The sequence below is a fragment of the Odocoileus virginianus genome, chromosome 8 (assembly GCF_023699985.2).
Source record: "Odocoileus virginianus isolate 20LAN1187 ecotype Illinois chromosome 8, Ovbor_1.2, whole genome shotgun sequence".
NCBI classification, from domain to species: Eukaryota; Metazoa; Chordata; class Mammalia; order Artiodactyla; family Cervidae; genus Odocoileus; species Odocoileus virginianus.
This window is the reverse complement of record NC_069681.1, coordinates 49,531,518-49,603,606: the sequence shown is the minus strand read 5'-3', so window position 1 is coordinate 49,603,606 and position 72,089 is coordinate 49,531,518.

Here is a 72,089-nt window from a genome sequence, read left to right as displayed (position 1 = left end):
TACAGGGAGGAAATTCCCTTGGGGCAAAGGACAGAGTATTGTTCACATTTTAAAGCTTCTCTCACTGCTATTATAATCACAAAGTATCTTGTGACTGAGCTATGCACACTAACAGAGTACTGTTTTGAACCAAAAATTTTAAAGGATGTTATTTTCAGTAGTTTTCAGTTGTTACTTGCTTGCTTTTTGTTTTTAAGGAAATCCATGAATGCTACTGCAAGCACAGTCAAGGGAATAATTGTTCTGATATTCTGAAGGTAACTTTATTTTCTTTCTTTTCTTTTTTTTTTTTTTTTTTTTAGCATCACTGCCACTTTCAAACAAGCTGTAGGGAATAAAACAAACAGAAGGAAAACTTAAATTATAGCTTTTTCACATTATCTCTAATTTGTTATGAAGCAAGAAATGTTTTCTTTTATATTCTCATATTATAAACACACTGAAACATAAAATTTATTGTAGCTCTATCATTTCAGTATGTTTGTGGGAGAAACTCAGTTTAACTCCTGTTTTCTTTGGACCACTTGCTAATCTTCCTCCCTTAATAATTTAAAGAAAAGTATTTATAAATTCAGGCTTCCCAGGTGGGGTCCTAGTGGTAAAGAACCGTCCTGCTGATATAAGAAATATAGGTTCAATCCCTGGGTCAGGAAGATCCCCTGGAAGAGAGCATGGCAAGTATTCTTGCTTGGAGAATCCCATGGATAGAGGAACAATGCAAGCTAAGTAAGGTCCATGGGGTCGCAAAGAGTCAGACACGTCTACAGTGATTTAGCACACAGCATGCATGTGTTAATAAATTCATTAATGAATTCAAATCCATAAATTCAAATTGATTTGGGAAGATCATCTTTGATTTGTGTATAGAAGGATGTAAAATATTTTTATTCCCTGTATTATAATAAGAAATCATTGGATTAATTTTGGAAAATTGTCCTTTCCTTTAAAACTAGTAAAGGACAGCAGATACAAAGAAACTTAAAGAGAAATAAACTCCAGTCAGTTAACACTTCCCAGATTAAGCAAAGGATGAGAGGTTTTCATTCTTGAATCTAGTGACTAATCTAGCCTACCACAAAAAATGACCAAACTTCTGACCACTTCTTCTAGAAGTTTTGTGGTTTCAGCTCTTTCATGTAAGTTATGTTCCATTTTGAGTTCCATATAATTGTGTGTTATATGAAGTAGAAAAACATATGTGAATATTCAGTTGTTTCAGCAACATTTACTGAAAAGAGTATTATTTTTCTTCATTTGTTTATCTTGGCACCTGTATTAAAAATCAGTTGGCCATATAAATGTGGGTCTATATCGGGAAAGGTCACGGAGAGGATGTGACAAAGAGTTGACACAGAAGTTAGACCCGGGCAATTAGAAGCACATCACCGCCTAACCTGTCCTTGGAATTGCCTTCTGCCCGCTTCTCCCACAGCGGGAGCCCTTTTCCAGGAAGCAGTCTTGAGAGAGCAGTGTGTTGCTCTCCAGTCGCTATGTCGTGTGTGACCCCATGGACTGTAGCCCAGCAGGCTCTTCTATCCTCTGGGATTCTCCAGGCACGGGTATTGGAGCGGGTTGCCATTTCCTTCTCTGAGTGTGTTGTTAAGACTATCGACTGATATGCAGGAGTAAACCCAATTAAGGCTTTTGTATAAACTCTTACTCATCAGGGAGACGGGTGAAGTGAAGAGATTGACTCATTTTCTGGCCTCCCAAGATGAACGTGTATGCTGGTTCCTTTGCTCATTAAAACTGCCTCCCTCCAATCTGGAGTAATCTGCCCTTTTCTTTGATTTCTCACCGCCCCTCCTGCACAAGGATCAGCTTCATATTTCACCTGGGAAGCTTCCCAGATTTTGAACCAACAGTCTTATTTTACATGCATTACTGTGTTCTATTGATTTTAATGTCTACTCTTTTGTCAGCACCCTCATTTAACATTGCTTTATAGTATAAGTATTGAAATTAAGTAATGCAAATTCCTCAACCTGTATTTCTCCATTTGTTGAGATCTTTACATTTCCTTGGCAATCTTTTGCAGGTTTTAGAGTCCAAGTTCATCACGTTTTTCATTAAATTTATTGTGAACTTCTTTTTAAAGTCATTGCAGATAGAGGCTTTTATTTTGTTCTGTGTTCAATCTTGTTATTCATTTCTTATCAAATGTGTAGTTAGATCTTCTCTTTCATTCTTGCAATTTTTAGTGATTATTTTCTCTTTTATTTTAAATAGCAAAGCTACCTTTTTATCCATCTCCTCACCTTTTTAAGCAGCATATTTGTCTTATTTGATTAATGTCTGCATTTTATTTTATTTCTACTGTCTATGTTGTGATTGATTTATTCTTCATGTTATTTCTAGCTTCATATTCTAGGGACATGGATCACTGATTTTTAAACTTTTCTTTAAATTTAAAAGAACATAAATATCTCATATGAGCATTGAAATTTTATCCAAGTATTGCTTTAATAGACCTAAATAATTTGATATGTGCTGTTGTTATTATCATTGTTCAAAATATTTTTGATGTTTTTCTTTGACACATAATTTATTTAGAAATCAGAATGTATTTCTGATTCAGAATTGTTTTATTTTGATGATATGTAAATTATTATTATTTTATGTTTAGAGTTCTTTCTCTCTGGTGTATTCTTTAATATACTGAGGCTTACTTCATGACTGGCTTATATTCTGATCAAGTGCCAGTGCCATGTGTACTTGAAGAGAATGTCAATTTGTAAAGTCTGTAGTTTGGGAGTTTGGTGTTCCATAAATGTTAATAGGGGCTGTGATTGATTGTATCATTCAGATTTTCTGTGCCCATACTGAAATTATGTCAAGTTACTATATCAGTTGCTAAGAGGGGGAAGTTAATGTCATTCATTGTGATTTAACTGTCAGTGTTCATTCTATATATTTTAAATCTCTGACTTTAAATACTAATACATTTATATTTGTTATAACTTCCTAATATGTTAACCATTTATCATTAGTGAATATTATTTTTGCATAAATGTTTGTTTTAATTTGTTTCGTTTTTTTGGGCTTTTAGCATTTCAGCCAGACTCTCATGCCTGTGTTTTCCCGAGCATGATATACATTTTATAGATCATTATTTTTACCTGTCTGTTTCAATATATTGTAAGTTCATTTCTTATAGGCAGTGTATAGTTGCATATTCCTTTTCTTAGGCAATCTAGCAATTTCTGTCTTTTTATTAGGGAGTTTAACACATTTAATTAATGTCTATTGATATGGTTGTTTTAGGGCCTGCTGTCTTATTTGTTTTTTGTTTATTTCTTATTTGTTTTCTTATCCTATCTTCCTTTGGTTTCTCAGTTTCTCTTTTACTGTCTACATATATGAATGTATGATAATGAGTATTGTTAATATTCAATTATTATCAATTAGGTTTCTAGACACATCTTTTATGTTTTACTAGTGTATTTGGATATTAAAATATTTATTGTTGACATCACAATTTATTAGAATTAGGATTAAGTTATATCAGGCTATATATTGAAAATTCAAGTATTGAAAATACAATCATGTATTTTCTTTTTCCTCTCTGAAGTGTTACATAGAGTGTACTTTTTTTTTTCATTATTGTAAACCTATAGGCCTTAATTTTAAAAATAACTAAATATAATGAAATTATACATAGTCCTTTATATTTATCTACAGGAGTACATGTAAATTGTCACCTAGCTTATTTAATTTATATGTAGAGTACATAATGAGATATGCTGGACTGGATGAAGCACAAGCTGGAATCAAGATTGCCAGCAGAAATATCAATAACTTCAGCTATGCAGATGACACCACCATTATGGCAGAAAGCGAAGAAGAACTAAAGAACCTCTTAATGAAAGTGAAAGAGGAGAGTAAAAAATTTGGCTTAAAGTTCAACATTCAGAAAACTAAGATCATGGTATCTGGTCCCATCACTTCATGGCAAATAAATGGAGAAACAATGGAAACAGTCAGCAACTTTATTTTTTTGGGTTCCAAAGTTACTACAGATGGTGACTTGATGCCATGAAATTGAAAGACACTTGCTCCTTGTAAGAAAAGTTATGACCAACCTAGACAGCATATTAAAAAGCAGAGACATTACTTTGCCAACAAAGGTCCATCTAATCAAAGCTATGGTTTTTCCTGTAGTCATGTATGGATGTGAGAGTTGGACTATAAAGAAAGCTGAGTGCCAAAGAATTGATGCTTTTGAACTGTGGTATTTGGAGAAGACTCTTGAGAGTCCTTTGGACAGCAAAGAGATCCAACCAGTCCATCCTAAAGGAGATCAGTCCTGAATATTCATTGTAAGGACTAATGCTAAAGCTGAAACTCCATTGCTTCGGCCATCTGATGTGAAGAACTGACTCATCTGAAAAGACCCTGATTCTGGGAAAGATTGAGGGTGGTAGGAGAAGGGGATGACATAGAATGAGATGGTTGAATGGCATCACTGACTCAATGGACATGAGTCTGAGTAAATTCTGGGAGTTGGTGATGGACAGGAAGGCCTGGTGTGCTGCAGTCCATGAGGTTGCAGAGTCGGACACAACAGAGCAACTGAACTGAACTGAACTGAACATGTGCACAACAGCCTTCACTCTTCATTTGTTCATATATATCACAGTTGTGACCTAATGTAATTTCATTTCAGCCTCAAAAATTTACTTTAGAGTATATCTGTAGTACAGGTATACTGGTGACGATTTCTTTAATATGTATTTATTTAGTTACCTACATACTTGTAATTTTTTCAAAATGATAGAGCAACTAAACATTATGACTTATTTATATTCCATTTCCCTTGATTAACTTTAGTTCTATATTTGTTTCATTTCAGTGATTACTCTGGATATATTACTCTGCAGTATTTAATTTTAAGTTACAGAAGTCTAATACAAATTAATTTAATTAGCTACTACCAGGTAATACAAGTAACTCAGAAAAACTGTCAGCTAGCAAATCCTATTTTTACTTAAGATAAATCTCTGCTCTAACTATGTAATATTATGGGGAAATAAAATAGAAGAATCAGACTTTAAAAATATTTGAAACAAAAACTCTAATCTTGTTGACTGTTTAATATTAACAGATGATATGAGAGGAAAGAAAAGAATAAATTATGGAGAAGATGGAAAATGATCAAACAGTAAAAATTAAAAAAGGCTAAAGAGAGTAGGACAAAAGTAAATATGGCAAAATACACGGGAGGAAAAAAACATGGGAAATGATAAGAAATAATATACCTTATATCTCAAATAAAAATATTTTATACTCTCCTATATTGAGATATTCAGTTGGAAAATGACACATACTGTGCTTACATCTAAACAGAAATACATTTCCATTTTATGCCTAAAAGCCTGTATTTTTCTGTGATGACATTTATAATATCTTTTCTGACAATTTAAACAACTTGACCAAAATAAAAATTAGGTAAGCTAAGTTAAATTGAAATATTATTCCCTTAAACTATAGATGACATTATACTAGAATTAAGAAATAGATACAAGAGATGAGATGGAAATCACTAAGAGATCCACAGTCTCATAAGAGACCACAATATTCAATTCAAACCTTATGGTAGATTTGACAACCTAAGCTGAAATATATTTGTAATAATGAAAAAATATCATACTGTACTTTACTTTTCTAATAGTTTGAATTTTTTCTTAGTTGAAATTGTACTTATCTGTTGCTTTCCCATGTAGTAAGCTTGGAATTTTTCTCATGTTTATGATAAAATTTCTAAAAATTCAAATTTCAACTTAGTACAAAAAGTGTTAGGTTTCTGTTATTAACCTTATGTGGGTTAATAGTCAAGGGAATTGGTGGCTGTACTCTTTTCTTCTTTAGATAGTCTCTTTTATATCACAAAGTTTATAAATCTTGAATATACTTTATACAGAATCTTTTCAGGTAGAATTTCTGTTTAGAATCTGATAACAAAGGCTACTTACATGATTTGGAAGAGGGAATTGAAAAGGAAACCATTGTTGCTCTTGAAGCATTGGGGTAGGTGTGGTTTGGGGATAGAAAGCTAAATCCTTGTTTGCTAGCAACTTTGTTTGGAGTCTACCTGCTCATTAGGCGCCTCAGTGCTTTGCACAGATCAGATCATTAACAGATGTGTCCTCTGATTCCTTCAACCCCTGTGCTTTTAGATTTGTTGAAGCTAGTGGAGATCTTCCCTAACTCTTGCTTACAAAATCCTAGCAGTGATTTTGTAAAGCCTCTCCTTCTTTAGAGCATGCTAAGTCACTCAGTCATGTCTGACTCTCTGCAACCCCATGTGTTGTACCCCACCAGGCTCCTCTGTCCATGGGATTCTTCAAGCACAAATACTGGAGTGCATTGGCATTCCCTTCTCCAGGGGACCCTCCTGACCCAGGGATTGAACCTTGGTCTCCTGCATTGAAGGCAGATTCTTTACCGTCTGAGCCACCAGGGAAGCCTTTCTCCTTTTTTAAAGGAGACAGCAAACAACTGGAAAGTGGACAAAAAAAACTGCTCTGGTTGCCAAGTAACTCAACAAAGTATAACCCAGTTCTTTGTTACTCTTTATTGCGAAACTCTTTTGTTTTCCTTTGGTTTCCTACAAGCTATTCTCCAGTTTCCAGTCACACCAAGCTCTATCAGATGCCTTTGTCCCTGACTATCACACCACCTTGCTCTCATCAAAGTGAGCAATGACTTCTTCATTGCTAAATTTAGTGATCAATGATTATTGTTCATCTCACTTGACAGTTCAACTCCCTTTGACCTACTTCTTTTACTTAACTGCCAAAATACTATACTTTCTTAGTTTTCCTTGTATCTCATTAGCTGCTCCTTTTAATCTCTTTGACTGTTTACTATTCAACCAGTGTTCCAAATTTCTCCCCATGGTTCTCTTTTCTATGTTTTTTGGCTGTCTTGATGATCTCATCCCATCTCATAATTTTATTTATTCATATATTTTGGCTGCACTGCATGGCTCATGGGTTCTTAGTTCCTCAACTAGGAATCGATCCTATGCCCCTTGCAGTGAAAGTGTGAATTCGTAATCACTGGACCTCAAGAGAATTCCCCCCTTGCATAATTTTAAGTCTGTTTACAATGGTTATTTATATTTCTTTCCAAAAATTCTCAACTTACTTTATATACATAAATGCCTACTGGAGATATCTACTCAAATGCCTAATGAACAATTTAAATCTGGCATGCCCCAATCTGTAATGCTCTGCTCCACTTTCAGATTTTCCTATTACAATGTTAGTAAATCTGTCTTTCAAATTGTTCAGATGAAGGTCTTTGGAGAAATGTTTAATCTCCTCTTTAAGTCAAACCCTATGCCTAGTCTTTCATGAAAAAATGCCTCTACATTTAAAATATATCTTGAATCTAACCACCTTTTACACTCTTCCCTTTGACCACTCTGGTCTTAGCTACTATTCTCTCACTTGAATTACCGCAATAGGTAGTATATCCTCCTGCTTCCATTTTTATCTTCCATGGTCTATTGTAAACACAGGCCAGCCAAACTGATTTTAATCATCGTGCAAATTGTGTTTCTTTTGTAGTCAAGACCTCCATGACCCTTTGTTTAACACAAATAAAACCTTAAATCTTCATGATCTTCCAAAATCCTTTCCCCCCCAATTACGTATTTTATTTCTATTTTTCTCCCTGAATTCCACTATAATCACAATGCCCTGCCTTTTATCCCCTTTTGAAAATCATACAGGAAATTCTATCTTTCTGTCTGTACAATTCCTTTTAGTATCATTAGTTATCTCAAATCCACAGTGCCAATGCCTTTTTTCAGGTTCTTGAATGTTTTGCCTGGATTATTGTAAATCTCCAATTTCTTTTCTATCTCTAGATTTTTGTTATTGCAATCAAACGTACACCTTACATGCCACAGTGATCTTCCTAAATTATAAATCTGATCTTGGAAAGCCACTCTTCAAAACATCAAATTATATTCCACACATTTGAAGAAACACTTTCAGCATATTTTTTACAGTTGAATCTCTTCAGCTCTATAGCCCCACCTTTTTTTTGACCATTATACTGATTTCTTCATTCATAGAATATATTCTATAATTTCACACTTCAAGACTTCTGCCTAAGTTACTGCTCTTGCTGGAAGCCTTCCTTATTTCTCAGTTTTCATTTCTCACTTTGGCCTAGATCAATTTATTATTTAACTGATTATCCAAGAAGCCTTTTTGAGTTATCCAGTACCCCCGAGAAGCATATAAACTTGTGTTGATGGTATTAACAATAATCTACTTAGAAGATAAGGACCTTTTTAAAAAAAGTAATCGCAATCCTTAATATTACATAGAGTTTTCCTAAGAAATTAAATGACCTAAATAGTGTGTCATCTTGTCATTTTCCCCATTAGCAGCATAGTGATAATATTTATCCTATCTGCCTTGCACCATTGATAGACATAAGTAAGATGTGTCCAGGGAGTTCATAGATTTCCCAGTTCTGTCTCGCCACAGCAAAAATGTAAAGCAAGGGGTGGACCAGTGTTACAGCTCAGTTTTATTTGGCAAGCAAAGGAAAATACATCTTCCAGGCATGAGGATTGGCCTACCCAAAAGATGCAAAGAGAAGAGAGGCCCCGGGGTCAATTTTGGTTCCTCTTTTTGTATGTTTTTTTCTCCTCCCCCTGAGTTCGCCCTATGTAAATTGACTAGCCAGGAGGGCTGTTTGTTTTAACTGAGGTTCTCACTCTGGTCCTTGGACCTTCCTTTTTTCTCTTTTTGCAGGCTTTTTCCTTTCTTTGTCTTTTAGCCACCACTATTATGGACTCCTTTTTCCTATTTTAACTACCTAACAGATGCATGTGATATACTTTCTCAACTGGTAAGCTTGATAAAAATGTCAGTGCTATTCCCTGAGATGTCGCTTTCCTGAAGAAACTTCTATTGATATTGGAAAGCTATAGCAGAATCATGAAGGGGAGTTTTTTCTTAAATTTTTGAACATAGACCAAAAAGGGTAAGTTTGTTAGTGTATTTTTGGTTGATAAAAGCCATTCCTGGTGTTGCTATCAAGCATAATGCCCTCAAGATTTATCCAAGTGCTCACAAATGACAACAATTCTTTCTATTTTCAAGGCTCAATAATATTACATTGTACATATACAACATATTTTCTTTGTCCATTTTTTCTGCTAATGAACACTTAGGTTGCTTCCATGTTTTGGCTACTGTGAAAAATGCAACAGTAAATGTGGGAGTGCAAATATCTTTATGAGTTAGTGATTTCTGTTTCCTTCAGATAAATAGCCTGAAATATAATTGCTGGATCATATGTTAATTTTATTGTTTACTTTTTTGAGGAACCTCCATACTGTTTTGCATCGTGTCTGCTCCAATTAACATTCCCATCAACAACGAAACAGGGTTCCCTTATCTCCACAGTTTTACCACCACTTGTTATTTCTTCCCTTATTGAGAATAGCCATTCTAACAGCTATGAGGGGATAACATTATACTTTCAATTTGAACTTCTCTCTGTGTTAGTGATATTTAGCATGTTTTCAAGTACCCGTTGCCCATCTGTATATCTTCTTTGGGAAAATATCTATTCATCCTCTGCCCATTGTTTAATTGGATTGTTTGCTTTTGTGCCATTGAATTCTTTGAGTTCTTAATGCATTTTGAATATTAATGCCTTATTGAATACATGATTTGCCAGCATTTTCTCCTATTTCATAAGCTTTTTCATGTTGCTTGTGGTTTCTTTTTGCTGTGCAGAAACTTTTTAGTTTGATGTAATCGCACTTGTTAATTTGTGGAGTCTTTTGCCTTTGCTTTTAGTGTCAAAAAAAAATTACCTAGACTGTAGTCAAAGAGCTAATTATCTGTTTTCTTCTAGGAGTTTTATGGTTTCAAGTCTCATGCTCTAGTCTTTAATCCATTTTGAGTTAATTTTTGTATAAATAGTGGCCCATTTTTATTTTTTCTCTGCCAAGTCTTTCCAACACAACTTGTAGATGACACTGCTCTTTCCCCAATGCATATTCTTGGTTTCTTTGTTGTAAATTAATAAACCATATACGTGTGGATTTCTTTCTGGAGTTTCTCTTCTGTTCTCTTTTGTCCATTGATCTGTTCAGTTCAGTTCAGTTCAGTTGCTCAGTTGTGTCGGACTCTTTGTGACCCCATGGACTGCAGCACGCCGGGCCTCCCTGTCCATCACTAACTCCCGGAGCTTACTCAAACTCATGCCCATCAAGTTGGGATGCCATCCAACCATCCAATCTTCTGTCATCCCCTTCTCCTCCTGCCTTCAGTCTTCCCCAGCATTAGGGTATTTTTAGATGAGTCAGTTCTTCACATCAGGTGGCCAAAGCATTGGAGTTTCAGCTTCAGTATCAGTCCTTCCAATGAATATTCAGGGCTGATATCCTTTATGATGGACTGGTTGGATCTCCTTGCTTTCCAAAGGACTCTCAGCTTTCTTTATAGTTCAACTCTCACATCCATACATGACTACAGGAAAAACCATAGCTTTGATTAGATGGACTTTTGTTGGCAAAGTAATGTCTCTGCTTTTTAATATGCTGTCTAGGTTGGTCATAACTTTTCTTCCAAGGAGCAATCATCTTTTAATTTTATAGCTGCAGTTACCATCTGCAGTGATTTTGGAGCCCCCCAAATAAAGTCTGTCACTGTTTCCATTTTTCCCCATCTATTTACCATGAAGTGATTAGGCCAGTTGCCATGATCTTAGTTTTCTGAATGTTGAGTTTTAAGCCAAACTTTTCACTCTCCTCTTTCACTTTCATCAAGAATATCCTTAGTTCTTCCTCGCTTTCTGCCATAAGGGTGGTGCCATCTGCATATCTGAGGTTATTGATTTTTCTCCTGGCAGTCTTGATTCCAGCTTGTGCTTCATCCAGCCTGGCATTTAGCATGATCTCTATGTCTGTATGTCTGTATTTATGCCATTGCCATGTTTATCTTTAAAATCCAGTTTAAGATCAGTAAGCGTGATGCTCCCAGCTATGTTCTTATTTCTCAACATTGAGTGACTATATGGGTTTTTGTGGTTCCATACAACTTTTAGAATTGTTTTATTTATGTGAAAAATGCCATTGAAATTCTGATAGGAATTATACTGAATTTGTAGATTTCTTTGGGTAGTATGGAAAACAATATTGATTCTTCCAATCCATGAGCATGAATATATTTTTTCATGAGGTTTTTTTCTATTTATTTCATCAGTGTCTTGAAGTTTTCAGTTGTATGTGTCTTTTGCTTATATTAAAAAAAATAATTTATACTTATTTTAAACATTCTATTAATATTATTGAAAAGAAATATTGTCTATTAATATAAAAAGAATGTCCATTAAAAATTTCAATGATGATTACTGCTGTGAATACTCATTCTTGGCACTGACCAAGAATTCCTAAACTTTGTCAAGATCTGATGGTTACTTTGACCCTTGGTTTGAGAATCTTTTGTTGTCTGGTAACTCTAAATGGTGATAGATTAATATATTCAGATTACATGAGAAGGTATGTAGAGAAATTCACTTGAGAGATGAAAAATGAGAGAAAATGTCAACACTGCTCATTATTTTTAAGAAGGAAAATGCCTCAGAAATAGCTAACTGTAAAACAATATTGATAAGTATTAGTACTTGTATTTTTTGTGTGTACTGAAAAATAAAACATAACAAGCAATAAATTTAAATTATGCATATTTCTGAAAATCATTCAGAATATGGGTCAATGAAGAAAAAGACTATACCTCTGTTAAAAGAATTTTGAGAACCTATTAAATATTTTATTTTATATTGCTTTCTCTCATTGAATTTAATTTTTAAGATTCTTAGATTACATTTTAAACTCATTAAATCAGACTTGGAAAATTGCATGAGTAAAAATTATACTTTGTTACAATTTTTACTGAGTAATATGCTATTTTTGCTATAGAATTTAGGTAAAGAATCAATATTTTGTTTGACAGTTTGTCACAAAGTCTCTGAAAATTTAGAAAGAAAAGTAGATTTCAAGTTGACAAAATATCTTCAAAAATGACTTTTAAGGCTTTGTGTATATCATTTCCCTTTCTTAAAAGCAGTTAAAAAGAAAATGCTTTCTGCTCATCATTTTTATGACATATATGGGAAATATTTTGAAATTTCCTTCCTTCCATTTGAAATAGTAATAATGGAGAGAGGAATAATACTGTTTATATATGGCTCAACCACAGATTTGTGCCTGTAATTTTTGATTAAACATCAAATCATAGGTCAAGTGCTTAAAGTGTGAATATTAGTGAAAATTTAGAGTTATAGGATTTCCACTTTTATTAGGGTCAAATATGCCAAATTATACAATGAGTTTGACAAATACAATGATTTCAGATGGACAGTCAGTGATTCAGAGGGGTGTAATGCATCTGCTTTTATAGCAACACTTTAACCCCTGAAATGTGCATTAAATACTCTAATGTAACTGTAACTTTGAACTATATATTCATGCCTTACAAGCCATATATGTGTGCTTAGTCACTCAGTGGTATCTGACTCCTTGTGACCCCATGGGGATTCTTCAGGCAAGAATACTGGAGTGAGTTGCCATGCCCCCTTCCAGGAGATCTTCCCAACCGAGGGATCAAACCCAGGTCTCCTGTATTGCAGGTTTATTCTTTACTCTCTGAACCACAAGGGAAGCCCAAATATATATTTACATGTAAACTTATGTGAAATCAAACCTGGCCCATAGGAAAAAGACTTTCATATCACAGGTATTTCTGTGAACCAACAGTTATTTTGCAATTAAATGACACAAAGGAAGTAAAATAAACTTTCATTCCCATGACAAAACCTACGTTAAAAGTGTTTTTTAGCATGCATTTCTTTAACATAGGTTTTGTGTTTTTTATAAGACCTTATACAATGGACATAGTATTACTGACTCAATGGACATGAATCTGAGCAAACTTCAGGAGATAATGGAGGACAGGGGAGTCTGGTGTGCTATACAATCCATGGTATCGCAGAGTCGGACATGTCTAACAGGAACAAATATAATGAAGAGTTATATTTGCTATCAATCATGCAAGTATTTAAAGTTCAAAGTAATATGAAAAGAATGTCATATACCATGAACTGTTCAAAGTTTATCAGTATATAAAAATCTTGTTATTAAATGATGGCTATTACAATATTCATAGTTAATTTTCAAAAGGAAGTATATTGAGTTTACAAAAAGAAAATAAGTTGTTTCTTCAAAATTTAATGATGGTTTCCTGGAGCATATTAAATGTGAATGGTGCTGAAATGGAGACGTATAGTAATTTGAGAAAGGTAGTTGAAGATGTATCTTGTGAACAAAGAGCCAGACCCAGGTATGTTTATTGACATGCTTCAGTGAGGAGATGACAGAGAAAAAAGTTTTTCTCATACGCATATGATTTAGATATTATGCTCATGGATACAAAAATCTGTCTTTAACATTTCCTAGCTCTGTAAGCTTGGATGAAGAAACTATTTGTTCTTCGCCTGGAAAATAGGGAAAGATTTATCTAAAATATACTCATAAGGAAAAGGTAATTTAAAAATCCAACTTGGAAAGCTATGTATATTCAAATCTTCTTTCCCCTAAATTATTTTTGAAATTATTTAGAATTGAGATACAACTCATACCCCATAAAATTTATTCTTTGAAGCATACATGTAGTTGCAGTTTTTAGTATTTTCATCAAGTTGTACAGCTGTCACTACTAATTCCAAAATATTTCATCACCCTAAAAAGAGATGCTACCCATTAATATTACCCAATTCACCCTTTCCATGACCCTGGCAATTCCTAAACTACTTCCTATATCTCTGAATTTGTGTGTTTTGTACATATCCAATTAGTTGAACTCAAATCTATGTAGTTCCAGGATAAATCATCTCTATGAATTTCAGGGAGATACAATCAGCTTTAGCTACATTTTATTGATAATTATTTTTTAATATATATTTTATTGAGATATAATTGACAAATCTAATATTGTACTGGATTCAGGTGTACAGTATATGATTTTGTATATGTGATATATTGTGAAATGATTATCATGAGTTTATTTTTTTATATATTGTATATGCCTATATATATGATGTATTATATGGGAGTGTAGCTGATTGACAGTCTGACTGTTTCAGGCACACAGCAAAGTGACTCAGTGAAACATATACATGTATCCATTCTCCCCCAAATATCCCTCCCATCCAAGACTCCACATAACATTGAGCAGAGTTAATATAGTAGTATGTACATGTTGACCTCAAACTCCCTAACCATTCCTTCCCCCTACCTTTCCCCCATGGTAACCATCAATTTTTATTTAAGTCTGTAAGTCTGTTTTATAAGTAAGTTTGTATTATTTCTTTTTAGAGTCCCACATATAAGGGATATTATGCAATATTTCTCTGAGTTACCTCACTCAGTATGACAATCTGTAGGACCACCTACATTGCTACAAATGGTATTATTTCATTATTTTTTATGACTGGGTAATATTTTGCTGTATATATATATATATATATATATATATATATATACCACATCTTCCTTATCTGTATATATATGCAGAAGAGGAATTATAAGGTCATATTTAAACATCCATACTGTTTTCCATAGTGGGCTATATCAATTTACATTTCCACCTACAGTGCAGAAGGGTTAACTTAACTGTGAAATTTGAATATATGTGTTGCTATATCTGCTGAAAAACTGTCAACCTGTGATTTTTTTATATTAGACTACATATATAGTTAATTCATTGTTTTGGGTTGGCTTTTATTGATAGGAGGAGTTTACCATGAATTGTTGAACAATTTTCAATTTTGTTCTCTCTCTTAATAAAATGTATGAGAAAGTATGAATAGAGAAAAATATCTGGTTCTTTACATCTCTGTTAATGTATTTCATAGTACTCTTAATTTTAATTGATAATATGTCCTGCTATTAAGTTCTACTAAATTAACATTTCCTCATAATCCCTGGTGTTTTCTGCAGTCTAGTGTTGTTTGGAAAATATATGCTATGCTTATTTTTGTTTCTTTATAGATTGGCTATTTTTGTTCCCAATAAACCGTTAGAAATAAGGAAATGTTTTTTAAATGTAATTTTTCAAGATCACATTTGGCACCTGTTTTTACGTCAAAGGGGCTTGATTAGTGCCTAGCATAATTAATGAAAATAGAAAGATATCAGAGTATAATCAACAAATATCTCAAATACAATGCAATACATGTGAGAGACTATATATATATATATATATATATATATATACACTATATATACACATACATATGATAGAATATATAGAGACAGAAAGAGAAAAATTCTGTATATATATAGAGTCAGAGACAGGGAAAGAGAAGATTGACAGAGATATGAAAAAAACGTATATAAAATACAGATTAGATTTTTAACCTAAATTCTAAATTGTCTGATGAGCATGATGTCATATGAGTTGATCTAGGAAGAATATAGATAAATGGAAAACACATCCAAGAAAATGTATACTTAATTTTGAATGTATACTTAATTCTTAAAATAGAAGATTGGAAACATGATCAGGAGCCTGATCATAAATAGTTATTTTACAACATAAGAATTTTAAGTGCCACAGAAATTCACTGAAGGTGTCATCATGGGACTAACACATTCAAAAGTATACTTAAATCACACTGGGTGAGCAGACAAGCTGAAAGCAAACTCAGGAAGAAAAGAAGGGAATGTATTGTGATAACCTTTGTGACAAATCATGACTTGGAATTAAGTTTTGGAGAACAAAACAAAAATGGAGAGAAGTGGATATATTTCAGATAGAAGAGGAGGGATAGACTGCACCTGGGATATATAGAATCTAGAGAATAAATGAAGATGATAGCAATGACTTTAAGTAATCAACATAGAACCTGGGGCTAAACAGTAAGGATACAAAAACAATGGCTTAGAAGTTTGAAGAATGAGAAATAGGGTAGGTGGTTTGAAACAAACAAACAAAAAAAGCCAATGAAATCCTGAGTTATCTTGATTTTGAGTTAGCTGATAGAAATTCAAGTTTTAGAAGTCATGTCTGAGGACCAGGTGTGATCAGTTTATTATTTACTGAAAACAGTAACGTCTAAATTGAAATAGAAAAGATAGGTAGGAATTATTCAAACATGGTTACTCTTTATCCTAACATACTAGACTCCTTGTAAACAACTTTCTCTGTCCTTTTCAAGCCTATCTCCAAACGGTCATCTTTTTGATTCTTCTGTTCTATCAATATTGATTTATTCAATCTTCTTTCAGAATTAATTGCTATATGCTACCTTCAACTACATTTAATCTGCCATTCTAATTAGAGTGTTATTAAATCATTCACTGGAGTGGGTTACTTTCAGTTATGTAATTCATATATTATTATTAATCTTCTGGTGGTGATTTAGTTTCTAAGTCATGTCCAACTCCTGTGAACCCATGGACTATAGCCTGCCAGGGTACTCTGTCTGTGGGATTTTTTCAGGCAAGGATACTGGAGTAGGTTGCCGTTTCCTTCTCCAGGGGATCTTTCCAATCCAGGGATCAAACCCCCATCTCCTGGATTGCAGGAAGATTCTTTACCAACTGTGCCACCAAAATAGAATGGAATAATTGTATAACCTCCAAGACATTTTCTAATATATATGTATATAGTATAAAAATGTGATTTTTCAGTATTTTAAGTTGTGAGAGTACAAAGCATATATTTGTGACTTATGATTTCATGAGTATATTTTCAAATCATTTTAATTGTTACATTGCAGAAGCCTAAGTCTTCAACTAGCTTGTGTCTTGAAGCTGTACACTTCATTCTTGCTTGGATAATGCTAATCCTAGATACTTACCATATGAGTTTACCAATAAGATGAAAGTTTATCAGATTAAGAATGAACAAAATAGTATTGGAATGTAAGTATTTAATGACATGGTGATTAGCATTATCTCTGTCTTGCTGGCAAATTTCTAACATTTACTTTAGCCAAAGGATAAAGCAATGCGTTTCCACAAACTAAAGGTGGGTCTACATATAGTAGCATGTAAACTGTGTACAATGTCTTCATTTTTCATAGGTCACCAGTCATATCTTGCTTCCTTCAGCACCCTTCCTTCAGCACCCTTTATTCAGTGGTGAAGGTGACTGTCTCACTGATTGATAGTCCCATCAACTGGATTTTCAATTTCTTGCACTTCTGTAAATTCTCCTAAATTATTTCATATTTTCTACAGGGAGAATTTATTTTGCCTCTACTAAACAACTAAGGAAGGACAGTACACCTTCTACCAATCAGGATGGAAATGATTAATGTGGGTTTTAGGCTTTTTACTGGCTATTAAATTTTCAAACCCCACTTTTTCTAACTTCTCCCAATTGCAAGCCCAGCCTGCTTTCCCTGCATACCCCCACCCCCTGCCCCCGCCTGTTTGTATCCACTGAAGTGAAGGTTTTTTTCCTTGGCCACAAGAGCTTATCAAAATTTTTTTTTTTAGCCTCTCAGCTATCACTGTCCAGTTTGCAAATCCCTTGACATAAACCCAGGACAGAATAAAAGGCTCACACCTTAGAATTTTCTCCTTTCTAGCCACTTGCCACACAACTCCTTTTGTTCCTAATGTTTTCCGGAAAGTTACACCTACTATATTTTATTTATGTTTTGTTTTTTCATCTTTCTAGTTTTCCAGTGCAATATTCTGAAAAAATCATTTCTCAAATTAGAAAATTGTACCTATGAATCTTTATACCTAAACATTTCATATAATTAGAGCTACATTGTAATCATTATGTTTCACAGGTTTAATCCAATTTGGGAGGTTGGCAACTCTCAGAGTTCTTAGCCTTGCTCTATGTGAGTTTGACTTTTATCAAAAGGAATTAACTACAATCCAACATAAATATTCATTTATCATAAGGGAGATTAAGAGGAACAATGCAGTCACTGTGGATCCACAGGAATTCAGAACTACATCTGGGCATATATTTCCAGGTTAATCTATCCCATGGAAAAGAAATATTGCATGAAGAGACCTAGTTTCTGCTTCCTCGATGTGTTTCCCCAAGTCCATTGATTTAAGGATTCTTGATTGCTACCTCTGGGGTATTCCTTTTACTTTTTTCCCCACAAATAGCCTCTTTGATAACCTTTTCCATGTTTACAATTCTCTTATTCTTGGGTACCAAGACTAATTGAACATTTTGATATTAAAATATGTAGAAAGTTATTATCTACAGAAATCTGTAACTAGATTAACCTGTTTCTGGATTACAAATAAAAATGTTTAATATTCACCTTAACATTGGCATATAAAATTTATGTGCGTTCAGCACTTTTAAAACATGGCTTTACAGTCCCTAACCAAAAATGTTATAGATAAAATGTTATGGCATTGAGACAAATGATTCTATTTTGATCAATATTTTTCACTCTTATCCTGGGATATCTGGAACACCATATACTTAGCAGCAAAGTTCCATCACTAGTTCCATCATTTCAAGTTTTGAATAGAAGCATATCAGTGAAGAAGAATGAATGTTGATTCAGTATTGTTGGCAGATCCTCTGGGAAATTTTTTGTTCATTTTTCTCATTTGTCACTTTTGAAAAAATTGCCTACATGAAAAGATAAATAGCTTTCTCCAGTTGATTTCTATTCATAAAATATTTAGGAACCATGAGACCTTTTTACAGTCTGAATAATTTCCCATGTGTTTCAGCCCTGCTGAAGGCTTGGGCTCTTCACCAACAAAACTCATTTATCAAATGTGTGGGCTTCCTATATGTATCTACTGTAGTTATCCTGCTTCTTTCTCATTGTTGTATCTTGGGAACGTTAGGTGACAGATCAGTTATCTTTGTAAGCATAGGTCCTCAGGTCAAGAAATGAGGCATCTGAACAATTACATCTGTAATGATACAGATGATAAAATTCTGGATTTTGAACCTGATGTCAGGATTGTGGTTGTTGTTCAGTCACTAAGTCATGTTTGACTCTGTGTAACTCCGTGGACTATAGTCCTCCAGGCTCCTCTGTCCATGGGATTCTTCAGGCAAGAATACTGGGGTGGGTTGCCATTTCTTTCTCCAGGGGATCTTCCCAGACTAGGGATCGAACCCACATCTCCTGCATTTGGCAGGCAGAATCGGTAGCATCTGAGCCACAAGGGAAGCACCATGATTACATATGTCTTTAAAGCCTCTTTAGGTAAACTGACCATAATTGGAATGCACAAGATGCATGAGTTTTGAGGACTATGAGGTGGAAAATGATAAACCAGTTTCTGAAATTGTCCCCCTCCAAGTATCCCATGCCCCATTCAATATGACTTTATAGTTCTTTGAAGTGGTATCTGTTTACTGTTGGCCTGGCTTTACGATTGCTTTTACCAATATAATGCCTTGGAAGTGCTAGAGTATCAATGAGCCTTGTAAGTCTAAGCCGCGAAGACCTTGCATGTTACACGGTTCTCTAGGATATACACCATGCCATGAGAACAAGACCAGCCGGACAACTTCCACATGTGGATGATACCATTGTAGATTAGCCAGCCCACACTATTCTTAACTGTAATGCCTGGCTGAGCACAGCTGAGTCCAGAAGAACACTGCAACCATCAGCTGAACTTATTGGGCTTCTAGGCTTATTATTAATAAAAATAGTAAATTCTTCTTTTTAGAGCTACCAGTTTCAGGAGTGTTTTCTTATGCAGCAGTAAGTAATTAATACACATTCATCCTATTATTATTGTCTCAGAACTTTAAAAGCTAGTTATTTTAAATATTTGAAGAGTATACATCATCCAGGTTTTGTGAAATGAGAAAATTTCATTATCCTATGCTTAAACTCATTAGGGATTTATGTTAGGTTGAAAAATCAACTTCAGTGCAACATCTGACATATTCTTTGCTTTTTATTCCAGATCCTCTCACTTGTAAGTTCTTAATTTTTCGGGCATTATCTCCACATAATTTTACATGTACATTATAATTAGTCACCATTTCTTTTTTTGGCATATAAAAACATTTTCTTTATATATATCACAAACTTTAAGAAAATCCTTCATTTGTCAGCTATTATTTATGCATCTTATATGCAAGCTTAGATTAAGATTCTCCACTTAGTCAATATCAGACCTGACTATTTCAATTCTGTCTTTTTTTATTGGCCATCTGTTGCTTTTCTCTCTTTTTGGCAGTTAATTTTATATATAACATAATTTGCATTTGGAGATTTTATTACATATTTTTGATGAGCCACTTTAGTTTGTCGCATTGACATTCTCCTAAAACACTAGCCACATACTATTCCTCATGAGGCAAAGGCTGACTCATGAAAAGTAAATAGTAAATAAAGTCATCATTGCTTTTAAAGTGAAAATGGGTATACAGCTACTTATAAATAGTTCATTCATTTTGTAACTGACATAATTTTCTAGCATGACTTTTGTGTCATATATAATAGTCCAAAATGGCTTCCAAAATTTGTAGTTTAGTTTCACATAAAGGTTTTATTTAATATAATAAATTAGTTGCCTTACTGTGCTATTTGCAACCTATACGATCACTGATGTAGTGAGTCCTACAGAGAGATATTGAAAGATTAGTTTGCAATTATTCGCCACTTCTGTAATTTCAACCCAAGCAACTCTTTAAAAGTATTAAATCAAGCCTCTCTCTCTCTCTCACGTACACACACACACACACACACCCCATATTAAAAATACAATGTGGTACAGACTATTTGACTTTGATCTCTGATGTTTCATAATAAAAGCATTTTATAGTAAAAGCATAGTAAAAGCATTTCTACTTGGTAAATAACCATTCAGATAAAGAGTACACTAGACTATTTTTAGCCTCTTTTGGGACTTCTCTGTGGCTCAGATGGTAAAGAATATGCTTGCTATGTCAGAACCTCAAATTCCATCCCTGGATCGAGAAGATCCCCTGGAGGAGGAAATGCTCACCCACTCCAGTATTCTTGCCTGAAAAATTTCATGGACAGAGGAGCCTGGCGGGCTACAGTCCATGGGGTCTCAAAGGGTCCGACACAATTAAACAACTGAGCATGCATGCGTTCATGCAAATGTAGCAAATGGAATAGGGAATATTATGCTCTTAAATTGTAAGGTGTGCCGTCTGACCTCCCCATCTACCATCCTCTCTCTTATTTACTCGATTCTAGTGACATACCAGACTCTCCTCTGTTCCTTGAATGTGCCAGGTGCAACCTCACCTTAGGCCCATTTCACTGGCTGTTACTTCCTGTCCTGAAAATCCGTGGGTTTAAATATCTCACCTAGTTCTTCTATGTATGTATGTCTTTCAGTATTAATACTGCAGTGCTTTTTCTTTATTAAAATATTCTGAGCAAAATTTATCTGTGTTACAAAGATCTAACCAACGTATTTTCTGAGTCATCAATGCAGCGTCAGAGTTTTGGCGGAAATATTGAATCTCTGTATTCTTCTTTAAAAGAAAATATTACCAAAGAAAGGTGATTTTATTTTCACTTCTTAAAATATATTTTTCAACATTTATTTCTTGCATTTAGTTCATGTAGGGCTTCCCTTGTGGCTTAGCTGGTAAAGAACCGCCAGCAACACAGGAGATCTGGGTTCAATCCCTGGGTTGGGAAGATCCCCTGGAGAAGGGAAAGGCTACCCACTCCAGTATTCTGGCCTGAATCCCATGAATCCATGGGGTTGCAAAGAGTTGGACAAGACTGAGCTACATTCACTTAGTTCATGTAAGAAGAATTAAACTTCATTTATAAACTATTCAAGAAAATTTAGTGTAGCATGTAAATTTATTTGGTACGAAGAAACATTCTGCCTCTATAAAATAATGTTTAACAGTAAAGTATATCAAGATTGCTTTAATGGAGATAAATACAATACATATCATAAAAGAATAAGAGAGGAAGGTGGGGTGGGTTGTTAGATTACAACTATGTTGTTGAAGTCCTGCTAATTGATCACATGGTTTTAATTACCCATTCCCAACATAGTGACAATCTAAATTTTGCAGCTATTGAAATTTAAATTAGCAAATATAATGGAATGTTTTCTTTCAATCAAGCCCCAACTTAGAAATCATAAATTCAAATACGTGGTGAAACAAAACTCAAATACTTGATTCTCTGATTTTCATCATGCATCCTTTTAGCATATTGGGTAAATCTGTAATTCTTGATGTTACATCTTAGAATATCCCTTGTTTTAACATCACTCAAGTAATTTCTATGTTGTCTAACTTCATTTTTTCTTTTGTTTCTCACGACTATATTCCATGGTATGTACAGTGCACATTTTGGTGTGTGTGTGTGTGTGTGTGTGTGTGTGTGACATTTACTGATCGGCAAATAGATGGGGGAAATGTGGAAACCATGGCAGATTTTATTTTGTTGGGCTCCAAAATCACTGTGGATGGTGACTGCAGCATGAAATTAAAAGACACTTGCTCCTTGGAAGAAAGCTTTGACAATCCTAGACAGTGTATTAAAATGCAGTGACATCACTTTGCTTACAAAGATCCATATAGTCAAAGCTATGGTTTTTCCAGTAGTCACATATGGATGTAAGAGTTTGACCATAAAGAGGGCTAAGTGCTGAAGAATTGATGCTTTTGAACTGTGGTGTTAGAGAAGACTCTTGAGAGTCCCCTGGACATCAGGGAGATCAAACTAGTCAATCCTAAAGGAAATCAACCCTGTATATCCATCTGAAGGAGTGATACTGAAGCTGAAACTCCAACACTTTGGCCACCTGATACAAAGAACAGACCCATTGGAAAAGACCCTGATGCTGGGAAAGATTGAGGGCAAGAGGAGAAGGGGGCGACAGAGGATGAGATGGTTGGGTGGCATCACTGACACAATGGAGATGGTGAAGGACAGGGAAGCCTCCTGCGCTGCAGTTCATGGGGTCACAGAGTCAGACATGACTTAGCAACTGAACAACAACAGCAACATATAATTTTTCCATGACTTTGTGTCTAAGCCTAGTTCCTTAGAGATGCAGAAGGAAATCAGTCACAAAATTACTTATGTTTTATCTCTGTTATTTCACAGTTTCTAATAATAAAGTTCTTTAAAGTTACTGGCTAGCCTCCTTTGTTGGCCTAGTTATTTTCACCTGTCCTGTAATTTCAGATTTTCTACCCTTAAAATTGTCATCCAAAAGCTATTCCTTTTTCTCACTATAAGGAGATTATCTTGCTTACTAGTTATAGGAAAACAAAAACTATCTGTTATAATTTCCTCTTTTTTTTGCAAAATGTTTTACAAACTTTCTATATCAGCATGTGTCTTTTTTCCCTTCTTGACCTATAGTTGAAGGGGTTGTTCTATTAGACTTGGTGGAGTCCACCATTCTCAAATTCTTCTGATATATTTCCATCAACACTTTCCTCTTGTTACTGATTTCCTTCTTATCAACAATGAAACATATTCACATATATCCCATCTTAAACAAACATAATTCTCATCTTAAATAAAAATGGTCAAATAAAGAATTCTCATATTGGTGGGATTTCCTTTACATTTCACTCTGTTCCAACTCTCTTTAATCTCTTTTCTTTTAGTCATCCTTCTGTCAATAACAAAGTCATTATTAGCATGAATATGGAATTGTTTTTAAAGTCACTGAAATATTTAGGTCTGTCTGTTACTCTAGAAGACTTGGTACAGAAAAGTATTCCTGGGAATAGGATGGTGTCATAACAAAACATGACAGATGGCATGGCATTGAGTTAAATCAGCATGCAGGCTTCAAGAAGTTGTATTCAGAGAATGGATTCACAGTGATCCATGATAGGCAGCATTGCAATATTGTTAAAACTGTTGACTGAAATAACTCAGAATGTAGATCATGCCCCTAACAGACTCCTAACCAAGAATAGTGGTATCATTTGTTGGTTTCTGAAAGCGGCTTTTAGTAAGATAATTCAAATAAGGCATCATAAATCTAAGAAAATAAATTGGCTGATTTTCAAGCAAGAATAAAGTAATAAAAGGATCCAGAAATTTTTAGGTAGTGATGGTTTTACAAACTCAAAAACTAAAGATAAAGTCTAACATGTATGAAAGGAAAAATAATTTGATATCTATTTGCCTCAGTAGCAAGAATTCTTGAATTTTGCCTTTGCACCGATTTTAAAACCCTTTAATGTATTTTGGTAGTATGAAGTAAATCCTTTCAATTGGAAAAACTGCTGATGGAAAGTCAGTGGTATCCTGGATAACATAAAAGTAAGTAAGGTCGCTCAGTCCTGTCTGACTCTTTGCGACCCCATGGATTGTAGCCTACCAGGCTCCTCTGTCCATGGGATTTTCCAGGCAAGAATACTGGAGTGGGTTGCCATTTCCTTCTCCAGGGATCTTCCCGACCCAGGGATCAAACCCGGGTCTTCAGCAATGCAGACAGACGCTTTACAGTCTGAGCCACCACAAAGGCTACGTTTAATGCCACCACTTCCTGTATTCCATCCAGTCTTCAACTACTGTAATCTGACCTTTCTGCTCACTGCTCCAAAACTAAACATCTTCAGGACATTGATATGTTTTCCATCATTATTTCTAATACACATCTCTCAGGCTTATTCCATTTGATCTCTTGACAATACTGACAGTCTTGCTTAAGTATTTCATAATGTCTTTTTTAAAAATCTCAGGACTCAATATTCTTCTGGTTTCCCTCTTAGCCATGACCCCTTTCTGCCAATTCTCTTTGCCATTGCTCCTATGTTACTCCTTTTGTGGTTGTCCCACAGTCCTTGACTTTGTTTAGTTTTCAGTCTCAATTCTTCTTGGTGTCAATTTTCAATGATCCTATTGCTATACCTCTAACTCAGAGATTCTCTTATAAGCTATGTCCAGTCTACTAGTGAATGCATCAATTATATTCTTCATTTCTGAAAAATGGTGGGAGTTTTTTTGTTGTTTGCTTTTCATTTTTTAAAATCTTTTTATTTCCTTTAGTTTTTTTTTTGTTTTTGTTTTTTACCCCTTAGTATTTTCATCTTTCTGGTTACATTGCCCATGTGTTCTTGCATGCTGTCTACTTTTGCATTAGAACCTTTAGCATGTTAATTCACAGAGGTTTTGAGCTACCAGTGTTACGATTCCAACATCGCTTCTACGTCTGTTCTGATGCTTACTGTTCAAATCATGTCGTTTGCCTTGTGGCATTCCTTGTAATGTTTTCTTGAAAACTGGACATGATGGACCCACTATGCAGAGTCCTCAGCCACTGCCACTAAAAACTGCAGTAAGTTGATTATGTGGGTGTACTGACTGTTCAGTGTAGATCTTAAAACTTAACCAAGTATACAATTCAAGAAACATGTAGAGGGTGGCTGTCTCTCACTGCAAGGATGAGGAAATGTATTTTCTGTGTTAGATGAAAAAACTTAAATATGCTGCTTACCTGAGATTATGACAAAATGAAATGTTCTGCAAAAGTGATTTTTATAGGTGACTGATTTCTTTCTCTTGAGGTACGAAAAGTTTGAAAAAATGCCAAGTAAAATATTGAAGTCTCATCTTGTTGAAATTTAGAGAGAGTTTTCCCTTCCTCACTAGAATAAATTAAATATGATATGCTTTCTCATGATGACTCAAGGTCATACAATAAATGTGAACGAGTTATGGTTGTGCCATGATGGTCATTGGTGCTAAGGAGGTACACAGAGGACTTTTTTCTTTCCTTATTTTTTTAACTTTGCAAACTATAGATTGAAACTATTTTCCTTTTTAAAAGTATCGAGATAACATTTCTCTGATCTTTATGGATGTGGCCATGAAAAGCACACAGTGATCTCTCCCTGCCTTTTGTATTTCATTAACACCTGCTGTCTTACTCAACTTTGCATGTAAAGTAAAAGTATACTGTGTTCAAAGAAAACAAATAACTATGCTATGAAAATTCTAATATTAAAGCAGCTATATCAGACATATGACAGAAATCAAACATGTATAAATGTGCATCATTTTGTTTATTTCTTTCTCTGGATCTTTAAAAACTTACCTGTGGCCTCTGTGATCTTCTGAGTTGTTTGTACTTGTGAACTGGAGCAGTGACAAGCAGGGTGTGAGGTCTTATTACATTAGTGTTAATATTGGAAACATGTCATAGTGTCTGGACAACAGCAGTGTTACTTAAAGGCACCAATGAAAATATTTTATGTGATTTCTCCATGAAACTTTGGGTCTAAATTTTGCACAAGAATCATGTGAAATGTATTGTAAAATAACAATAAATTATAACTTTGAACTAGATTGAGTCTACAAAGCAATACCACTTATTGTTGTATTCAGTTGCTAAGTCATATCCGACTCTTTTCAACTTCATGGACTACAGCAGGCCAGGGTCCCCTATCCTTCAGTATCCAGATTTTCTTAGATTTATATCCACTGAGTCAGTGACTCTATCTAACCATCTCATCCTCTGCTGCCTTCCTCTCCTTTTGGCTTCCAAATAATTTAAAATCCAAAATTTTAAAAACCAGACTACACCTCAGCTGAAAATCCTATTGTTATGTGGCTACCAATAGCTTTATTTTCATATTTTTAATCAAGAAACCTATGAAATGTAGTACTACAGAGAAGATTGTTCAGATTAATGTTCTGCTTTATTATGTTTTTAAGTGCTGCTGTTTATATATGTGGCACTTGGTAATAGCTAAATACTAGCAAATAAAATTTCAATATGATCTAAAGTTTGTGATATAAAGAACATAGTGCAAATTTCAACATGAGAAATGATTGTTAAAGCCAGAATTCTGTAGAGATAGAGGCAGAAGTGGGAAAATAGTTTGCACATTATTTCTATTCCAGACATTTAAAAGTTATTAGACTCGGGACAACTTTGTGAAGCACGTTTTATTATGTAATTTATTGTAGAACTTGTGAAATCCAATAAGAACATCAACATGGCAGGTGATTTAAATTTGCAAAAATCTGCACAGCTGAATTTCTGCAGGGCAAAGTTTATGTCTCCTCATGTTTAACTTGAAATCTTCAGAGGGCCTAGCATATTTTATGCAATCAGAAGCTTTTAAAGAGATTAATGTATGCTCAGTTTAAAGACGGTCTAAGTGTTTTCAAAACATAAAGGAAAACTGGAGTGTTAATTTTATTTTCCAAATTAAGATAATATCACTTCTTTCCTTGTGTATTCTTTAGTCTCTATAATCATACAGCTACAGAAATTTAATCTTTTTTATCTTGAATTATATGGACAACTGGGGCTTCCCAGGTGCGCTAGTGGTAAAGAACCTGCCTGCCAGTGCAGGAGACATAAGAGACATGGGTTCAATCCCTGGGTTGGGAAGATCACCTGGAGGAGGGCACAGCTACCCATTTCAGTATTCTTGTCCGGAATCCCCTCAGACAGAGGAGCCAGACTGGCTACAGTCCACAGGGTCGCATAGAGTTGGACACCACTGAAGCGACTTAGCCTGCATGTATATGTACTGTTAATTTACAGTTTTTTGATATATGCATTTATTGTACTTGGACATAACGTCTTCATGCCTTTTTCCAATGTGCAACTATCTAACAGGTAAACATTTGCACTGTTACAACACTGAGCACTTGTAACTGTTTCCCAGTGAAAAACATAAACCCTAATCTTATGTAACTGTCCATCAAGGTTGCGAGGGTGGGATGATTCAAGAGAACAGCATGGAAACATGTATATTATCTAGGGTGAAACAGATCACCAGCCCAGGTTGGGTGCATGAGACAAGTGCTCGGGCCTGGTGCACTGGGAAGACCCAGAGGGATTGGGTGGAGAGGGAGGTGGGAGGGGGGACCGGGATGGGGAATACATGTAAATCCATGGCTAATTCATTTCAATGTATGACAAAAACCACTGCAATGATGTAAAGTAATTAGCCTCCAACTAATAAAAATAAATGGGAAAAAAAAAGAAAGGATATAAATATATGGCACAGAAGTAATATCTAGAAGCTTTATGAAAGGAAGATACAAAAACAAGTTACTTATTCTTAATTATGTAGTTAAATATGGAAATGTTTAATAGAATGTTTGCTTGATTAAGAACTACTGTGGTCAACTGTACGAAATGTACTGGGCAAGTATCATACAACTTCAGTTTCACAAATTTTATTGTTTTCAAGCTTATGGAACTGCTTTGGATTTCCGCTGTAATCCTTAGGAAAACTGTGTGTGTGTTCAGTCACTCAGTCAGGTCTGACTGCGACTCGATAGATTGCAAGCTCACCAGGCTCCTCTGTCCTGGTGGGTGTTTTTCCAGGCAAGATATTTGGATGGGTTGCCATTTTCTCCTCCAGGGGATCTTCCCAACACAAGGACCAAATTCACATCTACTGTGACTCCTGCATTGGCAAGTGAATTCTTTACCGCTGAGCCACCTGGTAAATTTTAATTATTAGATTCATTCACTTCAGTTCAGTAACTCAGTCATGTCCGACTCTTTGTGACCCCATGAACAGCAGCACACCAGGCCTTCCTGTCCATCACCAACCTCTGGAATCTACCCAAACCCATGTGCATCGAGTCGGTGATGCCATCCAACCATCTCATTCTCTGTCGTCCCCTTCTCCTCCTGCCATCAATCTTTCCCAACATCAGGTTCTTTTCAAATGAGTCAGCTCTTCACATCAGGTGGCCAAAGTATTGGAGTTTCAGCTTCAACATCAGTCCTTCCAATGAACGCCCAAGACTGATCTCCTTTAGGATGGACTGGTTGGATCTCCTTGCAGTCCAAGGGACTCTCAAGAGTCTTCTCCAACACTACAGTTCAAAATCATCACTTCTTTGGTGCTCAGCTCTCTTTGTAGTCCAACTCTCACATCCATGCATGACTACTGGAAAAACCATAGCCTTGACTAGATGGACCTTTGTTGACCAAGTGATGTCTCTGATTTTTAATATGCTATCTAGGCTGGTCATAACTTTCCTTCCAAGGAGTAAGCATCTTTTAATTTCATGGCTGCAATCACAATCTGCAGTGATTTTGGAGCCCAGAAGAATAAAGTCAGGCATTGTTTCTACTGTTTCCCCATCTATTTTCTGTGAAGTGATGGGACCAGATGCCATGATCTTAGTTTTCTGAATGGTGAGCTTTAAGCCAACTTTTTCACTCTCCTCTTTCACTTTCATCAAGAGGCCCTTTAGTTCCTTCTTCACTTTCTGTCATAAGGGTGGTGTCATCTGCATATCTGAGGTGATTGATATTTCTCCCAGCAATGTTGATTCCAAGTTGTGCTTCCTTCAGCCCAGGTTTTCTCACGATGTACTCTGCATATAAGTTGAATAAGCAAGGTGACAATATACAGCCTTGACATATTCCTTTTCCTATTTGGAACCAGTCTGTTGTTCCATGTCCAGTTCTAACTGTTGCTTCCTGACCTGCATACAGGTTTCTCAAGAGGCAAGTCAGGTGGTCTGGTATTCCCATCTCTTTCAGAATTTTCCACAGTTTATTGTGATCCACACAGTCAAAGGCTTTGGCATAGTCAATAAAGCAGAAATACAGGTTTTTCTGGAACCCTCCTGCTTTTTTGATGATCCAGTGAATGTTGGCAATTTGATCTCTGGTTCCTCTGCCTTTTCTAAATCCAGCTTGAACATCTGAAAGTTCACAGTTCATGTATTGTTGAAGCCTAGCTTGGAGAATTTTGAGTATTACTTTACTAGCATGTGAGATGAGTGCAATTGTGCAGGAGTTTGTACATTCTTTGAGATTGCCTTTCTTTGGAACTGGGATGAAAACTGACCTTTTCCAATCTTGTGGCCACTGCTGAGTTTTCCAGATTTTCTGGCATTGAGTGCAGCACTTTCACAGTATCATCTTCCAGGGTTTGAAATAGCTCAGCTGGAATTCCATCACCTCCACTAGCTTTGTTCATAGTGATGCTTCCTAAGGCCCACTTGACTTCACATTCCAGGATGTCTGGCTCTAGGTTAATGTGAGTGATCACACCATCGTGATTATCTGGGTCATGAAGATCTTTTTTGTACTTCGGTGTATTCTTGCCACCTCTTCTTAATGTCTTCTGCTTCTGTTAGGTCCCTACCATTTCTGTCCTTTATTGAGCCCAGCTTTGCATGAAATGTTCCCTTGGTATCTCTAATTTTCTTGAAGAGATCTCTTGTCTTTCCCATTCTATTGTTTTCCTCTATTGCTTTGCATTGATTGCTGAGGAAGGCTTTCTTATCTCTCCTTGCTATTCTTTGGAACTCTGCATTCAAATGGATGTATCTTTCCTGTTCTCCTATGCTGTTCGCTTCCCTTCTTTTCGCAGCTATTTGTAAGGCCTCCTCAGACAGCCGTTTTGCTTTTTTGCATTTCTTTTTCTTGGGAATGGTCTTGATTCCTGTCTCTTGTACAGTGTCATGAACCTCTGTCCTTAGATTCATTATATACTACCTGTTTGTGTTAATTCATCCAGTATTTATTGAGTACCAATCTTGCAATTAGAACTGGGTGAAACTTTGGGAAGACATATAAACACTCCTATACACAAACAGCTGATCACATCACAAGGGGAATGAGATATGATCTGAAAAGTATCTTTAAGAGTTGCAGGTTGTGATTGAATAACTAGATATGAGTTAAAGTTCATGGAGTCCTAGGGAGAAGCTTTAGCTGAATTTTCATTAGGTTGGCATTGGGGGAAAATTCATGACAGGTGAGCATTTATGAGTTGAGTCTTAATTACAACTCTGACTGAAGTTTGGCCAAAAGTTGCTTGCATTTCACTACTTGAGGGCAATATATGCACATGAGAGTTCAATAGCAGTTTAGATATGTCTGTTGCAACAAGTTTTCACTATGTACTAGAAAATTCTTGAGTAATATTCATACTAAACGAAAACAGAAATCATCTGAAATTTTAGTGATGATTTTTTTTCAAAACAAGATATTTTTCGTGTATATGAATAAAGAACACTTTAGAATTAGAGACTATAGTGACAGAATTTTATCTCCATAGATTGTTGTTGTTCAGTCGCTCAGTGGTGTTCGGCTCTTTGTGACCCTATGAACTGCAGCATGCCAGGCTTCCCTGTCCTTCACCATCTCCTAGAGCTTGCTCAAACTCATGTCCACTGAGTCAGTGATGCCATTCAACCATTTAGTCCTCTGTCGTCCCCTCTTCCTCCTGCCCTTCAATCTTTCCCAGCATCAGGTTCTTTTCTAATGAGTCTATTCTTCACGTCAGGTGGCCAAAGTATTGGAGCTTCAGCATCAGCCCTTCTAATGAATATTCAGGACTGATTTCCTTTAGGATTGACTGGTTTGATCACCTTGCAGTCCAAGGGACTCTCAAGAGTCTTTTCTACCACCACAGCTCAAAAGCATGAATTCTTTGGCGTTCAGTATTCTTTATGGTCCAACTCTCACATCCATACATGACTACTAGAAAAACCATAGCTTTTACTAGATGGACCTTTGTTGGCAAAGTGATGTCTCTGCTTTTTAATATGCTGTCTAGGTTTGCTGTAACTTTTCTTCCAAGGAGGAAGAATCATAATTTCATGGGTGCAGTCACTGTCTGCAGCAATTTTGGAGCCCAAGCATATCAAATCTGACACTGTTTCCATAGTTTTACTTAAAACTAGTGTTTAAAAGTGACATATAATAAAACTAATAAAAGATGCTGGTTTGGTCTTTCATATAACAGTTAAAATTTTAAAAAATGCATGTGATTTGGCTAAAAATATATTATAAATATATGCATATATTATGAGGAACTGAATTTAGATTTCTAACTTATGGCAAATATTAAATATAACTTCCACATGTGGAATATCATACATATTCAAGATTTGCCTAATTATTTTGGCTAACTTTGGAAGATTGGGTTGTGAAATTATATTATGCTTTTTCTCATTATTTTTTTTCTTTTTCCAAATTGGCTTGTTTAAAGATTCAAGAATGAACTTAGAACAGAATGATTTCAAAGTTTAGTTTTAACCTTTCATTAGAGAATGTTGCTTTATTCAAATGTTGCTTTATTCAAATGATTAAAATTTTTTAAATATATGTAATTTTTAAAATATGGTAAAATTGTAATTCATTTTATTTCATATAAAATAAACTTGCTAAAAGTGTACAATAAAGTTTAGTTGTATTCTTCTATTGTGACACCCTATAATGCAAAGGGCTTCCCTGGTGGCTAAGATGGTAAATAATCTGCTTGCAATGTAGGAAACCCAGGTTCAGTCCTTGAGTTGGGAAGATCTGGAGAAGGAAATGGCAACCTGCTCCAGTATTCTTGCCTGGGAAATCCCATGGACTGGGGAGCCTGGTGGGCTCCAATCCATGGGGTTGCAAAGAGTTGGACACAAGTGAGCAACTATCACATACTGGAAAAAGACAATGCATGCTGGAGAATTAATTTATAAACCACAGGAGGCCTAAGAAGTTTGGTCTATTTGATAGTTTATAATATAAATATATAAATATTCCATATTAATATATCTATTCTTTATTTTATTAAATTAAACTTTTAAACATTTTAAGATGTAAAGTTTAGTTGTACATGTTCTTAGAATTGTAGCCGGTTTTTAAAAATTTTATTTTAATCGGAGGATGATAAGGCTTTTTAATGTTTGTTGGTTTCTGCCCTACTACAAAGTGTATCAAAGTATACATATATCCCCTCCTTCTTAAACCTCCCAATCCCACCCATCTAGGTTGTCATGGAACACTGGGCAAGGTTTGTTTTTGTTTTTTTAAGGTTCCCTCACTTGATTTAGCTACATTTTATCCAGAAATAAGAGTATATTTTATGTATGTTCTATTTCTTGTACCATGCACTTTGTTAAGTCAAAATATCAAAGTAAGAAAATGAGTTTAACATGATCAAATAGTAAGATAAACTTAATTATATAGAGAAATATATTTCTCATTGCAAATTAAATTCATTCAACATTTGGCTATAATAGTTCACATTCAAAGCAGATTTCTGCAATTTCAAATCTCTATGTAACACATAAAATTGAGTTGAATATAAACATTAAGAAGATAGAATTTTAAATACTGTAACCTTTATAAATCGCCTATGACAAAAGTTTTGTTGTTGTTTTTCCATCTAAATGGCCAATCAAGATTGCGTGTTACACATTATGGAATGAATACACATTTTTGAGCATAGTCCAAAATTGAAGTCATTGTCACATCATTTGAATGTGATACACTGTATCTTTCCTGGTGGTTCAGATGGTAAAGAATCTGTCTGCAGTCCAGAAAACCCAGGTTCTACCCCTGGGTTGGAAAGATTTCCTGGAGAAAGGAATGGCTACCCACTCCAGTACTCTTGCCTGGAGAAGTCCATGGAAGAGGAGCCTGGCCGGCTATAGTCCATGGGTGGCAAAGAGTCAGACACAGCTGAGGGACTAACACGTCCACTTCCACACTATGAACAGTAAGATAAACCAAAAGCTTTGGCCACATCCAAACATGATACAAATGAACTTATTTATAAATCAGAGACAGATTCATAGACTTAGAGATTGAATTTATGGTTGCCAGGGCAGGGGGTGGGGAAATATTAGGATAGTTAAGTAGTTTGGGATGGAAATGTGCACACTGCTATATTGTAAGTGGCTAAACAGAGGTTTCCCTGGTGATTCAGTGGTAAGAGTTTCCACCTTCCAATGGAGGAGACATAGATTTGATTCCTGATTTGGGCAGATCAATCCCACATGTCTTGCAGCAGCTAAGCCTGCGCCACAACTGTTGACCCTGTGTTCTAGAGCCCAAGAGCCACAACCACAGAAGTCCACACACCCTAGAGCCTGTGCTCAGCAAGAGAAGCCACCTCAATGAAAAGGCCACGGACCGCAACCAGGGAGTAGTCCTCGCTCACTGCAGCTAGAGAAAAGTCCTAGCAGCAACAAAGACCCAGCGCAGTCAAAAATAAATAAAATGGATTAAAATAAAAAGAATGTGGCTAAAAAAATTATTAAATAAAATGGATGACCAGCAAGGACCTACTGTATAGCACAGGAAACTCTGTTCAATGTTGCGTGGCAGCCTGGATGGGAGAGGAGTTTGGGGAGAAGGGATACATGTATAGTATGCCTGATTCCCTTTGCTGTCTCCACCTGCAACTATCACAGCATTATTAATTGGCTACACTCCAGTAGAAAAGAAAACATAATAATAAAATAAACCCAGTTGATAAAATCCCCTTTTCATAACACAACACCAGTTTGGATTTTTTAAGTGATTCTCATGAAATTAACTTTCAAGTACTCTGCTTTCCTTTGAAAACAAAAGTTATTAGTGCTTCAGTTTGTCTCTGTCTCTCTCTTGTGAAGAAGTGAAGCAATTGAGGAAACAACCTGACTTTGTTCTATGCCCAGAATTTAACTTCCTGGCTAATATTCTATGCACAGCTGCCAAGCATGTAGCTACAGAAAAAGAACAAGGAAAATTGAACAGCAAATCAATTGTTGATATTTTTCAGAATTTTCATGATAATTAAAAAATCATCTGTGCATGATATCAGTGTTGCAGTTAAAGAAAATGATAGGATAATTATAATAGTCAATGTGTATCATTTGTATTATATAAAATTATATGTATTATATGTTATATATACACATGACACATAATACATACATATATATATATACACACACATGGGTTTCTCCAGTGCCTCTGTAGTATATAAAAAAAAAATAACCCACCTGCAATTCAGGAGACATGCAGGAGACATGAGTTCAATCCCTGGGTCAGAAAGATCGCCTGGATAAGAAAAGAGCAACCCACTCCTGTATTCTTGCCTGGGAAATCACATGGACAGAGGAGTCTGGTGGGCTACAGTCCGTGGGGTCACAAAACAGTTGGACATGACTTGGCAACTAAACAGCAACAACATGTGCACATGAGTGTGCGTAAAATTATGATATATAAGCTTGTGTGTTTAAGTTTCCTAGCTACAACTGAATGTGCTTCCATAGACTAATTATCATCTAAACATGATCTAGATTGACTATCAAGAGACGCTGAAAATGAAAAGTTTTATGCCATAGTAGTAAATGTTAAAATTCACACCAGAACATAGAAGACCTCTTTATATTGACAGTGTTTGCAGGCATAAAAACACTATTAGTTCTACCCTCCAATTTTAATACTGGATTCTGAGAACCATGAAGGTTAATGATTCATGATCATCAACTAACCATTCTCAGAATAGGACTAGAATTTGTATTTATTTATTCCAAAACTGTGTCTCATTTTATTAAAGAACTGTGTCATAGTATTGGAAACAGATTTTTGTAGAAGAGCAGGGACAGCTTTAATTGAGTGTGGAGTGGGCACTTTGATGGAGAACTGTATGCTAGTTATGTCATCTCCATTCACATTCATGTAAGTTGTTTTGAAAATTCTTATAGATTTATTGAGGTATAATTGAAATACAAGAAGTTGCACTTGTTGAAAGTATACAGTTTGACAGAATCCAGCATATGCAGCCATCTATGAAAACACTGCAACAATCAATCCCAATGTTGCCTTTGGTTCTTCTACACTTGCATCTTCCCATCTCTCTGTGCATGCTTTTCTATCCCCAGTCAATTGCTGATCTGCTCTCTGATTCTGGAGATAGCTCTTATTTCTTAATTTTATATAAATGGGATGATACAGTATATATGCTTCTTTCACTCTGCAAAACTGTGTAGAGATTCACCTATGTTCCTATGTTGCATGATTTCTTCATTCCATTTTTTCTTTTTGCTAAATAGTGTTCCATCGTAAGGATACACAGTGTTTGTATTTACAAAGCGATACATGTTTGTGGTGTTTGCCACTTTTTACTAAAACATATAAAACATTTGAGTAAGAGTACATGATTTGTCACATACTTTTATTTATTCTGGAAGTAGGTGTATGTTGAAAAACAGGTGCATGTTTGACTTAAAGTAATGTTTTCCCAAGTTGTTGCTCCATTTTATATTCTGACTGCCAGTTTATGATGATTGCGGCTGCTGATACTAACCATTTTTTTTTTTTTAATGTTCTGTCTTAGTCATTCTAAGAGGTATGGAGTATCTCGCTGATTTTTAAAATCTGTATATACTTTATAACTCTTGATGTTGAGGATATGCTTATTAGACAGCATAATAGCAATCTAGGTGCAATGTCTGTTCAGATATTCTGCCCATTTGTTAATTGAGTTGTTTCTTTCCCCTGACTATTGAGCTATGTGAGTTTTTCACTTTTGTTTTCTTTTTTTTTAATTCTGGATTTCCATCCCTATCAGAAAGGTGATTTATATGTAATTTCCTCCAAATTTCTTTGTCATTTCATTCTTGGTGCAGTGTCATTTAAAGAACATGAATTTTGATGAAATGCAGTTTACTTGTATTCTTTTAAATGACTGTTAGTGTCATATCTAAGAAATCATTGCCTAATCTAAGTTCAGAATGGTTTTCACTTGTTTTCATATAGCCATTTTAGAGTGTTATGTTTTTGATTTGGTCTGTAATATATTATGACTTATTTTTGTTCATGGTAAGTTAAGAGTTCATCTTAATGATTAGTAGCATTTAGTAGCATGATGAAAGTGAAAGAAGAGAGTGAAAAAGTTGGCTTAAAGCTCAACATTCAGAAAACTAAGATCATGGCATCTGGTCCCATGACTCCATGGCAAATAGATGGGGAAACAGTGGCTGACTTTATTGTTTTGGGCTCCAAAATCACCAGAGATGGTGATTGCAGTCATGAAATTAAAAGATGCTTACTCCTTGGAAGGAAAGTTATGACCAACCTAGACAGCATATTAAAAAGCAGAGACATTACTTGGTCAACAAAGATCCGTCTAGTCAAGGCTATGGTTTTTCCAGTAGTCATGTATGGATGTGAGAGTTGGACTATAAAGACACAGGAGTGCCAAAGATTTGATGCTTTTGAACTGTGGTGTTGGAGAAGACTCTTGAGAGTCCCTTGGACTGCAAGGAGATCCAACCAGTCCATCCTAAAGGAGATCAGTCCTGGGTGTTCATTGGAAGGACTGATGTTGAAGCTGAAACTCCAATAATTTGGCTACCTGATGCAAAGAGCTGACTCATTTGAAAACACCCTGATGCTGGGAAAGATTGAGGGCAGGAGAAGATGATGACAGAGGATGAGATGGTTGGATGGCATCACCGACTCAATGGACATGAGTTTGGGTAAACTCCGGGAGTTGATGATGGACAGGGAGGCCTGGCGTGCTGTGGTTCATGGGGTCGCAAAGAGTCGGGTATGACTGAGTAACTGAACTGAACTGAGTAGCATTTAATAATGAAACCATGTGGGCCTGGGGTCTTCTTCCTGCAAAAGTTTTAAAATATAAATTTAATTTTTTTAATGGATATAAAGCTATTATTATTTTTAAAATTTCTGTGTTTAAGGAATTTGTTTCCTCTAAATTATTGTTTGTTCTTATACAATTGTTCATAACATTCCTTTATTATTATCTTAATATCTGTAAAATCTTTAGTGTTTAAATCTGTATACATTATGATATTGGTAGTGGGTAGACTCTAGGAGTTGGTGATGGACAGGGAGGCCTGGTGTGCTGCAATTCATGGGGTTGCAGAGTTGGACTTGACTGAGCGACTGAACTGAACTGAACTGAATGTGTGATATGTCTCTTTTAGCTTTTATCAGTTTAAGTAAAGTTTACTGGTTTAATTGCTAATTCCAAAGGCTGTACCAGTCTTTGCCTGGTAAAGTGTGATGGCTTTCTAATTTCACTCATACATGCAGTTAGTTGCTTTTGAATTCTCTAGTCTTTAAAAAGTCTGGCTCCTGAAAGGGGAAAAATATAAGACAACTGATGGGTACCTACTATATACATGGGGAGTTCTACTTAAGCACTGTTCAGTTCAGTCACTCAGTCATGTGTGACTCTTTGTGACCCCATGGACGAAAGCATGAAAGGCTTCCCTGGCCATCACCAACTGCTGGCCTTGCTCAAACTCATACCTGTCAAGTCGGTGATGCCATCCAACCATCTCATCCTCTGTCATCCCCTTCTCCTCCTGCCTTCAATCTTTCCCAGCATCAGGGTCTTTTCTAATGAGTCAGTTCTTCATATCAGGTGGCCAAAGTATTGGAGTGTCAGCTTCAGCATCAGTCCTTCCAATGAATATTCAGGCCTGATTTCCTTTAGAATTGACTGTTTGGATCTCCTTGCAGTCCAAGGGTCTCTCAAGAGTCTTCTTCAACACCACAGTTCAAAAGCATCAATTCTTTGGTGTTCAGTCTTCTTTATGGTCCAACTCTCACATCCATACATGACTACTGGAAAAACAATAGCTTTTACTAGATGGACCTTTGTTGGCAAAGTAATGTCTCTGCTTTTTAATATGCTATCTAGGTTAGTCATAGCTTTTCTTCCAAGGACCAAGGATCTTTTAATTTCATGGCTGCAGTCACCATCTGCAGTGATTTAGGAGCCCAAGAAGTAAAGTCTTTCACTGTTTCCATTGTTTCTCCATCTATCTGCCATGCAGTGTCCTAATATATATGAGAGGGAAATCCAAAAGAAAGGGATATATGTATATGTATGGCAGATTCACTTTGCTATGCAGTAGACATTAATGCAGCATTGGAAAACAACTACACTGCAATAAAAAATAATTAATGAAAACAGTAATGGTGTTGGAGGGGAAATATGCTGGCCTTTAAATTGCCTGGAAATGACTTGAGATGGTGAGGATGGGGCTTGCAGCAATGGAGGAAAGGTGCAATAACAAAGGTCACTTCATCTGCACTCCTCAAGTCAGAAGCAGTAAGCAGTGACAGAGTATTGCTGCTGCTGCTGTCACTTCAGTCTTGTCTGACTCTGTGTGACCCCATAGACGGCAGCCCACCAGTCCCTGGGAATTCCGTCAGAATTCCCCACAGAATCCGTCAGAATTCCCTACAGAATCACGTCCCTGGGATTCTCCAGGCAAGAACATTGGAGTAGGTTGCCATTTCCTTCTCCAGTGCATGAAAGTGAAAAGTATAAGTGAAGTCGCTCAGTCGTGTCTGACTCTTCGTGACCCCATGGACTGCAGTCCACCAGGCTCCCCCATCCCTGGGATCCTCCAGGCAAGAGTACTAGAGTGGGTTGCCATTTCCTTCTCCAATGCATGAAAGTGAAAAGTGAAAGAGAAGTCGCTCAATCATGTCCGACTCTTAGCGACCCCATGGACTGCAGCCTACCAGGCTCCTCTGTCCATGGGATTTTTCCAGGCAAGAGTACTGGAGTGGGTGCCATTGCCTTCTCCAGTGACAGAGCACAGACCCTGGTATTTCAAGGTCAGGGTAATTTTTGCATCGGTAACACATGCACAGCTACCTGCCCCAGGGCTAAGACATGGGAAAGAGGTAGTCGTGCAGAGCTAAGAGCTAAAATTGACAGAAATTAGTCACAATTCACCATCCAGCCTTCTTCTAGAACTAGCAAGCCTTCAATAGACTTCAGAGTGCCAAAATAGTAACACCAGACAGATGCTTCCAGTGCAATTATTGTCTCCAGGAGGAGACAGGTTCCTGGTGCTTCTTACTCTGCCATATTGCCTGTACCTCTTCTATGTGAGTCAATTTTAGAGCAGGTTTTCTTTTTCCCCTAAAAGGCTTTAAATCACATATGATAAGATTCAAATTCTGATTCTGACACTTGGTAATGTGATAATGATGAACAAAGTACTTAAATTCTTTGAACTCCATTTTTAACCTATAAAATTACACTATTATCATTAATATGGAACATATTTATTGAATTAAAGTATTTAAAAATTTTAAAACATCTGACTAGTGTCTGACATATCAGAGGCTTCCCTGGTAGCTCAGACTGTAAAGAATCTGCCTGCTGTGGAGCACCCAGAGACCTAGGAATTGATACCTGGATCATGAAGATCCCCTAGAGAAGGGAATGGGTATCCACTCCAGTATTCTTGCCTGGAGAATTTCATAGACAGAGGAACTTGGCAGGCTGTTATCCATGGGATTGCAAAGAGTCGGACCCAAAATAGTTGACTAGTAACTGACATATAGAAATCACTAATTTATGATAACCCTATGATGAGAGGCAGAGGAACCAGAGATCAAATTGCCAACATCTATTGGATCATCGAAAAAGCAAGAGAGTTTCATAAAGACATCTATTTCTGCTTTATTGACTATGCCAAAGCCTTTGACTATGTGGATCACAATAAGCTGTGGAAAATTCTGAAAGAGATGGGAATACCAGAACACCTGACCTGCCTCTTGAGAAACCTGTATGCAGGTTGGGAAGCAACAGTTAGAACTGGACATGGAACAACAGACTGCTTCCAAATAGGAAAAGGAGTATGTCAAGGCTGTATATTGTCACCCTGCTTATTCAACTTATATGCAGAGTACATCATGAGAAACCCTGGGCTGGAGGAAGCACAAGTTGGAATCAACATTGCTGGGAGAAAAATCAATAATCCCAGATATGCAGATGACACCACCCTTATGGCAGAAAGTGAAGAAGAACTAAAGGGCCTCTTGAAAGTGAAAGAGAATTAAAAAGTTGGCTTAAAGCTCATCATTCAGAAAACTAAGATCGTGGCATCCAGTCCCGTCACTTCATGGCAAATAGATGGGTAAACAGTGGAAACAGTGGCTGACTTTATTTTTCTGGGCTCCAAAATCACTGCAGATTGTGACTGCAGTCATGAAATTAAAAGACACTTACTCCTTGGAAGGAAAGTTATGACCAACCTAGACAGCATATTAAAAATCAGAGACATCACTTTGCCAACAAAGGTCCATCTATTCAAGGTTATGATTTTGCCAGTGGTCACATACGGATGTGAGAGTCGGACTATAAAGAAAGCCAAGTGCCAAAGAATTGATGCTTTTGAACTGTGGTGTTGGAGAAGACTCTTGAGAGTCCCTTGGACTGCAAGGAGATCCAACCAGTACATCCTAAAGGAGATCAGTCCTGGGTGTTCATTGGAAGGACTGATGTTGAAGCTGAAACTCCAATAATTTGGCCACCTGATGTGAAGAGCTGACTCATTGGAAAAGACCCTGATGCTGGGAAAAATTGAAGGCGGGAGGAGAAGGGGACGACAGAGGATGAGATGGTTGGATGGCATCACCAACTCAATGGACATGGGTTTGGGTGGACTCTGGGAGTTGGTGATGGACAGGGAGGCCTGACATGCTGCAGTTCATGGGGCTGCAAAGAGTTGGACACGACTAAGTGACTGAACTGAACTTATGATGAGATTATTTTTACACATTCAAAAAACCTTAAATTTAATGTACCACAAACCATTTACAATAAACTGTAGAAAAATCTAGGAAAATTTAAGTACTGGAAAGGGTCAGTTTTTAAGGTTCTATATAAGGATTCTATTTATAATGAGAGTGTTAAAATGTCACTAAAATATTAATCTTTTTCTGTAGAAGTCTCCTTTCCTGTTGATTTGAATGTGTAGCTGGCATTAAATTCTGTGGAATTTTGTACACTGTAAGATAAGTGTGGGAGAAATTTCTTTGAATAATATTTTACTAATCTGTCACCTTCACAGATAGCTCTAGATAAATCACGGGAAACCTCTTGTCTTAGAGTAACTTGGCAGAAAAATTACATTGCATTACTTTTCTCTGATTTTGAAACATGATACAGTTGAAAGGAAATAGATAACATTGTTAGGTATATCTTGAATAACATACATTGAGTCAACTGTTACTTCCTTAGTTTTTTTCCACCAATCATTATTATAATCTTCTCTGAATATAAAATAAGAAGTGATTGCATATTTTATCCATTAAGCAAATAAACTATAGTTACAAGTATCAGTATGAAATAACATATTATTTTTAAAATTATTCTAAACAGGAGAAATGGGATGTATCATACTGGAATATATGAGTTATTTCTTCGAAGTAATGGAGACATATTTTTCTTTTCTTTTTTTTTTAGAGACATATTTTTCTAAACTAATAATTAGTGGTTATTAGCTATCTTATATCATATTTGTTAATAAGGACATAAAGGGAATGAACATTAATGACATATCCATGGTGAAAAGAAAAACAGGATTATTTATTGTAAGAGAATGAGCTATGTATATGTGACTAATGATGTTTTTCACTTTTAAGAAAAAAAAATGGTCTCTGATCTCAGTTTTTAAAGGTAGTTTTATGAAAATAACCTTTTTAAAGGTTTGTCTCTTCTAGGAGAACCATTTGAAAGAAAGCAAAAATCTTTTTGTTGTGTTTGTTAGATCAGGAAGTGAAAAATATTGGATTTTCTATTTTTTCCCCTTCCATACCATTTGTATTTGGAATTTTATCAACATGCTTCCAAGATTACTGATTATTTACCCTGGTGAATCTTTCCTGTTCCTAAGCCCATTGCAAGAACTCTTCTTTTCTGATACTGTTCTTTTCTAGTATTTGCTTTTTCCATGTCTTGACTTTCTGTTGAAATTCATCATTTGTTCACATGTAGTATCCATTTTTTGCACTTTCGTGTTTACAGTACTTTTATTTAATTCTCTGGCTAAAATTCCAGCACCTAAGTGTTCTTTGGATTTCTTCCTCTAACTATTTGGTCTCCTCTCTTATGCATAGTTTCTAACGACTTTTATGATATATGTCTTATATTTTTACTACATGTTGGACATTTTATTTAACAGCAAATTGGAGAGTCAAAAATATTTACCTTGGCAAGGGAGAAGGTTTTTTTTTCAATTGAAGTATAGTTGATTTACAATGCTATATGAATTATTGCTGTACAGGTGATTCAGATATATATATATATATGTATATATGTTTATATATATATATGTGTGTGTGTGTGTGTGTGTGTGTGTATACATGAATATAGAAGAGAGCAAATAGTCAGTGGAAGAAATATCAAGTATTCTTAACTGTTGGAATTTTAGCCAGAAAATTAAAATTATTATAAACATAAAAGTGCAAAAAATGGACAATACATGTGAACAAATGATGAATTTCAACAAAAACTGAAACATGGAAAAAGGAAATGCTAGAAGAGAACAGTATCAGAAATGAAGTGTTCTTGTAATGGTTAGGAGCAGACAAGATTTACCAGACTACCACACAATTGCACTCATTTCACATGCTAGCAAAGTAATGCTCAAAATCCGTCAAGCTAGGCTTCAACAGTGTATGAACAAAGAAGTTCCAGATGTGCAAGCTGGATTTAGAAAAGGCAGAGGAACCAGAGATCAAATTGCCAACATCCATTGGATCATAAAAAAAGCAAAAGAATTTAAAAAACCATCTATCTCTGCTTCATTGAGTACACTGAAGTCTTTGACTGTGTGGATCACAACAAACTGGAAAATTCTTAAAGAGATGGCAGTTCCAGACTACCTTACGTGCCTTTTGAGAAACCTGTGTGTAGGTCAAGAAGCAATAGGTAGAACAAAACATGAAACAATGGACAAAGGAGTACATCAAGGCTGTATATTGTCACCCTGCTCATTTAACTTATATGCAGAGTACATCCTGCAAAATGCTGGGCTGGAGGAAGCACAAGCTGGAATCAAGATTGCCGGGAGAAATATCAATAACCTCAGATATGACACCACCCTTATGACAGAAAGTGAAGAGGAATTAAAGAGCCTTGTGTTGAAGGTGAAAGAGGAGAGTGAAAAAGCTGATCTAAAACTCAGCATTCATAAAACTAAGATCGTGTATCCTGTCCCATCACTTCATAGCAAATAAATGGGGAAAAAAATGGAAATACTGGCAGATTTTATTTTCTTGGGCTCCAAAATTACTGCAGATGGTGACTGCAGCCATGAAATTAAAAGATGCTTGCACGTTGTATGAAAAGCTAAGACAAAACTAGCATATTATAAAGCAGAGACTTCACTTTGCTGACAAAGGTCCATATAGTCAAAGCTCTATTTTTTCCAGTAGTCAGGTATGGATGTGAGAGTTAGAGAAGGCTGAGTGCTGAGGAATTGATGCTTTTAATCTATGGTATTGGAGAAGACTCTTGAGTGTCCTTTGGACTTCAAGGAGATCAAACAATCAATCCTAAAGAAAATGAATCCTGAATATTCATGGGTAGGACTGATGCTGAAGCTGAAGCTCCAATACTTTGACCACCCGATGCAAAGAGCTGACTCATTGGAAAAGACTCTGATACTGGGAAAGATTGAAGACAGGGGGAGAAGGGGATGACAGAGGACAAGATGGTTGGGTGGCGTCACAAACTCAGTGGACATGAGTTTGAACAAGCTCCGAGAGTTGGTGAAGGACAGGGAAGCCTGGCATGCTGCACTCCCTGGGGTCATAAAGAGCTGACTATGACTGAGAAGTGAACAGCTAAATATAGATGCACATCTACATCTATATCTCTACTCTTTTTTTAACATTCTTTTCCATTATGGTTTATCACAGGACATTGAATATAGTCCTCTGTGCTATAGAGTAGGACCTTGTGGTTTATCCATCCTATATATAAAAACTTACATCCGCTAAAGCCCAACACCCACTGCACCTCTCCTCCTAGGCAACTACTAGTCTGTTCTCTGTGTCTGTGATTCTGTTTCTGTTTCACAGATAGGTTCATTTCTGTCACATTAGATTCCACATATGAGTGATATCAGTGGTATTTGTCTTTCTCTTTGTGACTTCATTTAGCATGGTTAATCTCTAGTTGCATTCATGTTGCTGAAAATGGCATTATTTAAATTTTTTATAGCTGAATAGTATTTCATTGTGTATTGTACCATGTCTTTTTTATCCATTCATCTCTGGAGGATATTTAAGTTGTTTCCATGTCTTGGCAATTTTCAATCATGATGAATGTATGGGTACATGTACCTTTTTGAATTATAGTTTTGTCTGAATAGATGCCCAGGAGTGAGTTTTCTGCATCATATGATCATTCTATTTATATATTTTTGAGAAACCTCCATACTGCTTTCCACAGTGGCTGCATGAACTTACATCCCTACCAACAGTGTTGGTAGTGTCTTTTTCTCCACACCCTCTCCAGCATTTATTATTTATAGGGATTTTAATGATAGTCAATCTGACTGGTGTGAGATGGTACATCACTGTAGTTTTGATTTGCATTTCTCTAATAATTAGCAATATCAAGCATCTTTTCCTCTGCCTATTGGCTATCTGTATGTCTTCTTTGGAAAAATGTCTATTTAGGTCTTCTTTCCATTTTTCAATGGTTTTTTTTTGTTGTTGTTGTTATTGAGTTGTATAAGCTGTTTCTATATTTTGGAAATTAAGCTCTTGTCAATTGCTTTGTTTGCAAATATTTTCTAAAGTAAGCAGCTTTTCTTCTCTCAAGCAAATTGTGTGAGGAATTGAGTCAATATAATCTTTAATAAAGTTAAAGATTTAACTTAATTTGTGCAATTTTTTGTCTCTTTACCTATTTTCAGTGCATCATTGGCTTCAAATGTTTTGAGTGTGGAATCAAGACTTCCCCCGCAGAGAAATCCACAGCATTGTAGAATTTTATAGTCAATGTTACATCCTTCTGAAACATTTGAGTATTGTTTCTGTTTTATAGCCTATCTTTCAGCTGTTTTTAGCACCAGGAAATTTTCTTTGCCCTCAAATCCAAACCCCAGTTATATTCACTCTGTAAGATCTTGCTTTCTTGTGGTCCCCTCTAGACTTCAGAATGGAGCTGTAGTGTACTCAGTGAATTTCTGGCATGTCCCAACTCTCAGCCATCTCATAATATGCTATTTCCAGACTGGGTTAAACAAGGCACTAAACGCTTCAGGGAGCTCTTTCGTCAAATCTCCTTTCTGGTCTCAGCCTTCTGCATTACCACCCCATATACTTGTTGAAGGCCTGTGGGTCTCATATTGCCATGAAGGGTTCACTAAACTTTCTCTGGTTTCTCTTTATGGTCATTCATACAGTTTTGTCTTTTTATTTTTGCACTACCAGAGATGAGTCTTTTCCAGATGATGGGCTTGTGTCTTGCTAGAATTTGTTACTTTTATGTTTATTTACATTCTCATCTTTTGGTGGATTTTTTAAAAATGTGATTTTGTAGCTAATCAAGCTTTTTGTTTTTACTGAGATTGAAGCAACAGTGCCTTGTAATATTTCAACCAGAACTAGAAGTTCTAGTACCTTCAATTTTATTTTTCCTTCTATAAATTAGTAAATTAAAGTTATTTATGGAAAGTAAATATGTGAGAGTTAGATTATAAAGAAAGTTGAGAGCCAAATAATTGATGCTCTTGAACTGTGGTATTGGAGAAGACTCTTGAGAATCCCTTGGACAGCAAGGAGATCCAACCAGTCAATCCTAAGGGAAATCAGTCCTGAATATTCATTGGGAGGACTGATGCTGAAGCTGAAACTCCAATACTTTGGCCACCTGATGTGAAGAACTGACTCATTGGAAAAGACCCTGATGCTGGGAAAGATTGAAGGCAGGAGGAGCAGGGGATGACAGAGGATGAGATGGTTGGATGACATCACTGACTCAATGGACATGAGTTTGAGTAAACTCCAGGAGTGGTGTGTTCTGTCCATGAAGTCACAAAGAGTCAGACACAACTGAGCGACTGGACTGAACTGAACTGATGGAAGGTAAAATATATTATATTTTTCAGTAAGTGTCTTTATACCAAAGTCAAACTTTATGATGGTAACATACATTATATTTATTTACCCTAAGACTGTTCATTCATTTCTAATTGCTGAGTCTACATTGTGATCTTTTTTTGATTAGTGACTAGCAACTATATTTCTCTTCTGCTTCATAAAAACTTTCACAGTGTAGCATATAGAACAGAACTAGTGAATGCTTATTTGTGAATAACACTAGAGTGCAATTTTAATGTTATAACTTCGTAGTAATATTTTTTATAAAATACAATTACAGTCATTTTTGTGTGAATACAATTAATCTAGAAAGGGGAACACAAGTGAGTCAATAATATTCATTATTCATGTGATTACCTTTAAAATAATGTACTGTCTTAATCTTGTGTTTATTCAACAATGTTTTCCTTTCTTCATGTTTTTAGATACAGAAAGTATAATGTTACACATAAGTGTTGCATCTCATTTTATCAATATTCATCTTTCATTCCCAATACAATTTTGAAATTATTTTAAGGCCATTGAAGACATGAGGTTGAATAATTATGCCGCAGGTAATATTTAGGTATTTTTCTTAAATTTATTTTTATACGTTAATTAGCAATAGCAATTTTTCCTCTAATATAAATAGCAGCTATATTTCAATTCCCTGGGTTAGGGACAATAGCTGTTCTTTGCTTTTCTAAACCAAGAACACAGTTCTTAAGGTTGATTCAAATGGTTTCAGAGATCTGTGGTAGTATATCTTTTACAAACTGAGTATGACAATATGGCAAGCTTATTTCATGAACAAAGTGGGCATGACATTTACATAAAGTCTAATTCTTCAGTATATTAGAACAAGAAACTCTTGAAGTATATTTTAACGTTCTCGACATCTCCATTTGGATGGGCCAGGCTACTTTATAAATGTAATAGGAAAAAGCCAGTATAACATGTATATACTCCTTTGCTTATAGCATTAACATCTATGCTTCTATTTTGTATTTGAGGTGACATTAGGACAGATATAATGTTTTGATATTCATTTTATTATCCAACTTGAAATAAAACTTAGTTTATGTATGCTGAATAGACTATTTTTGAAGGCCCATAGCTATAAACCTAAGGATCTCTATCAGATTGTTTTACACAGGTCTGTTTTACACAAATTGTGTGTGTTAGTCACTCAGTCATGTTCTTCTGTCCGCCAGGTTCTTCTGTCCATGGGATTCTCCAAGCAAGAATACTGGAGTGAGTTGCCATTTCCTTCTCCAATTACATCATATTACTAGCCAGAAATCTTTGCAAAATTAGTAATTTTTATGTTTATAAAATTACATCAAAATGTATGTTTTGTTGACTTTAATGAAAAAAGGAATAAATCTGGAAAATAAAACTAATAGGAAAAAATATTAACTTGTTTGCTTTTAAAATTATAGGAGCATATTTCTAGAGAGCTAAAAAAACCTCTCATAGAGAGAACATTTTTATTCTTTTAAATTTCCTTTTCCGCTAGAAATTCAAGTGCTAATGCTGTCAGCTTCAAAAGCAAGGTCAAATCTGATGCAATTTGCAAAGAATGTGCTACTAACTTTAAAATAGTTGAAGAAAGGAGTATATAGCTGATGACTGCAATCTATAACACAATTGATTTTTGCAACCCTTTTTCTTTGTGCACTTAACTGTTCAACTTTGCTATGTGGTCTTTTATCATGTAATTCCAGCTTTTGTGACAAAAACGATAATTCATCATTTTGTGTGATTCAACATTTCACTGGATTATAATTTTTTCTTGAAGACAGTTACAAGAGATAATGTTTATTTTTCTTAATTATATATTTTTGGAATAGTCCTTTAAATGAAGTAGTTTTGTCTGATTCATTTTTCATGAATTTGTTTCATACATGTGCAAAATAATAATTAGTGCTAAAGTTTTTTAATTTTAAATTATTCCTTTAAATTACTAATTCATTAGTTCTTGCCACAAGCTTGCAAGTCAAGGACAAAGATAATTGGTAATGCAGTCATAGATTATAATCACTAAAAGTAGATAATTATTTTATTCAAAATTTTCTGAGAATTAAGATACAGAATTCTGCTTAGTTTTTTTTTTTCCTTTCTTGCTACTAATAAAACTGGCCCCCCAAAGAATTCATGAGAAATTAAGATTAGGGAGTCATGTCAGGATGATGGGTGAATCAAACATCCCTTGCACATATCTCTCCCCTGACAGCAATTTAGCATTCATCCACAGTCAAATGCGCCTTTGAGAACTTCCCTGGTGGTCCAGTGGTTAAGAATCTACCTGCCAGTTTAGGAGACATGGGTTCAATCCCTGGTCGGGGAAGATCCCACATACCTCAGGGCAGCAAAGACCATGCACCACAACTACTGAAGCCCAGAGACCTAGAATCCATGCTACACAACAGGAGAAACCACCTCGATGAGAATCCCATGCACTGCATCTAGAGAGTAGCTCCCACTCACCACAACTAGAGAAAGCCCACACACAGCAGCAAAGACACTGTGCAACCAAAAAATAAATAAATACAATTTAAAAAAAAATTCTAAGAAAGTCCCTTTGAGGGAGTTGTATGGATCCAGCACCATATGCAAAAGGACCCAGAGGAGTTTTATCCCTCCATGCATCAGATAATGTTGGGGAAGCTTTGGACCCTGGCTTTGGGTCCTGAAGTGCTTCTGGCTTTGGGCCCTGAAGTGACCCATGAACTGGTTCCAGGCCCTCTCAGCTACAGTCCAGGAGGCCCTGGAATCCACGGACTCAATGTCATCACCCAAGATGAGAGAGCCTTTGTGATAGTCCAGGAGTCCAGTGGACAATTCTAGCACAAATTTGGAGCAAAAAGAAAATATATGAAATATATATGAAAAAATATATATGAAATATATGAAATTAGACTTATTAGAGTGGGTAAAAACAGCTTACCTAGAGAAGATCCTTTAGCATTTGTTGAAGAGCTGGTTTGGTGGTGCTGAATTCTCTCAGCTTTTGCTTGTCTGTAAAGCTTTTGAATTCTCCTTCATATCTGAATGAGATCCTTGCTGGGTACAGTAATCTAGGTTGTAGGTTATTCTCTTTCATTACTCGAAGTATGTCCTTCTGGCCTGAAGGGTTTCTATTGATAGATCAGCTGTTATCCTTATGGGAATCCCTTTGTGTGTTATTTGTTGTTTCTCCCTTGTTGCTTTTAATATTTGTTCTTTGTGTTTGATCTTTGTTAATTTGATTAATATGTGTCTTGGGGTGTTTCGCCTTGGGTTTATCCTGTTTGGGGGCTGGATGCATGAGACAAGTGCTCAGGCCTGGTGCACTGGGAAGACCCAGAGGAATCGGGTGGAGAGGGAGGTGGGAGGGGGGATCGGGATGGGGAATACATGTAAATCCATGGCTGATTCATGTCAATGTATGACAAAACCACTACAATATTGTAAAGTAATTAGCCTCCAACTAATAAAAATAAATGGGGGAAAAAAAAAATAGAACAGCTTAAATTCACCTTTGTCTTGTAACTCCCAAAGCAACACAGCTCAAAAGAGCTCTTTCTGGCCTGTTGTTTTTTTCTATGAAGGAAAGTGAGAGTATGTGAGTGAGTGACTAACAACTTCCCCTGCGAGGCGGGGCACAGTGGCAGGCACCTGTTTTTCTTTCACCCTAGCCAGAGTTCTGAGTCAGGAGAACATGGTTACGGGGTGGTGGGCAGCAGGGAGAACAGTGGGCAAAGGAAGGTGACAGCGGCATGTGGATCCTGCCTCCCTGCATCGAGGGCTCTGTCAGAGGCCCACGCGTGAGCTTCCGGGGCAGCTCCCCTGTAGGCCCCGCACTGCCCGGCGGGAGCCCTCCGTGTGCCTCTGGTGCAGTCTCTCACGCCCCGTGGCCAGCCCCCTGTGAGCACTCACAGTGCTGCTAAGAGCAAGACTCGGCAGATGGCTAGTGAGCATGTGCAGAAAGCCAGCCTGCATCTGTAGACCAGAGAGAGACCACAAACTAGAACATTTATTACTGCTCTTGGCAAAACAAAGTGGAGGCTGTTGGCACCCAACTTGCTGAATTGTAGGATGGTGAGAAGATATATGCATTACGAATTTTGCGACACGAGAAAGCAAAAGTGTGGAGCAGGCCTATCCATAGAAGATCTGAGAAAGCATTAGAATCCTTAGCAGACAAATGGAAGATATTTCTCTCCTGAAGTCAGACAGTAGAGACTGGAGGAGGTGGCTGCTATTTCAAATGCAAAAACAGAAACCCCAAACTTCAAGAACATGCAAAATCAAGCAAACATGACGCCAGCAAAATTTTCCAGTATCCTACCTCAAAGACATGAAGTGCTACAATTTACTTAATAAAGAATTCAAAATTGCTGTTTTAAGATAACTCACTGAGCTACAAGACAACACATAAAGATAATTCAATGAAATCAGTCCCACTTCTGGTTTTAAATCCAAAGGAAATGAAATCAAGATCATGAAGAGATATCTACACTCATATTCTTGGCAGCATCATTATAGCCAAGATATGGATACAACCTAAGAGTTCTTTGAGGAATGAATGCATAAGGAACAGGTGGGTTCTTTGACAATGGGATACTATTCAGCATGGAAAGAAGGACCTCTTACCATTTATGACAACATGGATAGAACTTGAAAGCATTATGCTAAATAAAGTAAGCCAGACAGAGAAAGACAATTACTGTATTAGATTATTTATATGAGGAATCTCAAAAAGCTGAACACAGAGAAGCAGAGAGTCCAGTGGTGGTTTTCAGGGGCTGGAGATTTGGGAAATGAGAAGATGTTGATCAAAGAGTACAAGTTTCCAATTATAAGATGAGTAAGTTCTGGGGACCAAATCCATGGCAGTGACTATGATTAACAATACTGTATTATATACTTGAGAGTTTTTGAGAGCAGGTTTAAAATATTTCACCATACACAAATTTGTAATTACATGAGGTAATGCAAGTGTTAACAAACCCTATGTGGGTATTCATTTTGCAATATTAAATGTATCAAGTCATTACAGACACCTTAAAGTCACATAATGTTATATGTCAATTATATCTCAATAAAGCTGGAAAAATCATGTAGAATTTATGAAAAAAAATCAGGAAGTAAAAGATAATAAAAGTATGAATTTTTTTCAGTAGTGAATATTTTAAATATGTAATTAGTAAAATAATAGAACTAAATGCTGTGAATAAAAACCAGATATTCCTTGACTTACCTATGAATGCTCAGTCACTTCAGTCATGCCCAATTCTTTGTAACCCTATGGATTATAGCCCACCAGGCTCATCTGTCCATTGGATTCTCCAGGCAAGAATATTGGTGTGGGTTACCATGCCCTCCTCCGGGGGATATTCTCAACCCAGGGACTGAATTTGTGTCTCCTGCATCTAATGCATTGAAGGCAGATTCTTTACCTGTAGAGAGCATTAATAAAGGAAACTAAAGTGAACCGATAAAATAGGTTAGGTATGTCAGTGAAATATATGCTTGTTTTAGGAGAGTTCCCTCATGGAAGATTACCGAGTAGAAAGTTCCAGGAATCAACTCCAGCAATGAAAAAAATGTGAGCTGTCAAGAACCATGAGAAACAAGCATTACAGAACTCTGAAGTATAATTGAACACTGACAGCATTATCAGGAAAAGGTGGTAAATTTTGGTGGATTTTGGCCTTTTGCTAGGGACTACTATCTCCCTTCTTCCAGCCGTTTGACAGGCAGCTGTAGTGATGGTGGGCTGAATTCCTGGTGTGGATTCCTGGCGAGAGTTAGGCAGTAAGAACCTTATCCTCCAAAGGCTGGTGCGGGAAGGGAGGTGTTTTGGCTTGCCTTGCTGGTTTACTGAAGGATCAGTACGGAAGAAGGCCATCTTTGTTTTTGCCTCTTGAGGCTGAAGTAACTTCTAAGGTTGCATCTGTGGAGTGAACTGAAAGAGACAGAACACATATTTTTCCTTTATTTTCTTACTGGATTAAAATTTTCAAGGAAATCTGTCAAGTCACTGGCTGGCCGTAGAGATAATGGAACTGAGACTTCGGTGACCATAGAGACAAGAAATATTGTCTTTAAAAAACTAGTTTTGAAATATCTCTAAATAAATGACAACTTCACTCCTCCAACTACTCCTACCACTCCACCAACAAGTAATATTGGCAGTCCTGGGGAAAGAGAATAATCTAGAGAGAGTTAAAAGTTCTACCATGTAAACAGAGAAATAAAGGGAATTTGCAGTTCTAGCTATTATTATTTTTCCTAGTTTCAAAGAAGTGAGAAATATAATATGTAATTTTTGCGGAAAAATAAAAATACAAATATCAAGTACTATACCATCCTATATGAATATTGTTTGAGAATTCTTCTTGCTGTCTATATTCCTATGGTCTGAGCTTAAACCCCTACAGCCAACTACAGTTTACTGTAGTAATAAATGGCTTACAAAGCTTTCTGCTTTTACTCCTATGTCACAAGTAGACCAAATTAATATCTCTGTCTGGAATGGTTCTTGAAATCTAAATTTGCAGTTTGCTCTTTGTGCCAGGAAAGATGCATATTTCATTCTCATTAAAATCCTTCTATAGAATATACCACCACCATTTAGTGACTCTGAGTGATTTTCTAGGAGAGAAAAATTAAAACCAAAATAAAAAAACAGGAAGAATAAAAGAAGACATCTCTGACACCAGTGTAATATCTGAACAAGTTTTCTCAGGAAGCCAACTTTGGGGGAAGATATGCCTTGTCCCTCAAGATGTCTAAGACTATCAAGAAGCTGCCCAGGAAATTTCTTAAGTTTAAAAGAGGAAATAAAATGTTTAAGATTCTTGGTAAAAACTTTTGACTAAGAGACTTATAAGAGTTTAATGTATCTTTTCAGCAAAAAACAAAGAGAACTTTGAAAATAAGTAAAAATAAATTTTTGCTCTTAGGAATTGCTTTAAGAGAATTCAGTTACCTAAGACAGATTCCCAAGATATATTTTACGGTGATTCTCTGAGATTCTTTTAGTAGCTGCATGAAATCAAAACTATAAAAAAAAAATGAGGCAGCATTATTATTATTACTATTTTGACACTTTACATGTTGTTTCAAGAGCAATGGTATGTAAAACTACTGATATCCTAGTATAAATCAAGATGGTGGCACCCAGCTATACCAGAAGTCGTTTTATTTTTCACTGCTACAAATATCTGTATAGTCAAAGTGATGGTTTTTCCAGTAGTCACGTACAGATGTAAGAGTTGGACGATAAATAAGGCTGAGCACTGAAGAACTGATGCATTTGAATTGTGGTGCTGGAAAAGACTCTTGAGAGTCCCTTGGACAGCAAGGAGACCAAACCAGTCAATCCCAAAGGAAATCAACCTTGAATATTCATTGAAAGAACTGATGCTGAAGCTCCAATAATTTGGCCACCTGATACTAAGAGACAACTCATTGGAAAAGACTGTGATGCTGGGAAAGATTAAGGACAGGAGAAGAAGGAGGTGACAGAAGATCATATGGCTGGATGGCATCACCGATTCAGTAGACATGAGTTTGAGCAACCTTCGGTACCTGATGAAAGAGAGAGAAGCCTGGCATGCTACAGTTTATGGGGTTGCAGAGTCAGACATGACTTATTGACTGAACAATGGCATGCTTTCAGTAAAAAAAACTTCTGGCCCGTAAGTAGGAAAATCACTAATTTTATTAATTCATGACTCATGGTTACATATCTCTTTAATTTTCTGTTTGTTTTTATTTTTCAGTAGTATAAGAGAATGATCCAATTTTAAACTGTGCTTATTTTGTAAACCTAATTCTCAGCCTTACCTTATGAACCCAAATTAAAAGCATAGCATCTGTGTGTATGAGTGCCTTAGCTCTCTTGTTCTTAGTCAGTATTCATATTCATAGATTCTCAAGCAAAGCTTCTCTGTGTGTGTGTATGTGTATTGTTATTGGTGAATACAAGATCAGTCTTCACTGCCAACTATGATTGCTCCCTAATATCTCAATTGCAATCCAACTCTTCTCTCCTTCAACCTAACTTAGTATTTTCCAGACTAGACTACATAAAATCATTTGAAATTTTGAAAAGGACACTTGTGGAAATAGCTTTTTCTTTTAAAAGGAAAATAAAGACTTTGGCTTTTTCTCTGTAGTAAGACAAAGCTCATTTAGGATGAAAATCAAGCTCCCTCATAAACTAGGTTCTGCTAATATTTCCACTTGCTTTCCTAACATTGCACTTTACACTAGTACTCCCTTGTCCCAGGGGATAAGATCCACCTACCAGTGGATGCCTGAAACCTCAGATAATACTGAACCCTGTAAATACTATATTTTTTCTTATACATACATACCTATGATGAAGCTAAATTTATAAACTTAGAACAGTAAGAGATTGACAACAATAACTAATAGTAAAATGATTATAACAATATACTCTAATAAAAGTTATATGAATGTATTTTCTCTTTCTCTGAGTATCTTATTGTACAAATTTATAGGTATACCTTGTTTTACTGTGCTATGCAGACATTGCTTTTTTTTTTTTTTTAAACAAACTGAAAGTTTGTGGCAACCCTACATCAAGTAAGTCTACTGATGCCATTTTCCCAACAACTTTTGTTCACTTCTTGTGTTTGTGTCACAGATGATAGTTTTTGCAATATTTCAAACTTTTCAGTATTATTTGTTATGGTGATCTGTGATATTTGATGTCACTGCTATGACTTGCTGAAGGCTCAGATAATGCCTAGAATTTTTTAACAAAGAAAAGGTAGTTTTTAATTAAGTTATGTACATTGTCATTTTAGGCATAATGCTATTTTTCACTTAATAGACTATAGTATAGAATAAACATGACTTTTATGTGCACTGGGAAACCAAAAAATTCACATGACTTGCTTTACTATGATATTTACTCTTTTGTGGTGGTCTGAAACCAAGCCCACAGCATCTCCAAGGTGTGCCTGGAATCCCCTTTCCATCTTAACTAAGCACTTTTCATGCACTGTGGCTATAACTTTCACAGTTTGAGGTATGACAACAAAACTAGTGCAATTTCCTTTTTTCCTGTTCCACCATTTCAGGAATAGAAGATTTGTTCTTATCCTAAGTCTTAGCAACTTCAGCATATACTTGCTGTTCTTCCTAAGTAGCAAAATATTTACCTTTTCACTTAAAGGAAACAGTTCCTTAGTTTGCTTTGGCCTTTCTGAATCACCAGCATCACAATTCCTGTGCTTTGGGGACATTATCAAATAAAACAGTGTTACTTGAACATAAAGTGAAGTCGCTCAATCGTGTCTGACTCTTTGCGACCCCATGGACTGTAGCCCACCAGGCTCCTCCGTCCATGGGATTTTCCAGGCAAGGATACCAGAGTGGGTTGCCATTTCCTTCTCCAGGGAATCTTCCTGACCCAGGGACTAAACCCAGGTCTCCTGGGTCTCCTACTTGCACATAAGCACTGCCATATCCTGAGAGGTGACCTGACAACTGAGTCAGCTACTCACTGATCAGCAGGTGGTGTCTGCTGGACAAATGGATGATTCACAGTCCTGGGGGTGGGGCGGGGTGCGGGGCAAAACAAGACACAAGACAGCAGGAGACGAAATCAAGCTACTCTGAATACATGCAATTAAAAACTTAGGAATTTTTCATTAAATCGTTAGGGACTGAAGGTGACCAAAGGTAACAGAAATTGAACCTGGGTCTCCTGTATTGCAGGCAGATTCTTTTCCATGAAAGCACCAAGGAAACCCATCCTTGGAACATGGAACCACAAATCAGAGCACTACTTTTTAATGCACTGATCATTTTGTTTTGCTTTTCAAATATGTGATTGTTCTATCTACCTCTGCTTTTTCCTATTGGTTACGTTTTTTTAACTAAAATATATCTGCTTCTTTGTTTTTTTCCCCTTATGTTTCATTTGGATATTTCCTTTTATCTTTCAGCTCTCAGTTTAAATGTATAACATTTATCTTACTTGATACTCACATGAAAGTGAATGTGTTATTCTCTCAGTTGTGTCTGATTCTTTGTGACCCCATTAGCTGTATCCCATCAGGCTCCTTTGTCTATGGAATTCTCCAGGCAAGAATACTGGAGTGGGTAGCTATTCCCTTCTCCAGAGGATCTTCCCAACACAGGGATCAAACCCAAGTCCCCTGTATTGCAGGCAGATTCTTTACTCTCTGAGCCACCAGGTAATACACTCCATAAAATTGATTTTTTACCAAACATATTTTACAGGTGAGCAAGCAATTGCTCAAATAAACTTAAGTTCACGAAACTGTTGGGTTAGCATGAGACAGTTCAAAATCCTCTTGCTTTTAGGGAATTAAACATAATATCCTTAAGAAGTTTCATAATCTTCTAGAAACATGACTTTGATGGATATCTCAGTTTAACATTTTATTTTTAACAAAATCATAGATAAGAGGTTGCCTTGAATACAAGTAACCTACTCTTTTCCTATTTTTATGGTTGAAATTGTGTTTTACAAAACTATCATGAAAGCTTCCATTCAAGTATGATCACTGAACTATAAATTAAAGTTCAATTTCTCATTTTTTGAGACTTCTTTTCCAAAGTACACACATACAAATCCCATACTTTTCAAATTTGGGAAGATGTATGCAATGAACTCAATAAGTACAAATAGCTAAATGCTTTCATATGAAGTAATAATGATTCCAGTGTTTAATGTGTAGGTCAAAAATTATCTTTGGCACAGAATTATAAAGTAGTTGTTTCTGTTTCATTTTGCTTGCTTTTGAAATGAAGAAGCCACGTGGAATTTACACTTTTAGGAAAGAGATGTTCATATTGTTTCCTGTGATAATACCTTCTGGGAGTACTTTATTTATTTATTGTTTTGGAGTACAGTTGATTTACAAAGTTGTGTTAGTTTCAGTTGTATGGCACAGTGATTCAGTTATACATATATATTCATTTTTTTAAGATTCTTTTTTCATATAGGTTATCACAGAGTATTGAGCAGAGTTCCCTGTAGTATATAGTAAGCTGTTGTTGGTTATCTATCTAATATATGGTAGTGTGTGTATGTTCATCCCAAGCTCCTGATTTATCCTTCCCGCCCACATATTTCCCCTTTGGTAACCTAAGTTTGTTCTTGATATCTGTATGTCTGTTTCTGTTTTGTGAATAAGTTCGTTTGTATCATTTTTTAAAAATTAGATTCCACAAATGAGTGATGATATTTGTTTTCCTCTGACTTCACTGAGTGTGATAATCTCTACTTGCATCCTTTTTGCTGCAAATGGCATCATTTTGTTCTTTTTTATGGCTTTCATATTCCACTGCATGTGTGTACCACATCTTCTTTATCCATTCCATGGTCAATGAACATTTAGGTGGCTTCTATGTCTTAGCTATTGTAAATAATGCTGCAGGGAGTCTGAAAAAGAGCCTTGGTGGGTAGAGTATTCTTAGTTTCAGGTATTTCCCTTTCATCACTTTAAATATATTGTGCCCCATCCTAGGAGTACCTTAAAATGCCATGTAATCACTAAGGCTCGTGAAAAGTAGATATCAAATTGATCTGCTGATCTATATTTTATAAACATTTTGACAAGATTAATTATTATATACTATACTATGCAAACGTATTTTATCATTATCTGTCAGAAGTCTCTAGATAAAAAGGTATATAATATAATTAATGTACTACAATTCTGAAAGGGTCAAATTTACTTATTCATTCAACAATTAGTTTTCATCTAATATGTACCAGACATTGCTCTAGAAACTGAAGGAAAGGCAAGTGTCATTCAAATGCCTGTCCTTTGAGAACTTACATTACCTTGGAAGAAGAGGGATAATAAGCAAATAATAACATTGCACTGTATGCGTGAAAATTACTAGAAGAGTAGATCTTAGAAGTTCTCATCATGTGAAAATAAAATGTGTAACTATGTGTGATGGTGGAAGTTAACTAGAAATATTTGCTGATCTTTTTACAATTTATACAAATATTGATTCACTATATTGAAATCAATATACCCAAAATTAATATAATGTTATGTATCAATTATATCTTAAGTTTGAAAAAAGCATTTGGTTAATTCTTTAGTTACTGTACTACATTTGTATTTTTGAAGATACACCATCAAAATTAGTGTTACATTATTGAAATATTTTTAAATTCATGAATTAGACAATGAAATATTGAAATGTTGAAAAAAATTGAAAAAAATTATTGAGATAAGAACCATAAAAAATAAAAACAAAAAAAGACAAATTAATTGAATAAGATCTACAAGACAAATTAATTGAATAAGATCTACATCTAAATTTGATGAAGAAAGTTTCTTTCCAGCACTAAATATATAATGACATATATGCTAGTAATGATTGCTATATCTTCTTACTCTTCTTTTAAAGCTTTAAAAAAAAATTAATCATTCTTTCATGGCTACGAATAAGACTATTCTGAACTCAGCTTTTTTCTTCCTATATATTATATATATATACCTTATCTACCTAATATAGTACAACAAAAGTTTCTTTGTTGCTCATTACTACTCTACTATTAATAATAATCCCTATTTAGTCTTTCTTTTTTTGAGGCAAATTTAAATATGTTTGTGTTGGTTAGGATCTTTGCAGGTAACAAACCACTTGAATTAAAATGACTTAATCACTAAAGTTATGTAATCATTTCACTTAAATAGTATGTTTTGAGATAGGCAATTCCAGGGGAGATGCCACCTACCCTGCATATACCTTTGATGTTTTGAAAGTATCGAAGATCTGTGGTGTTTATTTCCTTCCTGCTCTTCTATTCTTGCCTATTGCCTCTTTGTCTCTTGTTGCTTTATGGGCAAAAGAGGTCATGACAACAAAACCATAGCACCACTGAATTCAAGGCAGCAAGAAAAAGTAGGATTTTGTGTCTATCTTTTTTTGGGATGTAATATTCTTCAAATAAAATATCACCCTAGTACTCTAGAATTTGGGATAGGTGTCCATCTTTAAAGGCTAATCTCTTCACCATCTCCCAGAGTTTGCGCAATCATTGGCTAAGGATTGTCAACTACAGATTTGCACTTACCAGTTTCATCGCCAATGACTAAACAGCAAGGGCATTTGCCATCTGCCTCTGCAGAGATTGAGCCCTGTGCTGTTGTAGCTGGTGACCTTCAACACCCTCTGAGAGAGTCCAGGGAGCACTCTGTACTCCAGGGAATCTGGTGGGACAGGTCTTTAGAGAGTTGGATGTTTTTGCTGTTGTTCAGTCACTTGGTCATGTCTGACTTTTTGCAACCCCATAGACTGCAGCACGCCGGGATTTCCTGTCCTTCACCGTCTCCCAGAGTTTGCGCAAACTCATGTCCATTGAGTTAGTGATGCCATCCAACCATCTCATCCTCTGTCTTTAATCTTCCCTGGCATCAGGGTCTTTTCAAATGAGTTGGCTCTTCACATCAAGTGGCCAAAGAATTGGTGCTTCTGTTTCAACATCAGTCCTTCCCATGAATATTCAGGACTGATTTCCTTTAGGATGGATTGGTTGGATCTTCTTGCAGTCCAAGGGACTCTCAAGAGTCTTCTTCAACACCACAGTTCAAAAGCATCAATTCTTTGGCACTCAGCCTTCTTTATGGTCCAACTCTCACGTCCATACATGACTACAGGAAAAACCATAGCTTTGACTAGATGGACATTTGTCAGCAAAGTACTGGCTCTGTTTTTTTAATATGCTGTCTAGGTTGGTCATAGCTTTTCTTCCAAGGAACACATGTCTTTTAATTTCATGGCTGCAGTCACCATCTGCAGTGATTTTGGAACCCAAGAAAATAAAGTCTGTCACTGTTTCCATTGTTTCCCCTTCTATTTGCCGTGAAGTAATGAGACAGGTTACTATGGTCTTTGTTTTCTGAGTGTTGAGTTTTAAGCCAATTTTTTCACTTTCCTCTTTCACTTACATCAAGAGGATCTTTTAGTTCCTCTTAGCTTTCTGCCATAAGGGTGGTGTCATCTGCATATCTGAGGTTATTGATATTTCTCCCAGCAATCTTGATTCCAGCTTGTGCTTCATCTAGCCCAGCCTTTCTCATGATATGCTGTGTGTATAAGTTAAATAAGCAGGGTGACAACATACAGCTTTTACTTAGTCCTTTCCCAAATTGGAACCAGTCTGTTGTTCCGTGTTTGGTTCTAACTGTTTCTTCTTGACCTGCATACCTGCACAGATTCCTCAAGAGGCAGGTCAGATGGTCTGGTATTCCCATCTCTTTAAGAATTTCCCACAGTTTGTTGTGATCCACACAGTCAAAGGCTTTAGTGTAGTCAATGAAGCAGAAGTAGAGGTTTTTCTGGAATTCTCTTACTTTTTCTGTGATCCAGTGGATGTTGGCAATTTGATCTCTGGTCCTCAACCTTTTGAAATCCAGCTTGAACATCTGGGAATTCTTGGTTCACATTACTATTGAAGCCTCACTTGGAGAATTTTGAGCATTACTTTGCTAGCATGTGAAATGAGGGCAATTGTGTGGTAGTTTGAACATTCTTTAACATTGTCCTTCTTTGGGATTGGAATGAAAATTGACCTTTTCCAGTTCTGTGGCCACCCCTGCATTTTCCAAATTTGCTGGCATACTGAGTGCAGCGCTTTAACAGCATCATCTTTTAGGGTTTGAAATAGCTCATGGAATTCCATCACTTCCAGTAGCTTTGTTCAGAGTGATGCTTCCTAAGGCCCACTTGACTTCACACTCCAGGATGTCTGGCTCTAGGTGAGTGATCACACTATCATGGTTATCTGGGTTAGTTAGATCTTTTTTGTATAGTTCTTCTGTGTATTCTTGTCATCTCTTCTTAATATATTCTCCCTCTGTTAGGTCCATACCATTTCTGTCCTTTATTGTGTCCATTTTTGCATGAAAGATACACACATCTGAGTACAGAGTTCCAAAGAATAGAAATGAGAGATAAGAAAGCCTTTCTAAGAGAACAATGCAAAAAAATAGAGGAAAACATTAGAATGGGAAAGACTAGAGATCTCTTGAAGAAAATGATAGATACCAAGGGAACATTTCATGCAAAGTTGAATTTTTTAGGAACAGATTTTATGATTTCACTCTTTGCATCTCCTTATATCTAGGAAAGCACTAAATCCTTTCATTGTGACATCAGATCCTCATGACTAGCAGAAAACCTTTTATAAAATGAGTGCTTAAGGTATGGAACTCACCCTTCTCCAAAGTCTTATATATTGACCTTCCTCCTACTGCCTTTTTGGAGCAGTCTCTCAGAGTTATCTGGGATTCTGCCTCCCAGACTGCACTCCTCATTTTGCCCCAAATAAAACTTAACTTGCAAGTTTCAAGTTATGCATCTTTTTTAGCCAACAGTATAATGAAGTAAACCCTCTTCACTTAGTTTAGAAAATGAACTTCATTAAGGATATGTAAGAGATTTAAGGGAGGGGCCCACCTTTATTGAAAATATTGTACCAAACAGAATTGTGTATCCTTAAATGTATAAGGAAGAGATACAAATAGTGTATGACTTCATTGGAAGGACTGATGCTGAAGCTGAAATTCCAATACTTTGGCTACCTCATGCGAAGAGTTGACTCATTGGAAAAGACCCTGATGCCTGGAGGGATTGGGGACAGGAGGAGAAGGGGATGACAGAGGATGAGATGGCTGGATGGCATCACCGACTCCATGTATATGAGTTTGACTAAACTCTGGAAGTTGGTGATGGACAGGAAGGCCTGATGTGCTGCGATTCATGGGGTCGCAAAGAGTTGGACACCACTGAGCGACTGAACTGAACTGATAACAGTATCTGATACATTTTTTTAGAAATCAGACATTTCAAACAAAGTAGTGAAACTGCCCAAAGGCAACAAGTAAATTTCATTTGAATTTGGTAATGGGAACGTTTGGTTCAACATTTGCATTGCTCCAATTTCCTCAGACTTCTAAAATGTTTGGGTATCATGTTTATAACTAAATCAGATTCCTCCTGAGTTCCAGCTTTCATTCCTTATTTTGTGTCCCAATCATTGAAGCAATTTGAAACTTGCCAGTGATGAAGCAATTACTCATCTCTCCCATCCATAAATTTTATGGTGTTTTTAGAATAATTGTCTGTTTGACTCTATAAAAACATGATCATCCTTATATATCCTTTAAAATTTTTCTTTATTACTATATATTACTTTAAGCATATAGTTAATCTGGTACATAGCTCATTTTTATGAATGCTGTAAGTCTTCAAACACATGATTAGTTTTCTGATTATAGTGTTTATGTATACTAATATATTTTCAGGTAAAGAAAAATGTCATTTTATAAAAATAAAGGCCAAGCTAAGTTAAAATGTCCAAAGTAAGAGGTACCTTGTATTTTTTGTGATTTTTTTTGCCTGATTTAAGGTAATACCTATACAGTGCCAAAGGTACTAGATATTGGAATGGAAAAAGATAATGCAAAATGTTTTACAATTTCAAACATTTTAATGCCATCTATTATACATGCTTCACTCAATCTGATTTTTTAAAATATTTCTCAATTTTATCTTATCAACTGGTTAAATCTGGTGATTGAGACTCAACTAGTACAGTCTCTGACTCTGGCTCTGAAATGACAAGAGAGTTCTGGGTTGGATATAGGCTCAAAATCATTCCCAGTGCTAAGGCAGGAGGGGAGAAAGAACCAGATGTGGGTTTGAAGGAATTTTGTGTGCGTGTCAGAAGATAATGAGTAACTAACTCTCTAGATACATAGACTGAAATATCAATCCACATTAATGTAAATACTGTGGGTTTTAAGAAATGCAATAGAAATGAAATTCTGAGATTTTTCTGAAAAGATTAGAACAAGTTATTACCATTTCCCTTTCTTGTTTCTGAAACTAAATTTTAAACCATAGTATCAGTGTCATGCATTTAATTTTTTAACATTTTATTATTCTTGAAATATCTCTAAAACTGTATAAGGCCTATAAAGCATATATTATATTTAATTATGTTTATAACTTGAAAAGGCTTCCCAGGTGGCACAGTGGTAGATCATCCTCCTGCTAATGCAGGAGACACAGGAGATATGGGTCGGGAAGATACCCTGGGAAAGGATATGGCAACCCACTCCAGGAGTCTTGCCTGGAAAATCCCATGGACAGAGGAACCTGGTGGGCTCCAGTCCATGGTGTTGAAAAGAGTCAGACATGTTTGACCATGCCACACACGTGAATAATTTGAAAAGAGCACAGAACCATAGATTGAGATAATTATATTTGTTCAAGGAAAGAAAATAGATATCTGGGTCGACTGGGATTTCTCTCACAGATAAAGATGAAATAAAGATCATTTATTCACTTCATGAATTCATTTTCCTAAGTATTAATGCATTTACAAAACCTGGTCAACTAATGTTGACACATGAATTGGTTTCATAAGGGATGGAGGCTAGATTCTAGGGGTAGATGCTTTCATTTCTTTGTTGTCTAACAGTGGCTGGTGCTATCTTGCATATACCAGAACTGTTACAGGAGTTGAATGATGGGTCTCACATATTGTCAGTTCTTAAAGATACTTCTTAGGACTGTTTTTCTCATGCCCCAAGACAAGAGATGCAAAGAGGTTTTCTTTTTCAGAAAAATCATTACACAAAGCTATTAAAGGGGACAGATATCATCAAGTCACTAAGACTTAGTATTTAATACCATCTATTAATTTATTATATTTTTAGAATCCCCCAAATTTGAAAATTCCAGTTGAGAACTAAAATGGGATGATTTAGAGAGAAAGTGAGATAGTGTCTTGCCTCACTTTACTCTCTGATTCACCCAACCATCCAGAATATGAGCAATGAAAGATTAGGCATTACTAGATGCTAACTATTTAAAAAGTATGAAAAAATCAACTGAATGAACAAACCTCAGAGAAAAAAAGCAAACTTCTGTCTGCAGTAGTTATAGCACTGTGCCTTTTTAGTAACATAGGGTCAGCTTCAATGAGGGAAAGAACCTTAAAAACACATAGGTGAAGTGAAACAACCAACACAATGGTAAGAGGGCTTTTAGGATTCCTTTTCTCTTATAAATAATAAGACCCTCTTATCCCTCTCCATCTATACCCTGGGAGTTTGGTTCACTGAAAAAAATAGTGGTAGGTTCTACAATGAGAGTATTTTTAAAAGTCATTCTCAAGAATGTAATAATCATATGCAATAAATACATATGATTTACTTTTGCAGTGTACTCATTGTAAAGCTATACTGAAACATAATGCCCTTGACATAGCACATACAGCATTAAGACTGATCTGTATTTCCTTCAGATTTGTACATAAAGTCATTTTGTAATATTTTCTAGACTTGAAATGTGTCATGATTGTTTATCTCCAAGGAACTCTGGACTCAAACATAGTGTGATAAGATAAAACAATTAGCCAATAATTACCCAGCTTCTTTTGCTTACATATATATATATATATATATTTTATACAATGCTCCAGTATATTCTCAGGCAACCTAAAAATAAAGACTAATTTGTGCTAACTTATAACAGATCTTTATACTGTTCATGGGGTTCTCAAGGGAAGAATACTGAAGTGGTTTGCCATTCCCTTCTCCAGTGGACCACATTCTGTCAGACCTCTCCACCATGACCCAACCATATTGGGTGGCCCCGCACAGCTTAGCTTAGTTTCATTGAGTTACACATGACTGTGGTCCTGTGTTCAGATTGGCTAGTACATCATGAGAAACGCTGGGCTGGAAGAAGCACAAGCTGGAATCAAGATTGCCGGGAGAAATATCAATAACCTCAGATATTCAGATGACACCACCCTTATGGTAGAAAGTGAAGAGGAACTAAAAAGCCTCTCAATGAAAGTGAAAGAGGAGAGTGAAAAAGTTGACTTAAAGCTCAACATTCAGAAAACTTAGGTCATGGCATCTGGTCCCATCACTTCATGTGAAATAGATGGGGAGACAGTGGAAACAGTGTCAGACTTTATTTTGGGGGGCTCCAAAATCACTGAAGATTGTGATTGCAGACATTAAATTAAAAGACTCTTACTCCTTGGAAGGAAAGTTATGACCAACCTAGATAGCATATTAAAAAGCAGAGACATTACTTTGCCAACAAAGGTCCGTCTGGTCAAGGCATTGGTTTTTCCAATGGTCATGTATGGATGTGAGAGTTGGACTGTGAAGAAAGCTGAGTGCCAAAAAATTGATGCTTTTGAACTGTGGTGTTGGAGAAGACTCTTGAGAGTCCCTTGGACTGCAAGGAGATCCAACCAGTCCATTCTAAGGGAGATTAGTCCTGGGTGTTCATTGGAAGGACTGATGCTGAAGCTGAAACTCCAGTACTTTGGGCACCTCATGCGAAGAGCTGACTCATCGGAAAAGATCCTGATGCTGGGAAGGATTGGGGGCAGGAGGAGAAGGGGACGACAGAGGATGAGATGTTTGGATGGCATCACCGACTCGATGGACATGGGTTTGAGTCAACTCCAGGAGTTTGTGATGGACAGGGAGGCCTGGTGTGCTGCGATTCATGGGGTCGCAAAGAGTCGGACATGACAGAGCAAATGAACTGAACTGATGACAGATCTTCATGGTGTCTGATAAGAATTTATATCAGACATTGAGATGTTAATTTAAATAACTTCATTTTTTTCTATAAAAGGATAAAGGAAAAAAGCAGGCCAAAGCGGAATACACAGAGTGCATTGATATATATTTATTTCTTTGTGTGTCAAGTGCACGGTCCAAGCTAGTTTCCATTTTAGGGCATTCTGATGCTATGTCCCTGCAAAGCATAATGTATCATGCAGTTTCCTATGGATATAATCCTTGCCTTCAGGGTTTACAGCTTGAACATTCAGAACTATCCAAGCAGTACAATTCAGACATATGCCGCTTAGCAAGCTGACTGGTCAAAAAACTGGCACTGAACTCTTAGTTAAATTCCTGTGTCAGCATGTTTGGGCACAGGCAAAAACAAGGATGATCTGTTCGATGCCTGTGACATAACCAATGTACTGCCAATGAAAGACAAATAGATTTCCACAGAGGTTTGTAATATTAAGCACTATTAAACTGAATGAATAAAGAATTAGTAAGATATCAGCATCCCTCTACTTAACATGGTTTATTTTTACATAACAAGTTGTAATAGAGGTACTATTTATATGGCTCCACCTTCCTTTCCAAACCTACTTATTTTGACTCTTGAAAAATGTCACTATAGACTTTTTATTCATGCAAATCTTTTACTTCAAGTCCTTCACGTTGTCTCCTAGAAGGTACCAATATTTGAGTGTTCGGGAAATATAATAAGACTAGTCGTAAAGACATAAACATGAGTTGGTTGCCCCAAATATTTTGCTACAAAATGAATTTCTAAATTGTATACTGATTCGTCTCCATATTTTTCTTTTCACACTAAAGTCTCTTATGCATAGGTGTGCTTGATAGAGCCTGTGAGATATCACTTTTCCTAGCAGCCAGAGTCTGGAGGGAGTTTATGGTATCCTCCTTGGGCATTCTCACATGTTAATGTGAGAAGGATATTCTCTAAACACACTGACAGCAGAGAGAGAGGAAGGGAAGGAAAGTAGGGGAGAGTGAGAGGGAGAACGAGAGGGAGAGAAGCTAGGAGACAGAGAGATCTATAATCTGTTATTTTACCAATTACAAACTGAAGACAAGGACTCTTGTTGAAATACATTTTTTTTCTGATAGCTATGTTAGCTCTCTAGGATAATTGATATTATGATTACTCTTTTTATTAGTTCTGCATTAGAGAGTTCTCATAATATTTATATATGAATATATAAGTAAATGGATCTGGACTTCACCAAACAGAGTAATGCTGATTCTGTTTTCCTGTCAAATCAATTTACATTGAGAAAATGTATTCTCTAGATGTGGAGAGAAGACTTAGAATGAGGAGGTCAGAAACTCAATCTCTTGGGTCAACATCAGAGAACAAAATGCAACATAGGAAACTTGATTCTGATGATGCTTTGTCAAAGCATCTGGGAAAGCTAGTCAAAGGGGAAATACTAAATATGCTTTCATAATTAACATATAGAGATTACTTCAATTTATTTTTATTCATTTATTTTTGCCTGTGCTTGGTCTTTGTAACTGCTCATGGGCTTTCTCTAGTTGCAGAGAGCCTGAGGCTTCTCTCTGGTTGTGGCACTTGGCCTTCCTATTGCAATGGCTTCTCTTGTTAAGGAGCACTGGCTCTAGGGCAGACGTGCTTCAGTAGTTGTGGCACAAGGTTTTAGCTGCCCTGTGGCACATGGGATCTTAGTTCCCAGACCAGGGATTGAACCCATGTCCCCTGCAGTGGTAGGTGGATTCTCAACCACTGGACCATCAGAGAAGTCTCTTAGTTTCTTAAAAATTGCCCATTAATTAGGATAATATATTCCCCTTTCTATTGGGAAAAAAATGGAGTTTAATAAAATTTTAAATTGTAAAAAGTGAGATATCTTAGATTATAAATTAAAAGCAATTTTTGAATACACCATTGTTTTCACCAACTAGATAGTGTTGTGTGTCGTAAACATATATATATGTTAATGTCTATTGTTTTTCTATATTTTAATAATAGTTTGTCCCTTATGACTGTACAGTGGAAGTGAAAAATAGATTTAAGGGACCAGATCAGACAGAATGCCTGATGAAACTATGGATGGAGGTTCGTGACACTGTACAGGAGACAGGAACCAAGACCATCCCCAAGAAAAAGAAATGCAAAAAAGCAAAATGGCTGTCTGAGGAAGCCTTACAAATGGCTGTGAAAAGAAAGAAAGTGAAAAGCAAAGGAGAAAAGGAAAGATATACCCATTAGAATGCAGATCTCCAAAGAACAGCATGATGGACAGGAAAGCCTGGCATGCTGCGGTTCATGGGGTCGCAAAGAGTCGGACACGACTGAGCGACTGAACTGAACTGAATATATATTATTGTTTATGCAGTAGATATAACAAAAACGTTTTGAAAGGTATTTTGCTATGCAAACTGACAGAGTTGTTTTTGGTTTTAATTGTGTGTGTTTATTTCTGGCTGTGCTGGGTTTTCGTTGCTCCGTGAGCTTTTTCTAGGTCCAGCAAGTGCGGGCCCCTCTCTAGCTGTGGTGTGCGGGCTTCTCCTTGCAGTGGCTTCTCTGTTGTGAAGCACAACAACAGAGTGCAAGCAGGTTTCAGTAGTTGTGGCTCATAGGTTCAGTAGTTTTAATGTCAGGGCTCTAGATCATGGAATCAGTGGTTGTGGTGTAAGGCCTTAGTTGCTCCATGGCATGTGGGATCTTCCTGTATCAGGGATCGAATGCATGTCTCCTGTGTTAGGCAGGCAGATTCTTTACCACTGAGCCACCAGGGAAGTCTCAGGCAAAGTTGTTTTAAAAGAATTTCATTTACAACTTGGCATTAACTGTTAAGGGAAATGCAGGATATGATACATGGATGCAGAGAGATTCATTAATCTATTTTTGTCAACAAACTAATCTGTTTTTACATGTTATAAACCATAATAAATATAGTAACAAGTACTTCAGTGTTATATGTGTTAAAATTTACTCTCACATTGTTTTCTTCCTAATATTTTAAAGTAGAATTGTGTTTTTCTTAATGTTGGTTAAAGTCATAAAATATATTTGATATCACTTCATAAATAGAAGTATGACTGAGAAAAAGTCAATTTAATGTCTTTAGAATGACAGTGTTTTTGATGTTTTAGTGTCCTTCTCAATTATTATTCATGGTCACATTTCATCTTTTATCTGAGTCTTCAAGCTTTTTTCCTGATGCCCACAATTACTGTTGTATTAGAAACATAGGTTTAAGAGTCACCATACTTATTTGGCACTTTGTATTGTGTCAAGAACTTTGAGAATAACTACAGGTTAATATGACACGCTGAACATCACATTTTCCTTGTCCTCATTATTAGGGATTTAGAGAACTTGCAAATAGCTTTCCTGCAGAGTCCTTAAACATGAAGGACACAAAAAAGCAGGCATTTCTGATAAACACATATCAGTAGGATACTATTTGAGAATGTGTCAACAACGGGCTTTCTATCAGCACACTAAGAATTGCACAAGTTTACCTCCTCCCTTCCACCATTCCCCAAATTTTCATCCCCACCACAGATACAATCGAACCATCATCACAAGCCTGGGCCTATTAGAGCAAATATTCCTTACTGCATGGAAGAGGATGAAGCAGCATTCCTACAGGTAGACTGGCTGCCTAAAGAATTGAGTGCAAAAGAGGCTGAGCCACAAGAAAATGTATATCTTCTCACATTTGATGTGATTCTGAATATTTTGTATGAAGTCCCCATTTCGCTCTTAACCAGAGAAACTTGAAGAGTTGATTCCTTTATATTTGATTTCCCGTTTTTTTCTTCTCTCCAAAAATATTAAGAAAAAATAAGGCCTTCCGATCTCAGTTGTGTGACTGAATGAGGACAGGCACCATAACAGTCTTGGCTTCCATAAATCAACACTCATGAGAGCTTTGTTCAGTGAACTTTCATCACAGATATCAGCATTCTCTCTGTTATCTTTGCCTGAAGCTGATCAGATTCACAGAAGCGGGCCATCTGATTCCTGTTACTTTCCTGAATATTTCCTTCCACTAGCAGAACAAGAGCTGTATTCTGACTTAGGGCTCTTGAAATAGATACTACTGAGATAGGTGTTTCTGTAACAAAAACAGGGCACAAAGCCATTGTGAATTCTTTATGTTGGGATTAGAAAGGAAGCACTTTCCATCTACATTCATTTTGTTATTCAAATACTGTTTTGGACAAATCTTTCTCCTCTCCTGCAGTTCATGCCTCTCCAGGTGAAGGCAAGAACAAACTATAAAGCCTTGCCTTGGCACCTGAGGTGTTCAATTGTGATAAGACAGCCTCTTTAGAGTTTTGAAAACGTGTTTCTAAAATAAATACCTGTGTGACCTTCTGTGTCCTTCTTAGAGTATGGATTTTGCTTTTTCCATCTCATAACATGCTAATTTACATATATTTTAAATTAGGCTAAATGTATTGGGTTTTTTTTAAACATAGTGGTTTTATTGCAAATGGTTTATTGTTTTCCTATTTTCTTCTGCCTTTGAGAGGTTCTCTCTCAGGAGTTTGAAAGAAAAATGCAGACTCATGTGCAGACTTCTGTGGGGAGCTTCCCCAGCTCTGTCCTCTAGGACAGAACCATCACCAGTGACCACAAGTGCTTGGGTTTCCCACACTTTGGTAGAGGTTAAGAGGAGGGTGATAATGCTACTACCATGAAAAACGTGTTTAACCCAGCAACCACCCCAATGATGTTCTCTGAAGAGACATTGATTTCTCTCTTTGATATATTTCCTATAAGCCTACAATGTACTAGGTAAAATACAACATGTTGGGGTTAAAAAGGAAAAAAAAGTAATTAAAATATAGTCTTTGTATTTAGAGAGCTCGTGTCTTATAGGAGATACAGAAAAGCAAATTAACTATCATAAGTCAATAAGATAAATGTTACCATGATGGAAACAGAGGAAAAATTTTGTGGCTTAAAAAGTACTGATCTTAATAAACAAAAATGTTTACTAATTTATCATAAACCTTGTGTGTGTGTGTGTGTGTGTGTGCATGTGTGTGCGCCCACATGTGCTTAGTTGCTGAGTTGTGTCTGACTGCAGTCCCAAGGACTGTAGCCTTCCAGTCACCTCTGCCCATGGAATTTCCCAGGCAAGAATACTGGAGCAGGTTGTAACTTCCTACTCCAAGGGATCTATCTTCCCAGCCCAGAGATTGAACCCACCTCTCTTGCGTCTCCTGTTTGGCAGGTAGATTTTTTTTTTTCACCAGTAAAACCACCTGGCCTTTACTTATATTGGTGCTTGATTTGAACAGATTCATTCAGTTTCTTACCAGCAGTTTCATATATCATTAGCTCTAGGTTATGTTCAGTCAATTCAAACCACAGTTCTATTTCGACAAAAATGTCAAATTGATACTTGTTATCCCATGCCCATCCAAATAGGATTTAGACTGACAATGACCTTGGCCACACTGTCTTTGACTATGCTTTTCAAAGGATCCATTGTTTTGCTTACATAAGGACAAAGATGGTATAGGCAATGAATGGGAAGATTTTCATTAATTTGCATCTTTCTAGGGAAAATGGTAAATAATAGAACTTATCAATAACAGCAAAAAGTAGAGAAGAAGAATGAAGAAGAAATTTTAATTAATAAGAAAACAAAGACATGTGAAGGAGAAAGAAAATTAAAGTTTAAACTGGAAGAGAAGTAATTTAAATTTGAGAAATTGAATTCAAAAGTGTTTTTTTACAGCAAGCTTCCTCTATTCCTCCAAGAACATAAAAGTAACTAAAACCAACCCTCCTGAAAGCTGATGAGAATCAAGAAGCCAATTAAAAACAAAAATCA